At 43.3% G+C, this 66,073-nt stretch overlaps 1 protein-coding gene across 8 annotated transcripts; it reads left to right on the top strand.

Annotated features, from left to right (window-relative positions):
• The first annotated feature begins 10,039 nt into the window (after positions 1–10,039).
• LOC121166774 (ubiquitin carboxyl-terminal hydrolase CYLD) lies at positions 10,040–64,248 on the top strand. 8 transcript variants are annotated; one of them, XM_040996057.1, is made up of 19 exons: positions 10,040–10,125; positions 10,670–10,729; positions 17,521–18,175; positions 19,958–20,260; positions 23,051–23,156; positions 35,245–35,253; positions 36,194–36,292; positions 37,962–38,078; positions 44,833–45,209; positions 46,451–46,616; positions 47,397–47,538; positions 49,819–49,941; positions 52,220–52,311; positions 53,475–53,541; positions 58,264–58,396; positions 59,317–59,425; positions 60,512–60,630; positions 60,906–61,122; positions 63,885–64,248. In XM_040996057.1, the coding sequence occupies exons 3-19, from the start codon at positions 17,672–17,674 to the stop codon at positions 64,067–64,069; spliced, it is 2,868 nt and encodes a 955-aa protein (XP_040851991.1). In that variant the 5' UTR covers positions 10,040–10,125; positions 10,670–10,729; positions 17,521–17,671; the 3' UTR covers positions 64,070–64,248. The 8 variants fall into 8 exon arrangements, with proteins under 8 accessions (XP_040851991.1, XP_040851987.1, XP_040851993.1 ...); XM_040996053.1 differs by having other exon boundaries at positions 10,670–10,748; XM_040996058.1 differs by lacking the exon at positions 10,040–10,125 and adding an exon at positions 10,174–10,408.
• The last annotated feature ends 1,825 nt before the right edge of the window (positions 64,249–66,073 follow it).

Below are 66,073 nucleotides of genomic sequence, written 5' to 3'. Positions count from 1 at the left end.
GTATAGTTGCAGTGTCCACCTCTTTATCACCGAAAGCTGTATTCCTTTATCAATTTGGAAAAAAACATTGAAATCAAAGATCTGTCTTTCTTGTTCTTACCCATCAGGAAGGTTCCCCTGGCTAACACATCATGAGCAGGTTTTACCCTATGTGTCTCAGACACTGGGATTCATACCGATAAAACTGGGACACTTCTTGTAAAAATCTGTATTACAGGGTGTTCGTTAAAGAAAAAAAAGCAAAAACTGGTAACTCAGTCCCATTCTCAATAACCAGAGGTTATCCTGAGCGGAGGAAAGGTTGGCCTTCTCAGATATCCCTGCCCACTCGGCAGCTGCAGACCCTCCATGCCCCACTGTCAGGCTTGGTTTATTTTTATTTTCTCTTTTTTTTTTGAGATTTGTTTTATTTACGTGAATGGCAGAGTGCCACAGAGACAGAATCATTTTTCATCTATTGGTTCACTCCCCTGAATGGATGCAACAGCCAGGTCTGGGCTATTCCAAGCCAAGAGGCAGGCACCCCATCTAACTCTTCCATGTGGATGGTAGGGACCCGAACATTTGGGCGTTCATCTGCTTCCCCAGATGTGTGAACAGAGAGCTGGATCAGAAGTGGAGCAGCCAGGTCTCAAATCAGTGCTGTGATGTGGGTGGGATGCCAGCAACACAAGTGGTGGTTTAACCCTAAGTGTCGCAATGAGAGCCCTATGCGTACTGTCATCATCCAGGCCATTTGAGTGCCTGTATATTCCAGGGCTATTGCCTCATCCCTACAAGCCTGCAAACCCCACTTTAAATGTGCACATCTTGCCTTTGCCTCAATAAGCATATTAGGGCAACAGCAGGTGTGGTTTTCAGATGTCATTAAAAATAAAAGTTTCTAAAAACTGCGATGGAGAATTTTTTTTTCCCCTCTCTGTATCATTGAGTAATGCCTGCAGCCTGGGAGGTCATCAGGTCCCAGGCAGTGTGTGGGCTGTCTTTCTCTCTGTGAAACTATTGCATGGTGCTAAGGAATGTCACAGTCTGTTTCCAAGGAGCAAGCCACCAGCATCAGGTAGATATTTTAAGGGTTCTGATGTTACCTTGATGCCTGTTGACAGAGCTTGAGAGGGCACTGGGACTTGCTCATTGCATTCTTGATAGATGCTGCTGTTGCCTTAAAAAGAGTGGCCAGCTTTGGGCCCTGTGTGGTGGCCACTCATTTTGCAGAGTCACAGAGCCTGGGTCATCATGCAGAGTAATCCATGAGTGCTCTGGGTCCCAATGCAGACTGTTGTCCTGGAGTGCCACAGCTGGTCCCTCCCAGTGTGGGCTGTAAGAGTAGCTGCTTGGTTGGAAAGCACTGCTCTGGTTTTGTCCTCACTCAGACCTCTACCCTTGGTCCCCTGTAGGCTACATGGGAACACTTTCTCTGCAGAGGAAATAGAGGCGCTCGCCCGCAGGGACCCCAGACTCTTGCTTTGATGTCATCTGGCTGATAGTCTGCAGATTCACAGGAGCTTTCCTATCTTCTGGCCAAGGCTGGAGCCCCAGCATTCTGCAGAGTAGACCTCTGACAAGTCTAGTTTTGCCTTCGAGTTCTTTCCAAGACCTCATTCATGGGCACTCAGGAGGAGCAGGCTGATCCTGTAAGGGTTCTGATATGGACCAGTGGGACCTGTTGGTATGGACACATGCACCCATACAGAAGACCCTTCCCATTCCTTTTGTGAAGAGGAAGAGTCTAAAAGGAGTGACTTCCTGCCATGTTTTTCCTTGTGGACATCCACCCAGCCACTGCCACCTCTGGTCCCTCCACTCATCCCAGTTGTACGAGAAGATTCACATCCTCGACTTTGATATTTCACGAGCAGCATCTTGAGCACCCAAAATGGGAAGAGCTGCAGCAACCCCTTGCTTTCTTTCCTTGGTGCTGAAGACATTGTTGGAAGGGGACCCCCAAGCAGTGTTTGTTCCTCCATTCTTGATCTGCACAAAAACCACAGCCACACGCCAGCTGGTATCACAGGTGGACTTTTCTTTCCAGTGAAGTCAATTGCTCTTCAGAGAGGCCTTCAGAAGCAGCTCCTCATCCAGATGCACCTGCTGGAAGTTCATCTGGGCTGGCATTTCAAACAGCCCTGCCATGGTTCTGGTTGATCCTGGTGAGCTGAATGCTGACAACAGGCTTCTGAGCGTTGCCTTGTATCGGTGCCAGATTGCTTTGGGACACAAAGTTGCAAGTGTGAAGGTTTCCAGGGCGAATTCAGGCCCCTTCTTAGAAGCAAGTGTCTTTCTGGATTTTTCAAAAGGATGCCTGTGAAGCTTTAGTGAACTGCCAGGGCCTGCACCAGTGTTATTGTGTGAAAGATTACTATGTGTGAAAACTGGTTAATATTTATAAACCACTTTGTTATGTCTTCTCTCATGTTTATACTTTTATAGAAAACATGACCGTGAACTTCATGCTATAAATGATCACAGGGAATGACTGCATCCTCTAAGCTCTCTTCATTGTGACCGTTTTTTAAATATTCCTAAAACTTGTTATGGTTTAAAGCGCCATTTTCAACTTAAAAGGGAGGGAAATGATGTTTTCAACTGGATGATTTATGGCTTCAGGCAAAAGCAATTCTTAGAAAGAGGCCTGGCAATCACAACACATTTGACTTTGGCTTAGAAGGGTCTTACCCAGCGTGACGTTTTAAGGCAGTGTGGGAGCCTCGCATGCCCAGGGCTGTGGCAGATGCAGGAGAGCCCCAAAGCCTCCCTCTCTTCTCCTCCAGTGGCTCCAGGAATCTTTAACTTTAGGAGAAGGATGCAGGAGATCTGCTCCTGCATGCAGCTTTCCACTGTGAATAACCTCTTGTGCAGGCCTAGTGGAATCATTTTTAGCTGCAGTTCCTGAGCAAGGGCTTGGGGGCTGCACACCAAAGCCATGTCCTTCCTCGCAAGGTGTCTGGCTCCCTTGGAGCTGTGGCTTATCCCTGGCACCTCTGTTGTTGCTGCCATGCCCCTGCCCTGACCCCTGTTTCTGTTGGAGGTGGGGCTGCTTTCTCCAAGGAATAAAGCACAGCAGTTCATCGGCATCACACCCTATTGGCTGGCAAATTCTTCATCCAGAGTGATTGAGCAGTGATTGGCTAGCCGGGTGTGTTGGGACGATCCATGGGTAGAAAGCAGACAGGGTCCTTGTTCTTATGGCACTCAGCAGAAATGAGAGAGAGAGAGAGACAGAGAGAGATAGAGAGAGAGAGAGAGAGAGAGAGGCAGACAGAGAGGCAGACAGCAGACAACAAGCTAGCCACACTATAAGTACATTCATCCTTAGATTAAATAAGGTCTGTTGCAGTAAGACCGAGGGAGGACATGAGCTAAGGCATGTGATGGAATCATCTTCAGCTTAGAAGTGGTTCAGACAGCTTCAATGAGGTGGTGTCAGGTAAGCACTGTCTCCAAAGGTCAGAAGGGGGTACTTTGTGGGCACAGGGAAAAAGCTGTGCAGAGACCTTAGTCATGAGAAAGAGCTTAGTAAATGTGGCATGAAGAATAATGGCCACCAAGGATATGCAGGTCCTAATCCTTGAGACTTGTGAAGCTGGCCTTGCCTGGCAAAAAACCAATATCTGCTTTTTGTAGATGTGACTAAGGGCTTTGTAGGCGTGACTAAGGGCTTTCAGTTTGGAGATGATCCTGGCTTAGCTGGCTTGTCTCTGAATGCAGTCACAAGTGTCCCTGGCATGGGGAGGTTTGGTACAAGACAAGAAGGCAAGGTGACCACTAAAGGAAGACACTGCCATCCTGGAGAAGGTGGAGAAAGGGGATAGGAGCCAAAGGATGCAGCTGTAAAAGCAGGGTAAGGAAACCCATTCTCTCCTGGAACCTCTGTGGAGAGCACAGCCCTCCCTGTGCCTTGGGACCAGCTGTATGGGGGCTTCTGGCTTCCAGGGCTATAAGAGAGTAATCTGTGTCCTTGGGTTTTTGATAGGATGTGACAGCGGCCACAGGAAACACATGTGTGCGAGACAAGCAAAGGGGAGGGTGTCCCTCCTTGGGTTAGCAGAGCAACATAGGATCTATTCACAAAGGACCTGGATGGCCAATGGCCAAGAGTTTGGTTTTGGTCATGCAGCAACTGGACTGGAATAATGCACAGGGGTATGGATGGGGCTGTTGAGGGGAATGGCAGTTGGCGGTGGAGGAAGACAGCTTGCATAGCTGGGAATGTCTGGTTCATAAGCCATAGAAGATGCCTGAACTCATCGAATCTGGCCCTGCCAGGGCAACCACAGGCAGGACCCCAAATTCAATAAATTTATAACAGACTATTTTTTTAGTTGGCGATTTTGCATGTTCCATGAATGATGCATGGGCCTTGGCAGGGAAAAAAAAAGTTTTCCACTCCTGTTAGATTTCTAGGCGCTCCATTTGGAATGGATTGGTTGATCTCAGGGGGTTTATTCCTGTCAGCAGGCCCCGAGGCCACTGAGGGTGAGGTGATGATGTTATTCATCTGCAGAACCACTGAAGACAAACTGGTGAGGGATGTCCATTTATTCAGCACAAATTCCAAGTTTTTAAAGGTTAAGGAAGGGGAGGGCAGGAAGGAGTCTTTGAACAGCACCCCCTCCCTGGCCCAACAATGACACTGTAATTGGCTTCCATTCCCTCGGCACACTAGGCTAGAAGCTGTGCCTCAGGTCATGTGCAGGTAGGCTGTAAGCTTTACCCACCAGGTAGCAGGCAGAGAAGGGGAAATTGCCCACAGGGTGACACACAGAAAGCAAGAATCCAGGCTGCCTTGATTTTTGACTCAGCTACCTGGGGACAGTGGGTAAGAAGCAAGCTTGGAAGGGGAGGGACTTCCATTTAGTACTGTCAAGCATGAGGTGCAATGCCGTAAGTCAGGAAGCAAGTGGAGGTATTAAGGTACAGTGTGAGGCAGGAGCCCATGGGAGATGCCACACCACAGAGAACAGTAGGGTCCTTCCTGGTGTCAGAATGGGGGTGGGATCCTCGCATATGGACGACAACACCCAGGGAGAGGTGATGGAGAAAGGAGAGGGCAGAAGAACCCTGGGTAAGGATGGTGGTGGTGAGATTTTGTGATATAATTATTGTCCCGAGTTCAGAGTAGAAGTTCTGTAACTTTGAAATGTCTGGTAGATATTGGGAAAAGCACACTGGGACACTGCAGGGAACCAGTGAACCAGGAGGCTGCAGGTTGGTGGGGAAGTCTCTTGGAAGGACAATGGCGTATCTGGGAGCAAGCAAGCTCCCCGTTTGTGTCAAGGATGCATCATCCTCATGTGCAGAAAAACAAGCCAGGGAAACAGGAGCATTTTCAAAGGAGCCTCAGACTTTAATTATCCTCCTCATCTTTCTGGAAGAAAAAACATGTCAATCTGAGTGTTTCTGTCCTCCCCTCCCGCCGCATTCTGCCTCACAGCACCAAAACAAATGCTGAGATGATTACACCGCAGCATGTGAGAGGGAGAAAGTCACGTTCTACGGGGGCTGTGTTGTGCCGAGAGCTTGCTCTCAGCGTTGCACTGAGGCAGCCTGAAGTCCCCCTGCAGGGGATCAGTTCAGCCTGGTGAGTAAAGCACACAACACTGGGGAAGCATCCTGGCAGTCCGTCCGCATGGCAGAATACACAGTCTTGGGCCCTGTGCAGTGATGACAGGTGAATATCAAAGTCCTAGTGGATGGGCCTGAGCACCTTCCTGTGGGAGAATTACTGTGAAAGACTATGTGCACACTGTGGCTGCTGCTGCCCCTAGACTACCTTTCTCCCCTCTAAAGTTAATCCAAATTATCATTGCTTCCAGAACAAGCCACAAACCCAATCCTCTAGGCATCAATCACCACCGCAACCCACCCACCCATCACTTATCTGGAAACTCCTCTCAGGAGCAAAGCATGCCTTTGGTATTTGGAAGAGCTTCTTTGCTTGACTTCTTCAGTCCCCTATTCCTTTGCTTCCTTCCTCTTATCTGCTCTGTCCCCACCCGCAGGAGACAAGGGGCTCTTTAGGGACCTGCTCTTCTCTGGATTGGTCTCCTTGTCTGTGCCTTCTGCTCAGGAGTGAGCCGCTCAACTACAGGTCAAAGCAGCCACTGAGCTGACCTTTACTTTCTAGGATGGTAGGTTCAGAGTGAATGTCAGAGTGTCCTGTTGGCTTCGGTCACTCGTGCCTCACCTTTGCTTCTTATCCTTCCACTCCCCAGTTCTCTGTGTGTTGCAGCCACACTGGCTTCTTTTGCTGTCCCTTGACAATGCCAGGCACACCGCTGCTTGCAGGTCTCTGCACTTGCCTAGCCATCCCCTCCTAGGCAGTGGTAGGGCTGGTTTCCTCATGTCCTTCCAGTCTTTGCACACCTGTGCCCTCACTGAGCTGGAGCACAGGGTGGGGTATGTTCACTACACAGTCTGCAGAGTCTAGAGTAGTGCCAAAAAATACTTGGTGAGTGAATGAAGAAGGCACCCTGGTTCAAGGGAGCAGGAGCCGGAAGTTGGAACTGATTCTAAAAATGAGTTGCCTTTCCACTCCTGCTGCTCATGTTTCCTTGCGAGGGAGCAAGACTTTCTTGGATACGAGACCATTCCTCGTCCATCTGCTGCCCCGGATGTGTTCCACGTGTACCACAAAGGTGCTGATGGAGAGCACCAAATACTCTTCCCTTCTGGGTTTGTGTTTTTTTTTTGTTTTGTTTTGTTTTGTTTTTTTTATAAAATCACTCACAGAAATCGTTCATCATCAATAACAGCCACAGGCTTGACTGGAAGGACATCATGGGCTTATCGTTCAGCTGGATTAAAGATGTTTAAAGTAATCCCCTTGTTATCAACAAAGGAGCTTTTTGAGAACCCCAGAGAGAATGTGGAGTTGCACCTGCAGTCCCCTACACCTCCATGGAGGGAGGCGCATCATTCCCCCGAAAGCTCAGTCTGTGCTACTATGGAGAAGGCACTGGCATCTATCTTTGCCTCTGGGGATACCTGAGTTCAGTTAGGCCCTAGGCTTAGAGCTGCGTATGATCATTGCAGTTCACATGCTTGGTGGGAAAATGAGTGGAACTGGGGAAAACTGATGTGCAGCTAGAAGTTGCAGCTTACTGAGATGAAGAGCAGAAGGGTTGCCATGGGAGTGGATACCCTTACAAGGGGGCCTCACTGAGGAGACAATAGGATACGAAACCAACCCTGAACTTAGTGAGGTTGGAAGTACCTTCTAGTAGCCGTTGGGAAGCACATGGCAGGAGCTGGTCAAGGACCATGACCATGGCTATCAACCGGGGCACCTAGAGTCCTGACTATGTGGTCATAGTCCTGGCTTTTGGGTCATAGACTCTACTAAGTTACCTAGAGTTTACCAGCTCCTGGGAAGAGAGAGGTTCTACTCAATGGCTGCTTGTTGAGTTCCTGTTGGATGCAGTAAGAGAATTGCGAGAGATGACTCAGAATCTCAGATAGGCACCCTGCTAGACACCCTCCCAACCTTCATCCCCTGGGATGAAGACCAATGCCCACACTTATCTCTTAGAGGCCTTTTAGTATCACTTTGCCTGGGCTTCACTCTTTTAGTTCCTTTAGCATGTCCTACACTTTCCTATTTCCTTTGTCTGGAGATCTCCCGTACCTGGAATTGCCACCCATCTTTTGTCCCTCCTCTTAAAGGTGCATTTTTCAAACAGGACTTCCCAGGGTACCCAAGGAACCTTGGTGTGTTGCCCAGAGCCAGTGTCCTGAAGTTTACCATAATCTACCTAGGTGGTTGTTGAATCTGCTGCTTAAAATGTCCCTACCTAGCTGGAGGCAGGTGGCACCATCTCTTTTACATGATTCTGTTTCCCGACACCTGTTCAGTAGCTCACCCACTGTTGCCTGAACCCTGGGTCCCCAGCTGGGTCGGACAGACTGTGAGGTGCTGGGCAGACAGAGGTGTTCCGTGAGAGCAGGGGACTATCCATGGAAACACCAGAAGAGGCTGGATTTTGGCTAGGTCCTTCCTGAATAAGAAATTTGGATTCTACAGATGGGCATTTTCATTGGAGAAACCACTTAAAAAGAGGTAGAAAGAGCCATAGCTTGGGATAGGGAAAAATCAGGGTTCCAACCCATCTCCTGGCTGGCTAGAGGAAGTTACTTTCCTTCTCTGGAATTCAATCTCCCGTTTGGTTTATGAAGGAATGCAAATACATGGCACGGGTTTCCCCATCTCAGCCCCTGGCATTCATCTCTCCTGCTTGTGAGGCTGAACACAGCTTCGGAATGGTCGCCAACACCACGTTCCAGGCCACCATTACCAACAGGTAGGAGATGGTGATTGAGAGAAGCCCGTTTGGCAGGCTCAGACTGGGTGAAGAGCATTCTGGGTGGCCTGAAAGAACACGTGGTGGGAGGGCTGAGAGAGAGAGAGAGAGAGAGAAACAAAGAAAGTTCCTTGGAGCAGAGGTCAGCAGCACAAGGCACTGTCATCAGAAAAGAGGGGCCCAGTGGGTAATGCCAATGTGAGAACTGATCCTGGGGCTGGAGCAAGGGAATGGTGAGAAGTGTGGCCAACCAGGGTAAGTGAGAGTGTTTGTCTTGGATGAAAGGATTTAGAACACCCCTGTCTTACTCCACTTCCTCTTTCCTAGCCTCCCCTCTGTCCTGCCCCCGGAGTAGGTGGGTAAGTAAAAACAGTCTTGAGGCTAGGATCTTCTCGGCCAGCCTATAGCCTTTTTAGCCCTGTTGGCTTTATCGGGGAATTGAAATCTACGGGAGACCCCAGTCGGCCAGACCCACTGGCTTTCATCTCGTGGCTTTGACTGCCTTTTACCAACAGACCCAGAAGGGGTAGGAGTGGAGGGAAGGCTTAGGTCTCTGGAAGGGGTCCATTTCACTCTGGGTGATTATGGTGAGGGAGAGAGGTGACCTGTTTACAGCTACTATTAGTCATCGCTCTTGTGATGTCTCATGTACACTTATCAGTTTCAATTCCTTAGATTTTCAGAAAGGCATCACTTTCCAGTGGGGGAAATTTGTGTCATGATTACACACACACACACACACACACACATACACTCCTCCTTTCTCAGTATTAATCACCTTCTCCTATAATTAGTACCTAAAATGTCAAAAGAGAAGGAAGTAATTAACAGGAGTATCCAGTGCAGCCAGTCCCGCTGCCAGGCCCTGGGACTGTTCTGAGCACTTTTGGGAATCAGAAGCCTTCGTTCTAATTGAAAGATCCTTAACTACACCCAAGAGCTGGCCGGTGGCCAGGGGCGCGGGGCTGAGGGAGGCAGCGTGTGGAGATGCCTCCTTCCCCACCTGCAGTAGACCTGATTCCTGACCCTGTGTAGGTGGGCAAGGCCGCTCAGTGAGCAGCAGGGCTCGCAGGTCGCTTTTAACTCCTAAGTTTACACAACATTCCTGTCAGGTGACACAAGTATCTCCATTTTACAGAAGAGAAAAGTTGAGAGTTTTCCCACAACTGGTGACTAATCAAGAGAGCAGAAGAGTTGAACTTCGGTCTGGTTCTAAAGCTTTGCTCTTTTCTGGAACTCTGAAATCCAGTTCCCAGCTCTGCTCTGGGTTCTTCTTCCCACCTTTACCTCCTTTTGACAGCTGAAGGCAAGAGCAAAGACTCCAGCACGCGCTTGGGAGGTGGAGCCGGGGGAGCATAGCGCCCCGCCCAGCTCCAATATCAGCCAATGGCAACGCGGCATCCGCAGTCTTTCGGCCAGTCAGGCAGAGCTCCCCGCCCCCATCCCCCTTCTCCTTCGCCCTCCCTCTTTGCTTTCCCTTTGGCTCCACCGAGCTTGACAGAGCGGAAAGTCCCTTCAGCTGGCGCCGGGCGGGCAGCCATTGGAGGAAGGTCTGTCACAAGGAGGCCCAATCAGGGCGCGCGTAGGAAGGCCTCTCGGGCTGCGATTGGCAGGCACGGCGGTTGCCCTCTCCGCCCCCGCTCCCTCCCTCCGTCTTGGGCGGTTCGGAGGCGGGGCAGGTGGGGGCGGGCCCAGGTAGCAGGTTCGGCTGCGCGGGGGCTCGCGCGTCGGAGGTAAATACTGGGGCGGTGGGTGTGGGGCGCCGGAGCCGGCCCGGGACGCGGGCCTGGCTGGCTGAGCGGCGGGCTACGTCCGGCCGCCCGAGGTGAGCGAGTGAGCGGGCCAGCCGAGTGGCCGGCGGCCCAGTCCCCTCAGGCGCTCGTCCCCGGCCTCAGGGCGCTTGGAGCCGCGTCGGTGACCGTCGGGCCTCGGCGCCGGCCCGTTAGCTGCCCTAACCCAGGAGGTGCTGAGCCCTCTGACGTCAGCCCGGGCTCCCACACCCAGGGGCTCCCCTTTTGGCCGTGCATTCCCAGAAGGGATCGATCCTAAGTGGTGGCAGCGTGGTCGCTGTCGCTTGGGACCCCCTCCGGAGATCAGAGGACTTGGGGGTGAGGACAGTACGGGACGCAGACTGCTTCTTTGCCCGCTGCCCCCTTGGAGACGGGGAAACTGGGGCAGGCCCCCCATCCCGCCTGCCTGCTGTGGGCCCCGGGTCGCTGTAGCTCCCTTTGGGATGGAGGCGGCGAGGGAGAGGGGAGGGAGAGGGGAGCGCTTGGATAGGGCTGATTTGGAGGTACTTGGAGCTGCCGTCCAGGAAGCACAGTCGGGGTTCTGACCTCCGTAATGGCGTGTTCTGCTTTTTCTTTCAGTTTCCCCTTTCCAGGTTCAGGATGGTTTTGTCCAACAACCCGGAGTTCTGTAGTTGAAAGGTGCGCCCTATTGCGACAGGTATTCTGCCCCCCCCCCCCCTTCCATCCTGTTAACCCTGTGGTGGAGGAAATCGTGGTGATGAAGGAAGATGGTGTTTGTGAGTTGGGTGCTCCTCTGGGTCAGCTGCTGGGCTATTCATGTGCTTGGCATCTTTACTGTGCCACCCCCTGGCATTTGCGTGTTTTAGGCTGGTTGTCATCGGGCGGCTGTGGAGCTTGTTGACCTGCAGATGCTTCGCCCCCACTCTCCCTGCCACTTTGCCCCGTTTCCTCTGGAAAGTTGTCGCCCTAGCTAAAGAGCATTCCTCTTGGGCTTGGAGTCAGGGCCAATTCAGATGATGCATTTTGCATCCCACGGCTTCAGGAAAGAAAAAAAAAAAACCCCAAAAACAAAACAAAACAACAACAACAAAAAACTGGCCAGCAGGGACGGGGCGGGGGTTTGGGATGTGGTGGTTTTCTGCATGCTGCCCTCAGTCCCCAAGCCCATTGAATGGCCCAAAGAATTGAGCCTGCCATTCCCCCACTGAGTAGTGGGTGGTTTGGAATTGGGACAGCAATTGGGGGGGGGGAGGAGGGAATAAGTTGTTGCAAATTCCTGTTGGAGTTCTTGTTGTCTGAATGTTGATAACTGCCAGAACCTTCCTTAATGAGCTGCTACAGAATTTCATGGTGCCCTTGTTCGGCAGCCTGCCTTTGGATGATAGGGCCAGGGCGCTTTATATATAGATACCAGCCATGATTTCTGTGGTCTGGGTGCCTGCGAGTGCTGTGGTTGTGTTTGATTTAAGGAAGTGTTTAGCACAAGAAGAGAGAAGGCTGATTGTCTTCATCTGCCGTTTTGTTCCTGATTTTCACACAGCGATCTTACATTTCTGGGTTATATAAAATTCCTAAGTGTGAGGCTTTAGGAAGCTAGTTTCCAACGAGTCTTGAAGCAACTTGGTTTCTTAATTACGAAATTCTCCTCATTTGTTTTCTTCTTCCCTGTGTAATAAAGAAATGGTGTGAGAATTGACCTTGGCTTTGTTGAGCCAGCCGTAGTCTAGAGAATCAAGCTGTAGCCATAAATCACTGAATACCTCCATCTCCCTTCCTTTTTCCTTTTAAACCTGGAAGACGATTTTCTATACTTAAAAACAGGCTGAGGAAGGGGAGTTTGGGCTTTCACTCTAGAGGTAGGCAGAAATTTTCCATTTGTTTCTCAGGTGTCGAATGCCCCCTGGCAGGCTGTGGTCTGGGCTCTGGCAGGTGTGCAGGGAATTCTGGTAGGGAGTGTGTTGCTTGGCTCACCTCCAGTGAAATAGCAGCGTTTCTCCTTTTTCTGACAGGAACATGTAGGTGAGAGAGTCAGGTTATATATATATATTTGGTCATCTAATAAATCCTCCTTGTTTTAGGCACTGTGTCCTCATGCCCCAAGTTACTCAATGGGGAACCTTAAACTTAAGTTCCTTTTCCGGTCCTGGGATCTCTGTATTCCTCTTCTAGAGCTGATTAAGGCTGTAACAACCTGCTCCTTTAGTGAGAGATGCTCCTTCCTAAGAGAGTCGTCATTCCAGCTCTCCAGAGTCTGATCTTCCTAACCTCTTTGCCGTTTATATAATTATATGATTAGGGGCAGTATTTCCACGTTGCAAGTTTAATTTGAATTTGGATAGCATCCTGTGGTTTTTGGGACAGGTAGGATATCTCAGGAGATACAAAAAGTTCTTGAATTACACCTGTCTTTGTGAGGTTATTAGGAACGGTAAAACCTGATAACACTGCAGAATGAACGTGACACTGGATCTTCCGGCTAGGTTAACCATCGTGAGTTTTGGATAGCTAATGATGTGCCTTTGTGCTATGTATTCTTTGTTTGCTTATCAGTTTACTTACTTTAGAACATAACATTCTCTCCTTTAAATTTTTTTAAAGATTTATTTTATTTTTTTATTGGAAAGTCAGATATTCAGAGAGGAGGAGAGACAGAGAGGAAGATCTTCCATCTGTTGATTCACTCCCCAAGTGGCTGCAACAGCCAGAGCTGCGCTGATCTGAAGCTAGGAGCCAGGAGCTTCTTCTGGGTTTCCCACACGGGTACAGGGTCCCAAGGCTTTGGGCCGTCCTCTTCTGCTTTCCCAGGTCACAAGCAGGGAGCTGGATGGGAAGCGGGGCCTCTGACATTGGAACCTGTGCTCATATGGGATCCTGGTGTGCCTCTTCTTTAATATTTCTTTTTTGTGTATAAAGCTTAATTTTTGATCTATTTTCCATTGCACTCATGGGAAAGTGGTACAGTGTTTGTGCCTTGCAGGGTTCATCTTGATTTAATGACTTTAATCTCAATCCATTCAGTTCCCCTCTACCAGCATCCGAACCCTCAGGAAGCTCAGGTAACCAGATGTTTTGAAAGCCAGGTGGCCCTGTTTCGTGTTCAGGGTTGACCAAAGGCAGGCCTTTTGTTCTGCATGGTTTTAGGTTTAAGTATATTATTGTATTCCTACTCTGTGGTAATCTTCATTGGTACTTTAAGTGATTACAGGGATATCAGTGGTTAATCTGGCCTGAAATCAGATAGTATTTGGCCGGGTCTTTTGTGACACGTTCACTCACACAGTTGATTCGACCTGCAGAGCAGTGAGAGAGGCCAGTGAAAGTGACTCCCTGCCTTTGACCCTCTCCCCCTGCCCCGACACCTGCCCTCCCCTGACTTTGGATTTGGCCGTGCTGTCTTGTCCTTGCGTTTCTGCTCTAATGATCTTTCCTGAGAGGCAGAAGCCGAGTGCACATGGGGTGACGTGTTGAAGGCAGCTGACGTGAACAAACCTTAAGTCTTCTCTCAGTTGTAGTGTCTAAGCCTGGTCCCGGTGCATAAAATTCCTAAACCCACAAACCAACTCTCCTGGTTGATAAAGAACTCATTTACAATGTGAGTTCAATCTTTCCTGGGTCTTCAGTCAGGTTTTCGTGCTTGGAGTTTAAGACTTGAAGTTTTTTACTTTATTTTCATTTGAAGGGCAGATTCAGACAGAGAGAGAGAGGTATCTTCCATCCATTGGTTCACTCCCCAAAGGGCCGCCATGCTGGAGCTGGGCAGATCTGAAGCTAGGAGATAGGAGCTTCTAGTTTTCCTACATGGGTGTAGGGGCCTAAGGGCTTGTACCATCGTCTGCTGCTTTCTCAGGCCTTAAGCAGGGAGCTGGATTAAAAGTGCAGCATCTGGGACACAAACTGGCACCCATGTGGGATGCTGGTATTTGCAGTTAGAAGATTAACCTATTGTGCCATGGTGCCAGGCCCAGAGCTCTCAACTCTTGTGACTATTCTGCTTATAAGAAGAATGCTGGGACTAGTTCTAGTGAAAGTGTGTGTTAGCTTTTTTTTTTTTTTTTTTTTTTTTGCTGTAATGGTGCTATTTTAAGAATATTAATGGTCATTAAATCTATCATCTAGTATGTCCCTAGACTAGAACCATTAGTTCCCTGTTCGGCTTTTATCAGTTGCAATGAAGAGAATCCATTTTTAATAGGATAGTTTCAAACCTATTTTTACTGCGGTCTTTCTAAAAGAGGGAAGACCACATCCTTTTTATTTTGGGGTAATGTGTTTTAAATATTTTATAACTTTTGCTTCGGCCATTCAGGTTGTCTAACGTGATCTGTTGCTTAGATGTTGAGCCCAAGCTTGTTCTCATGGAGTTAATGCAAGTAAAAAAAAAAAAAAAAAGCCACAGCTCCTTGTTTGGCTTCCTTTAGAATATGCTTCATAAAAACTGCTTTTGCTCCCAACTTTTTAAAAACCAATTAGTTATGTCAATTTTTACCAGAGACTATCTTCCTTGAATAACTTACAAAAAGCAGTTTTATAATTAAATTCATTTACTATGTCATGTCCTACTGCATTGCATATAGTAGTCTGGTTTTGTCGACAGAATATTCTATTAACACTCAATTCTTATTTTAAATTGTGACATGGAGAACCAACACAGTGGGAAGTGTTGCCCTCTAAATAATTATTAAGACTCAAGGCAGTTTCTGATTTTAATATTGAAAATATATTTTTTTTAGGAGTTGAAAAGTATTTCTTTTCAAAATGCTGATGGAATTGCTTTGACTGGTAATTTGTAATTGTCAGCCAAAAAGTGTAAATTATTATTTCAAATGGAACCAAAGCACCGGTTCTCTTTTTTTAGAAGTTACTTTTTGTCTATCAGAACCTTCTCAGAATGATCAAAATTATGTTTGTGCAGTAAAGCTTCTGTACCTTCCCTCCTCACGATCCTCTCAGAATTTAGGTTATTTCTCTTCTCTGTTATTGCTGCTTTGTTTGTTTTTCAAAGCACACACATGTACTTCATCATGTGGCTTCTCAGAACTAGGTAGAGGCGGTAAGTTGGTAAGCAACAAAGCCCTAAAAAGGAGTCAAAAGCATACTACAGGAAACCACAGAAAATGGCTGATTGCAAGAGAAAACTCGACTGTGGCTGTGGAGGAAGCAGACCCAGAGCTCAGGCAGCGTCATGTACAGCCCATGCACAGAGTGACAGCACATGCACATGGCACCGTGTGTATTCATAATGAAAACTCAGTGACCAAGAACAAAGAAGGCTGCTTTAAAAGCATCCGGGTGAAAAATGCCAAACACATCCTATTGGTGCTTTAAAAGAGCAGATCCAAGTCCTGAGGTTGTGGAGTGGGCAGCGCCTACGACAACAAGGGTTACATGCTGCCAAAATTGAGGTTTCCACAGGTGCCTTATGTAAGAGCAAATCGGAGAGAAATTGATGCCGTGCCTGCTGAAGTAGACAGTGCCCTCAAGTGGCATTAAGGCAAACCCATTACAGCAAGACGCAAGGCATCACTGCCTGCTGGCTTTGCCTCTGTTCTCGTTGCATGTTGCCCATGTTGGTCAGAAGGGGTGCCAGGCTCAGCCTGTCTTGAGCAGGTCCCATACTGACTTATCAGGGAATGGCCTTTTACTGTGGGAGGAGAAGCTTAGTAGGCAGTAGTTTTTCCCAGAATAATGATTCCCCTGTGTATAGACTTGCCAGTTGGTTTCATCATTAAATTAAATTCTGAAACTTAAAATTTGGTTTGCTTGGTCTTAGGAGTGTTTTATATTACAGGACTAGGCTAGGTAAATAGGCTCGTGCTGTCAGTTGCTGCCATTGCTCAAAATAATGGAAGTGGGTGCCTCTGGCTGAGAGGAGGTGGGAATGAGCCCTGCACCTGGACACCAGAAAGCCACGTACTCCCTTCAGAGGATGCATGGCACCTCACGTTTTCTAAAAAATAATTAAAATAGTGACGTCTCAGTTTGAACAAGTTGTGTAGCTTTAAACCATCAGTTCAAGTAAGGTTGAGAATGTAGCTGCTGAATTGTGAAAGATTATTATTGTTGTAAAGTCAAATGCAAATTTGAAGCTGAAAGGAAATAAAAGTTATGGCATTAAGACATTCCATAGTTACAATCAGTATCTGCAACTCAATATATTTGTGTTGCAATTGTATGCCCTTTGTTACACAGTTCAAGACCAGATGTCTGAAAATTTTCTTCATAAAAATTTGAAAATATTTTTAAATTATTGTATTTATTTGAAAGTGAAAGAGAGAAAGAATTACCCAGCTGCTGGTTCACTCAGCAGCCAGAGATGGACTAGGCTGAAGCCAGGAGCCTGGCCCTCAGTCCTGATCTTCCATGTACGTATTAGGGACCCAGCTGTTTGCTGCTAGGGTGAGCACTTGCTCAAAGCTGCCACCGGATTGATGCTGGAACTCAAAGTTTGGCCCTGTTAAGAGATGCACATGTGCCTAGCAGTCTTATTTATTTTTAAACATTTATTTTTATTGGAAAGGCAGATCTGCAGAGAGAAAGAGAGATAGAAAGAACTTGCACCTGCTGTTTGACTCCCCAAAAGGCCACTGTGGCCAGAGCTGAACCAATCCGAAGCCAGGATCATCTTCTAGGTCTCCCGTGTGGCTGCAGGGTTCCAAGGCTTCGGGCTATCATCTACTGCTTTCCCAGGGCACAAGCAGGAAGCTGGAAGGGAAGTGGAACAACCAAGATACAATTGGTGGCCATGTGGGATGCCAGAGCTTGCAGGCCATCGTGCTGCCCACTCGACCCCCGTGGAGTCTTTATGGCCATACCCCATGCCTGCAGCCCAAACTGTCTTTTGATATAATCAGGCCGAGTAGCTCGTATTTGTGATTGTGAGACATCAGATGTTGGTATGATGAATGTGATTAACATTTACCTCAGACAAAATATACAAGATTAAGAAAATGAAATTGAGTCAGAGATGAAATGTTCCCTTATCAGAAGATGGCATACACATAAATGAGTTGTGGTTACAGCTTCTGAATGTGATTTTATGATGTTTTTATTGATACAGATATTAAGCACTATCTTAGATAACTTTTTACGTATCCTGTTCTGAAATGATAGCCTTTTTGAATTGTAAGATTAATGTGTGCTGTGCTTAAGAATAGCAGCCTATCTATTAAATTAGACAAAAATCCATTACCATTGCTCCTTTTTCAAGCTAAAAAAATGTCAGAGTATGTGTATTTTTAAAGGTCATCTTCGAAGTTTTTGCTGGAATCCGATTATACATTTCAGTGCCTTATAAACATGATTGTCTTCGGGAATGTTTTACTACTGCATTTCCTGTACCTACAGTAGATATGTACAATGTATATCTATATATTTTTGGAAATATTTCGTGTAAGCGCATGTTTACTGGTCAAATAAGATTTTAGGTCGCACAGAATACAGCGTGAATTTTCCTTCTGCTTCCTCCCCAGGCGCCTGGATTTCTGCCCTCTTACAGCATGGACACCAAGTTGCTCCGCACGTGCCTGGGGACTGCCAGTGAATTCAACTATTGTGGCTTCACCATAAACTTACGAGTAGTCCCATTTTTTTCTGAGTTACTGTTTTAAAGTGAATATCACAATGAGTTCAGGCTTATGGGGCCAAGAAAAAGTCCCTTCATCCTACTGGGAAGAGCGAATTTTTTATTTGCTTCTTCAGGAATGCAGCGTCACAGACAAGCAAACGCAGAAGCTCCTCAAAGTCCCGAAGGGGAGTATAGGACAGTACGTCCAAGACCGCTCCTTGGGCCACGCGAGGATCCCTTCTGCCAAAAGCAAGAAAAATCAGATCGGATTAAAAATCCTAGAGCCACCCCATGCTGTTCTCTTTGTGGATGAGAAGGACGTTGTGGAAATCAATGAAAAGTTCACAGAGTTACTCTTGGCGATTACCAACTGTGAGGAGAGGTTCAGCCTGTTTAAGAACAGGAGCAGACTCAGTAAAGGCCTCCAGATCGACGTGGGCTGCCCTGTGAAGGTGCAGCTGCGGTCCGGGGAAGAGAAGTTTCCTGGAGTCGTGCGGTTCAGGGGACCCCTGTTAGCAGAGAGGACAGTGTCGGGGATCTTTTTCGGCGTAGAATTGCTGGTAAGATGGAGAAACCGTCTCAGCAACCCGGTGTGTCTGTGGCTCTCCGTGTGTCTGTATGCACTTACACATATCTGTCTCTTGCCTCTTCAGGAATGCAGCATCACAAGTGTGAGATAATATTTGATGTTCATCATCTTTAGGATCTGTTTTAAAAATCATAGATTTATTTTGGCTTTATTTCAAAAGCAGGAAAACTGAGAGTGAGGGATTGATAATCTACCAGCTGCTGGTTCACTCCCCAGATGGCTGCAGCAGATGGGGCTGTGCCAGTCCTGGAGGCTGGACCTCCGTCTGAGCCTCCCATAGGAGCAGCAGAGGCTGAAGCACTTGGGCTGTCATCTGCTGCCTCCCAGGATGTACGTGACAGGAAGCTGGCTTGGAAAGCACAGTGGCCAGGACTTGAACCAGGCACTCTGATATGGGCCCTCCAAGTGGCAACTTAACCCCACTGTGCCAAATGCCTTAATTATGAACTGACTTGATATAAAGGTGATGCCTGAAGTTTTTAGAAAAACTGCCTACTATGTTGGGAATATACACATACAAATAAGTCATAGTTATTACAGATTTTCATAGAAATTTTGACATTGTGGGGCTGGCACCATGACTCAATTGGCTAATCCTCTGCCTGCAAGCACTGGCATCCCATATAGGTGTCAATTCTTGTCCTAGTTGCTCCACTTCCTATCCAGCCCCTTGCTTTGGCCTGGGAAAGCCATAGAGGATGGCCCAAGGTCTTGAGGCTCTACACCCATGTGGGAGACCCAGAGGAAACTCCTGGCTTTGGATTGGCTCAGCTCTGCCCATTGCAGCCATTTGGGGAGTGAACCAGCAGATGGTAGATCTTTGTCCCTCTCTTTGTAAATCTGTCTTTCCAATAAAAATAAAAATAAATCTTTAAGAAAAGATTTTAACATTGCTTGTATTAAAATAAAATGTTATCAGCTCTAATCAGTTAAAAATTATTAGCTCGTGGTATTATTATCCACAGATTTCTCAGTTCTTTTTAATGTATGTGAATAAGTAAAGACAGTTTAGATAGGAGAGTTAAAAAAAGTAAGTTACAGTGATTTAAACTTGCTTATAGCTATCCCTGGTAATATATATTAAAACTATCTTAGAAGTTATTTCTGCTCGAAAGAGACTCAAGAACTCAGTAATTTATTTCCAGGGTTAATATTAATCTTCAAGAACTTAAAAGTCAATTATATTTTGACAGTCTTGCAAATAGAATTTCATGCCTTGTTTGCTTTCTGATTTAATTATTAAAGAAGTGATTGTAGGACAGTAGGGGTTTTGAATCCCAGTTATGTCATTTGCTAGGTGGGTTGCCAGGTTGCTTAAGCAACATACTTAACTTCACTAAATCTGCCTCCTCAGTTGTAGAATGACAACCGTCCTCACATGTGATATATTTCCTGTACATTGATAGGAGATTTCACACAGTGGCTGGCATAGAGTAAGTGTTTAAGAAATGGACAACATTACTGTTATTTTAAAATAAAATTTACTATTGGGATGAAAGCAGTCTTTGAAATACATGTTGAGTAGAGTCCAGCTCATAACAGAATTATGATTTTAAAACATCAGATCAGTACCTGGTAGAGCTTCTTCCTTAAAAAAAAAATCCTAAAGCCCATAGCAATGGTTAATAATGGTTAATTTCATTTAACAGTTATTTAGAATTCTTTTTCAGATCAAGTTCCCTGAAATCCCTCAAATGGATCATCTTTCTGTGTCTGTGTATCTTTTCCCTCTCTCTCTCACTTTGGAAACTAGGAAGAAGGTCGTGGCCAAGGTTTCACCGATGGGTTATATCAAGGCAAACAGTTATTTCAATGTGATGAAGACTGCGGAGTGTTTGTTGCCTTGGACAAGCTAGAAATCCTCGAAGATGACGACAACGGACTGGAAAGTGATTACGCAGGTCCAGTGGACACAATGCAGGTTGAACTCCCCCCTTTGGAAATCAACTCCAGAGTTTCTCTGAAAGTTGGAGAAACTATAGAATCCGGAACGGTTATATTCTGTGATGTCTTGCCAGGAAAAGAAAGCTTAGGATATTTTGTTGGTGTGGACATGGTAAGAAACTTTTGGATTACATTATCTTTGTGAATATATGTGTTAACATATGACCAATTTAGGAACAAACTGAACACTTTGAATATTTAAAGTGGACTAATATGGAGGACTTTAGAGAACGTATTTTAATTTATCCCTTTGGTAGAAGAACATTGAAATGAGGCAGGCGGCTGGATGTAGAATTGTATTTTTTTTTTCTTCTGGTTTGAAGAACCCAAAATAATGTTCCGAGGCTTTAAATTTGCCGAAGTGTGGCTGAACAGTAGACAGCAGTGATGGCAACAACACCTAAAGTGCTAAGTGTTGTGTGATGTCTTTCTTGGATGTGTTTTTTATTTGTAACCCTTGTTTCTCTTTTTGTAATGTTTCACAAAATTTTGTTGACTGGTCTGATTTTAATGATTATGTAAAATCATTTACAGAAAATACACGAGAGGAGGAAAAACTACATGTTTTTAAGCAATAGTTTGAGTTTTAGGGTATCATTCATTAAGATTGTTTTTATTGTGGTAACGTATATGTCGTATAAACTTTACTGTCTGGACCATTATTTTGAAGTCTAGAAGTGCTAAGTACATTCTCATAGTTGTGTTGTAAGTGCCATCTACTCTAGAACTTTTTCATCATCCATATTGAAATTTTACCTAGGAAGCCTAACCGCTCACTCTTCTTACCCCTGGTAAACCACTCTTTTGTGAATACTTTTCTTTTTTTTTTTTTAATGTGTACTTATTTTCATCTGTTTGAAAGGCTGTGAGTGAGAGAAAGATCTTCTACTGCAGATTCACTCACCAAATGCCAGATTGAATCCAGGAGCCAGAAGCTCCATCTGGGTCTTGCACACTTGAACTTCCTCCCCTACCACATATGCCATTTGGCTCAGGTCCCAAACTTAGCAAAGCTGTTTATGCCTTTCCTTCCTTAGATAGGATCTAGGGATCATGTTGCTGCCCTAGGATGGGCTGCATGGAGGTTTGTCCTGCCAGACTCACCCTCTCTCTGTCGCTCCAGTAGCTGCTTTCCACTCCTGAAGAGGGAAGATCTGGCCAATGTAGTTTTTCTCATCCACTCCTGTCTCCAGGAACATTTCATGGCTGAACATCTTGGGAGTCAGGGCAGTTGTGTAATGCCACACAGTGCACTGTGCTAGTTGGTACTACATTGAACCATAATGAAATATGCAAGTCTGTTTTGGAGAAGAAATTCTTTTTTTTTTTTTTTGCTTTTCAATTTATTCAATTTATTTGCATCCATAGTGATTTTTTTTATTATTAATTACATTGCATTATGTGACACAGTTTCATAGGCTCTGGGATTACCCCAACCCCTCCCCATATGTTTCCCCAATGGTAGATTCTCCACCTTTTTGCAGTATTACAGTTCAAATCCAGTCTTGCTTCTTTCATTGCAAGCATATACCAAGCATGGAGTCCAGCATCTTATTATCCAGATAAATTCAGTGGTTTCTTGGGGAGACCATCTCTGGTCTGAAGGCAGAGCTGGCAGAATATCATCCCGATCAATTAAAAGCCACAACATAACATCAACAGTAATTTACAACATTATGGAATTAATTGACATGGTATTGAGTAACCAATATGTTAAAAAATGCAAGTTCTTAACCACATCCTGTAACTACTTCATTGACATTTCAATTTTAGTTTATATACAACTGGCTTCTATACACCTTAAAATGGCTATAGGGTACTATTCAGCTGTCTTGTGTCTATTTTCATTTTAGTATTTAGCAGTTCACAGTGTTGAAGCATAATTTTGCTGAACTTGGCAGATTTTAGGGTAGTCTAAACTGGCTTATAACTCTAACAAGGCATATGTCAACAGTTGAAGTGCAGAACAGTTTTAGGAGGGGTGTGCAGAGAAATCTTCAATACCCTAGTGAGGAGTAACTAATCTTTGTGTCCTACCTAGTAAGGCATGTGTGAGTCCACGCTGACTGTTTCCTGTCTGATTCTAAGCTTTCCTTGTTGTTCTCTGTCTATCCTAATTTGTGTGGAGAAGAAATTCTTGCATGCTCTTAAAATGACAAAAGAACAATTGAAAGATAGACTTTCTGTATGTGGAAAGTCATATGAAAGTTCAGATTGTCAGAGTAATCAGAGCAAGCAAAGGCTAATTAAGGACAGGTTTCTGAGTGAAATATTAATATATCTTCCTATGCAAGACAGTGCCTTCAACTTCAGATGGGTGTTACTCCTGAGAATCAAAAAAAGTATTCTTTGTCTTATGGGTTTATAATAAATTTGATTTTTCCTGCAAAGCAAAATAAATGAATAAGCAAACAAAATTTGAATGTTTATTTCTAATTTATTCTTGAAGGCAAGCTAGTTAAAATTTACCTGTGTAAAATATTCTAGAGGACCAGACCCGGTTTGATGGCTCAGTGGCTAAATCGTTGTGTTGCAAGTGCCGGGATCCTGTATGGGTGCCAGTCTGTGCCCAAGCTGCTCTGCTTCCCTTCCAGCTCCTTCTTGGTGGTCTGGAAAAGCAGATGATGGCCCAAAGGCCTTGGAACACTGCACCTATGTGGGAGACCTGGAAAAAGCTCCTGGCTCCTGGCTTCAGATCAGCTCAGCTCTGGCTCTTGCAGCTGCTTGGGGAGTGAAGCAGCAGATGGAAGAACTTTCTGTTTCTCCTCTTTGTAAATCTGTCTTTCCAATAAAAATAAATGAATCTTTAAAATAATATTCTAAAGGACTGTTCTAGAGAAAACAGAGACTTTCTGTTTTTCTTGAGGAAGTTTTTAAGGCTTCTGTTGTCTTTGCTTTCCAGGATAACCCTATTGGCAACTGGGATGGGAGGTTTGACGGAGTCCAGCTGTGCAGCTTTGCCAGCGTGGAGAGCACCCTTCTCCTGCACATTAATGACATCATCCCAGGTGGGTCTTGTGTAGTGTCAAATGTGTATTATGTTAGGATGTAAGTATCTACGCTTCATGGAACATTTTTTTTGAAATTTTGCTTCAGTATTATGGAATTACTAAATGGAATGCGTTTCCACTTTCCTTTCCAGAAATATATGAACGTGAGGAAGTGTTTATACACTATCATTCTTTTTGTTTCTTTGACCATTATCCATGTTGAAGGGAGGAAGGAAATCCTGTTTGATAAGGAGAAAGGTCAGAGAATGTAATAAACTGTTACCTGTTTAAGTCAGAGTTTGGTTTAAGTGAGAAGCCTTAAAGCAGAAATGGTGAACGCGTCATGAAGATTGTTGCTGCAGGATGAAGGAGATCTGTTGTGTAATTTTCTGATGGTGTAATTGACCAGGCTTTGTGGTGCAGTCAGAAACTGATCAATCATCTTTACAACTTAAAACTTAACCAACCTTTTCTTTTACATTAAACAAGTAGCACGGAATGACTGACAAGTTTCCCTTGCTGGCCTGGTCTGCAGAGCCATCCCCCAGCTGTTAGCAGAAGGCTGGTGCAGCTCGTGCAAGCAGCCATGCAGCTTCTGACAGAGCTTTAGGCAACCCGAGTCAAACATCAGAAGGTCTGCAGGTAGACAGGAATGCACCACATTCTGATTTAAATGAGAGCTTGTGCCTTTTTACATTCTTGACAAATTTAGAAGGCAGGTCTTAAATGAATCCTATTTTACTGATATAAACCTGGGATGCAAATAGGACTAAGATCGAAGTAAGCGGTCGAGTTAGAATTCCCATCCAGCCCGGTCAGATTACAGAGCAGTGTTTCTTTCAGGCTCCCGTTGTGTAGACAGAGGATAGAAAACCACACTTTTCAGTCTTACATGTATTCTTGGGAGAATTGTTTCCATGGAGATATATTTTGTCTCTAAATCTATAAAAGCCGGATTTTACTATAGCAAGAATCAGAACAGAACAGACAAGCAGGATTGCTTTGCTCTCTGCTCCTGGTGGTTTTCCATTACTGCTAATCTTGACACAGAACTTTCCAGTTTCCCGTGGCCCCTTCTGGTTCGTGGTTTCTTTTCTCTTCTGGTGAAATGAAGGGGCTAATTAGTAGATGATCCCTAAATTTCCCTGTACCCTGCACTGAGTGTGTTTCCTGTATTCTTGTTGTTGTGGGAAGTGATACCTGCTTGCTTTTTGAAGATGGAAAATGCTTTCTACTTTAGCTTTTAGTTTTATAGCCAGAGTGCACGAATTTAGTTGGTGATTTGGGATTCAAATGGTAGCTTCATTTCAGTTTTGCTTTGTAAAAATATAATGTGCTTTGCTCTTTTTATTTCTTTAAAATCAGCTTTTAATTTCTTACAAATTAGATTCTTAGTTATTTCTTTGGTTCCCTTTGAAAAGAAATAGTTTACATCCAGGAAACTTGCTGTTTCATTGAACGATATTTAGTTTACTTTTTCATGCCTGTTTCTGGAGATAACACACTTTATTGATGTGTAAGTGGAAATGCTTACAGGTATTTTTAATAAATGATTGTTATTTAAAAAACAGTTTTATAAAAAGTTGTTCTTTGATTCAGATATTATTCAGCCCTGCCTTAGGCTTCTTTTAGATGTTGGGGAAATAATAATAAGCGAAACAGATTAGCATTTTTCCCATGGAACAGCCTTCATCCTACCAGGAGAGGACAGACAAGTAAACTTAGATAAGATGGTGAGAATGTAGAAATAAATGGGTAAACAAGGTAAGAGACAGGGAGCGGTGGCGTGGTGGGTTGGGTTTTCTGTTTTGTATGGGATAATCCCACACAAAGGCCACGCGAGATTCCAGGCAGGTGCCATGGCTTCAGCCAGCGTGGCCAGTTTACCCAGTAACAGGAGTTGGTTGTGGCCGCGGCAGACTGACTCAGAAGAAGGAGGGACAGGTGAGGAGTGGCTGCTGAAACAGAGCCAAGCAGGCTAGTGCATAAATTCTTGGCTTTTACTCTGATGGAGTTGGGGAGCCATCAGAGGGTTCTGAGTAAAGGAAAATTGAACCTGAATTTACCTTTTAAAAATGGTTGCTTGTGAAGAGGTGATATGGGAGTGTTGTGGTGCGTTGAGTCAAGCTGCTGCTTGGGACACAGGCATCTGCTCCACACCTCCTGCCCAGCTTCCTGCTAACACACCCGAGAGGCAGTGGATGATGGCTCCAGTGTTCCGGTTCCTGCTGTCCACACGGGACACCCAGGTGGAGTTCCTGCGTCCTGGCTTCACCTTGGCCTGTCCTTGGTTGTTGCAGACATTTGGGAGAGTGAAATAGCGGTTGAACTCTGTGTCTCTCTCATTTTATTTTTCAAATTAAGAGGGAAAAGAGATTATATGAAATTCAGAAAAAGGGAGTCTATTTTTTTCTCCTTGGTTTGAAAAGCAGAGTGGCAGGTGGTTTTCATTTGTAGTTAGTTTCCGAGTATAAGTAGGGCCGAATGGCTTCCCATATGTTTATGGAACTTTTATGTTTCTCTTGCTTAGCACCTGTTTGTGTCTTTTGCCTGTTTTTCTGCTAGTTGTTTGATTCATAAGTTCTCTATTTAGAAATTTTTAATAAAATACTATAAAATATTTTATTATGAAGTTTCAAACACACTGAGAAGTGAAAAAAATGTATCCCAAGCATCCCTACCCCTGCCCTCTGGTGTCCATGATCGTCTTCTGTCCTTCCGTCTCTGTGTCCATGCACTCGTTATCTTTTGAATGTATTTTAAAGTAGGTTACAGATATCAGGACACTTCTAGACACATTAGGCTATGTGGATATATGTATTTAGGGTTTGAGACCTAGTCCTACATGTAATGATGCACATTGTATTATTTGAACTTTGATGAATAGATTCTCAAATTTGAAACTCTACCAAGTTATTCAAATAATTTTAGTAAGAAATACATTCTGCTATCTCCAAGTTTTTTGAAAGGTACATTAAAGCATCTTGTTTCGTGTTTCCATGCTTGCCTCCTTCACTGCGATTGCCCACTCACCCCACCCCTGCTTCTCAGTGGTAACCACTTGCGTTAGTTCTTTAGATATCTTTGTACAAATGCATAAGTGCGTAGAAACATGTATTCTTGTTCCCCCTTTTGAAATAAAAGCATATCATGTACACCATCCTGACTTTTGTTTTATTCTCTTCATTTTTTTATGTTTGTGTTCTTTATAAGTCTAGTTCTTTTTTTTTTCAGGATGGTATAATTTTCTATTGCATTGAGGAAAATTTTCATAATCTATTTAACCAGTTTTCTGTTGGCGGATATTTGGATTATGTCTGAACCTCTACTTTTTCCAAACAATGCCTCTGTAGCCTTGTGGGTAAATTTGTCCACATTGCTAGAGTATCTGCAGGATGAAGTGGGGTTGTTGGGTGCGTGAGTGCAGGCATGTAGGTTGGTCTGAACATGGCTCATCGCTTTCTCTGCTGGATTTATACAGTTTATACGGCTGTCAGCAGAATACAAGCTTCACCAGGAGAGTATATGGTGAATTTTTTTGTTCTGTTGAATAGGTGAGAAATGTGTTTCATTAGTTCCATTTCTCTGATGAGTGATGCTGAATATCTTTTCACGTGATTAAGAACCACTTTTCTTTCTCTTTCTGTGAACTATTCTTCCATTCTTTTGTATGTGTTGTCAGTTTTTTATCACCAGTTTCCTTATGTGTTAAGGAGGCAAGCTTTTTAGTACAAGGTGAAGGCGTGCCTCATTCCTCAAACCCCGATTGTCATTTGCCTTTTCTTGTGTGTGTGGTTGCTGTTTGTTTTTCATGGTAGCAAAATAGGCATTGCAAGAGTTCTCATTTGCACTGAGTGTAGGGTTCCGTGGCGGTGAGCACCTTGTCGTGTTGGGCCACCGTCACTGTTATCTGTTCGTTGACATTGTACATCCAGCTGAGTCTACCACCATGCAACAGCTCCCCTTGTCTCCCATCCCTCCCCCCACCAGCCTCTTTGCTTTACTCTGTCCCTGTCTATCTGCCTCTCTCCGCCCGTATTTCAGCCCTGCATTGTTCTTAATGATCTTTATCGTCTTATGTTTTAATATTAGTAACACTTGTCCTCTCTCAATAATTGGAGTTTTCCTACCCTGAGCTATCCTCTGTAAGCATGACAGTTTTGCTTTTCCGATTTGATTCTGTAATCCATCTAGATTTTATTTTTTTGTAGGCTCTAAGACCTTAGTGCAAATACCCAAGTTGATCTGCCATGGTTGTAGCATAGATCAAGTTTCTGCATATGCACGAGAGTACTTCAAAAAACGTTGTGGAAAACGGAAATAAAAGATAGCAATTTTGGAGCAAAGAATTCTCTTTGTGGGCTCTGTTCTTTCCTTACATGAAGGCCTCCTAGCCTGCAGTTTCATAGCTGAAGAAGTCCTTACAGCTGGGAAAACACATTTCCTTGGTTTTTAATGAGTGCCTTGACTGTTACCGACCCTTGGCCTCTCATTGCTAACTATCAGCTTCTCAAATATTGCGCTAGAGTTCCATTAGGATTTTAATTGGAATTGCAATTAATCTGTGAAGCAGTTGGAGAATTGACATTAAAGTTTCTAATGCATGAGCTTTGTAGTGTGTTCTTTTATTAATCTCCTTTTAGTAAAATGTTATATTTTCTCCCCGAAGGGTTTGCATCCAGTAGGATGCAATATGAAGTAAAACATATTTTGTAACAGTGTTTACAGATGTCTAGAAATACAGTTGCTTTTTAAAAAGTTTTATTGAGGTCTCATTTCACATTCTTCACAATTCATTAAAGTGTGTAACTTAATATAGCTTAGTGTGCTCATTGGTATGTAAAATAGAATTGTAGATATGTAAAAAATAAAAAATCTTTATCGCCTTGAAAGGAAACCCTGTACCTTTCCTCAGACACTCCTCTCTTTACTCTCCTTAGTCCTGGGCAACAGTCTTTCTCCTTTTGGATGTTTGCTTTTTCTGGATAGTGCATATACATTGAATCATATCATATATTTGTGTCTTGGGACTGGACTGTTTCACATAGCATAATGTGATAAGGTTCATTTATGTTACAGCATGTATTTCGGTGCCTAAATAATGCTCTACTGTGTGGATTTACCAGATTTTGTTGAGTTGTTTCATCTTTTGGCTGGAATGAACATTTAAGGGCAGATTTTCTGTAGGCATATGTTTTTCTTGGAAAACAGACTTGGAGATGCACAAATGGCTAGCAGTGTATAAGTGTTCTGATTTCCCCAGATCTTGGCCAATACCATTTTAGCCCATCCAGGGTAAAGTGGTATCTTAGTTGGCTTATATGGACCAATTTTTGTTTTAAAGTCATAAGAATTGCTTAGAATTTATCTACTTGTTACTTTTTAGTAGCCAGTCATCATTATATGCAAGTAATAACAATTTTGCTTTTTTTTAACCTTGCATCTTTTTGTTTGAAAAAAAAAAGGCTTCTTATTCTCTAACCTAAAGCCATTAAATAGAATATTGGATACAAGTAGTCGTGAGTGGCATTTTGTTTTGTTTCTGATCTTAAAGGGTGTACTGTCAGTGTTCCACTGTTAAATTCAGTGTTTGTCACAGGATTTTACTGGTGTAGTGGCCATTCATCAGGTTAGACAACTTACCTGCTAGGAAGTTTTCTAGAACAGATGTTGAATTTTATCATTTTTCCTTTGTTAAAATAATCTTACCCTTTTCTCTGTTGAAATAATCTGCTTTTCTTTTTAATCTATTAATTTTGTAATATGAAGTCAAATTGATGCAAATTCCACCTTCATCATGATTCATACTTTGCTTGGTCCAGTTTGCTAGTATTTGCATGTTGTTTTTAAAAACTGTGCTCACGGAAAATATCAACCTGTAATTTTCCTCTTTTACTTTCCTTGTTGGGTTTGGAATCCTATATCTCATAAAGTGCATAGGGTAATTTTGTTTTGTTTTGTTTTGTTTTGTTTGGAGTTTACCTAAGATTAGAATCACCTGTTCCTTGACTATTTAGTAAAGCTACTGTTCCTGGGAATATTTAACTGCTGATTTATATGTTCCTAACCTTTCTATTTCTTTTTTGGGAGTCTTTTGTAAATTTTAGTTTTTCTAAATATATCCATTTTATATCAGTGTCAGGGGTTTTTTTTGTTGTTATTACATTATTCATAAAATACTCTTGTTTTTGATCCTTCTCAGAAGTACCTGCAGTTAAGTTTCTATTTTCATGCAGTATATTGTAGTGCCCTGGGTTTTTTGTTTCTGTTTTTGTTTGTTTAAGAGAAAATGTCAACTTCATCAGTAATTTTTTTTTCTAAAGATTTATATATTTCCATTCGAAAGTCAGATATACAGAGAGCAGCAGAGACTGAGAGGAAGATCATGTGTCCGCCGACCCACTATCCAAGCGACCAGAATGTCCTGTCCCGAGCTGATCTGAAGCCAGGAGCTTGGAGCCCACTCTGGAACTCCCATGTGGGTGTAGGGCCCCAAGGTGTTGGGCCATCCCTGACTGCCTTCCCAGGCCAGAAGCAGGGAGCTGGATGGGAAGCAGGGTCGCCAAGATTAGAATCAGTGCTCACCTGGGATCCTGGCACATGCAAGGTGAGGACCCTAGCTGCTAGACCACTGTGCTGGGTCCCACCAATAATATTTTAAAGATTTGTTTCTCTGGAAGACAGAACAGACAGCAAAGAGGAGAGGAATATTGTTAGGGAGGTATATTGTTAGGGAGCTGAATTGGAAGTGGAGCAGCTTGCACGAGGCCAGTGGCGCAATGGATAACACGTCTGACCACGGAAGTGGAGCAGCCAGGACATGAACTAGCGCTGAGGTGGGATGCCGATATCACAACTGGCAGCTCACCTGGCAGTGCCACTCACCTTTTCTGTCTTGTTTGTCAGTCTTACCGAAGTTCTCACTTGTACTATTTCAGCAAACCAACTTGTAGCTTTCCTAATAGTTTCTAGATATATTTATTTACTATTTCAGCAATTTTTGAGTTTTTTGCTTCTTGATTTGTGTTCCTTTGACTTTTTGGGTATTATGATTTCTCTGATTCCTAAAATTTGGATGCTTAGCTTACTAGTTTTCAGTCTTTTTTTTTCTGAATGTAAAGTATCCAAAGTTGTGGATTATTTCAACATACCTGCCTATTTTGCATTCTGCGCAATTAGATTTGTAGTTACTTTGTTATTAATTTTAAAGTATTTTAAAATTTCTTTCAGGATCTTAAAAGATTTAACCCGAATTATACTTTTCATTTTTCTCTTCTTTACTCAGTTGCATTATAGTCAGAGAAAATAATGTTAATCCTTTGAAACTGTTTGAGGAGCTGTTGTTGTGGTGTTGTGAGTGAAGCTGTAATACTGGCATCCCATATGAGCGCTGGTTCAAGTCCTGGCTGTCCCACTTGGATCCGGCTCTCTGCTCAGAGGCCCTAGTGCTTGGGCCACTGCCACCCACATGGAAGACATCCATAGAGTTTAGGCTTCTGGCTTTTAGCCTGACCATGTCCTGGGTGTTGGCAGCCTTTTCAGAAAGTGAGTCAGCAGATAGAAGAGCTATCTCTCCATGTAATTTTGCCTTTCAAATAAATGAATTGATGTTAAAGGAGGAACGTTTATTCGAGAGACAGCGGACTCCCATGTGCTGACTCAGCCTCCCAGTGTCAGCTGTGGCCATGGCTGGGCTGCAGCTGGAAAAAGCAAATGGAGGGATTTCCTTGGGGAGGTGTGATGAAATTTATGATTAGCTTTTATTTTTACAGTCCATTGTTGTTTGAGATATGGTCTGCTTTTTAACCATGTAGCTTGCTCTGTTTTTGTCCTTTGTGTTACTGAAGGTTTGACAGCCTGAGATGATTTTGCCCACAGTGGCTATTTGGCTCTCTCTTGATACAGTTTTGATCATTACCTGGGCACCTAGTGGGTGGAGACCAGAGATTGCCCTAAACATCTACCATGCACAAGGTAGCCCCCATGCCACCGGGTATTCAGGAGGTCGGTAGGGCTGGGGCTGGGAGTGGCACAGATCTTACTGTGTGTGCTTGCTGGATGGCTAAGGGAAAATCCCTTGCAAATGTTTCCTGCGTTATTTACCCAGTCTGGCTATTATGTTCCTCCAGAATCACATGGATAAGCCCAGCGCCTTTTGCCTTACCCGGTGAAGCATGCTGATGGGTTTCCTTTCCTTTGGTGTTTTCTGAATTTCCACAGGGTGTTTTGCAGTTTAAATCTGGGATATTTTACTTTAAATGCAACTTATTTTTTGACCTGTCTTAATTGGGTTTGTTTGGCATGTTTCACAATTGCATCTCATTTATTATATTGGATAATTTGAGAGACTAGTGAAATCATTAGGTTAGTATTGTAATTTAAGAAAGAGGTACCTGAACTATGAGGTTGACTTATGTATAATTGATTGCATTTTCCCCAGTGTTATGGAATAAAGATCTGAGGTGATTTCTTCCTCGCCACCCCGCCCCCGCCATCTGCCCGTAGAGTGGGATTTCCTCCTGTCCACTGTGCCATATCTCAATTTGGTTTGAAATGTAAATTGCCTTGGGTTTCCACAGCAGTACATAAAAAGGAAACCAAAGGATGAAAGCTTCCATTTCTATTTTTCCTGTGATGAAACTATCACCTGACAAGGAATTCTTTGCAGTTTGTGTTTGTCTTTAAAACACTTAGAATTACAGTTTACTTAAATGATATGATAGAATTAAAATTACACAAACTAGTTGCCTGAGACTCTCGGGAGTCTCTTGTCAAGCATCCTTTGATCTTGTGCATCAGGAGTTCCCAGGCCTCCACGGCTGACGGCTGACTGTCTACAGTGGAGAGAAAGGAAGCGAATTCCGCCTGATATTCATCAACCCTGAATAGAAGATAATTAAGAATGATACCAGCTCTTAAGCATAACACACAAATTACACTTATTTGCTAACAAAATAAAGCTTGCAAATAGACCTTAAGAACTAAAGTTGTTTAAATGAAAATTAATTTAGCTTATTTGAATGCGCCTGCATTGAATTTCATGTCATCATTAACACCCTTTTCTTGAGGAGAAAAAAAGTCACAGTGTTTCTAAGAGAAGCACTAGTTTTTCTTTCTTACCCAATTACCTTCATTTGTAGGGTAAAATTAATATATTTCTAGCATTTAAAAAAAAAGGCTGTTTTTGGAACAGTGGAACAGCTGGCGAGAATAGGGATGGCTTCTTCAGTTGGCTGCTTGCTGTTGCTGGCTAAGAGTGGATACCTGGAACTGAGAGGAGCAGAGAGGTTTTTGTTTATAAACATTTTTCTTCTTCCCATGTGTTCCCAAATGATTAAAAGCACTAAGCTGTCTAATTTGACTTTATGTTCAAGTTTTTGAAGTTGTGTGATGAAGCATTATCAATTAATGCGACCCCTGAATAATACAGTTCTGCATTTCTAGTTCATGCTGTCAGCTTGTGGGGTTTGGAAGTGCGGTGCTATTTGCTTTCATGTGGTCATTTAGGTGGCCAGAGTTCTATTTTCTAAAAATAGTTGTCTTTATTGTTTGAAAGAGAGAATGAGAGAGAGAGAGGGGATGAGAATGGAAGGAGCTGAGGTCTACAGTGGCTGGCTCTCCTGAAGCCTGCAGTGCAGTAGCCAGGGCTGGGCTGGGGGAAGCCAGAAGCCTGGAACTCAGCGGGGACTCCCAAAGAGACCCAGGCACACAGCCATCATTGCTACACCCAGCGTGCAAATGAGCAGGAAGCTGGACTTGGGAGCAGGGCCAGGAGTCAAACCCAGGCTCTGACATGGGATGCGGAGTTCCAACTGGCATCTTAACTTCCGTGCTAAACTGCATTGAATTTTGAGGATTCGTTCTACATTCTGAAAGCAAGCTCTTTATCATGATTTGTAGAGATTTGTGATTATTACAGACTTGCAAGCAAAGAGAAATCCTGTTTATTCTTTAGCCAGTTGTCACAATGGTATCACCTTATCAAACTTTGGGGCAGCATCACAGCCAGATTGACACTGACATGGTCAAGATGCAGACATTCCTCTCAGTACAAGGATACCTTATATTGTCCTTTTATTGCCACATATTTTCTCTCATCTCTTTCTTAACCTCTTACAGCCATTAATCAGTCCTTCAGTTCTGTAATGTTGTCAGTTCAAGAGTATTAGGTCTACTGGAGCCTGCACTGTGGCACAGTGAGTTTAACTGCCACTTTTGACCTCAGCATCCCTCATATCCTTCCTTTCCATGTTTAAACCCAAGTTTGAGTGGTGGCTGCTCCACTTCTGATCAGTTCCCTAACCATGTGCCTGGGGAAGCAGTAGAGAGAGGATGACCTGTGTGACCCATGTGGGAGTTCCAGATGGTGTTCCTGACTCCTGGCTTTGGTCTAGTCCAGGTTATGACTGCCATTTGGGAAGTGAATAAGCAGATGGAATATCTTTCTTTGTCTCTCTTCTTTCCATCATTTTGCCTTTCAAATAAATAAACCTTTAAAGAAGTATCATATACATAAAATTGTGCAGTATATAATCTTTTAAGTTTGGCTTATCTTCAGCAACAATTCTTGTTATTATATATGTCAATGGTTTGCTCTTTCTTATTGCTGATAATTACTTCCTATTAGATGTACCATTATTTAACTGTTTACCCATGTGATTTGTGGCATTGATCAACACTCCAGGCTGTTTTTTTTTTAAAGATTTATTTTTATTATTTTTTATTGGAAAGACGGATATACAGAGAGGAGAGACAGAGAGGAAGATCTTCCGTCCGATGATTCACTCCCCAAGTGAGCCGCAACGGCCGATACTATGCCGATCCGAAGCCAGGAGCCTCTTCCGGGTCTCCCACGCGGGTGCAGGGTCCCAAAGCTTTGGGCTGTCCTTGACTGCTTTCCCAGGCCACAGGCAGGGAGCTGGAAGGGAAGCGGGGCTGCCGGGATTAGACCCGGTGCCCATATGGGATCCCGGGCGTGCAAGGCGAGGACCTTTAACCACTTGCGCCACCGTGCCGGGCCCGGTCTCTTGGATTTTTAAAAATTTGTTTTATTATTTCTTTGAAAGATTTATCCACTTGGAGGCCAGTATTATGACATATGACATATTATGACATATGGATGCCAGTTTCAGTTCCAGCTGCTCTGCTTTTTCATCCAGGTCCCTGCTAAAGTGCTTGGGGAAACAGCTGAAGATGCCCCAAATGCTTGGGCCCCTGTACCCCTCTAAGAGTCAAGGATGGAGTTCCAGGCTCCTGGTGTTAAGCTGCACCAGTCCTGGATGTTGTGGCCATTTGGGAGGTAAACCAGTAGATGAAAGCTCAACCTCTAGTTCTCAACCCTAGCACTGTGCCTTTCAAATAAATAATTGATTCTTTAAAAAGGCAAAGTGACAGAGAAAGAAAAAGATCTTACATCCTCTGGTTCACTGTTCAAGGGCCTGCAAGGGCCAAGGCACAGCCAGGCTGAAACCACGAGCCTGGAACTCCTACAAGTTTCCCCTGTGAGTGACGAGGAGCCCAAAGACTCAGGCCATTTTCCATTACTTTCCCTGTCATTTTAGGGAGTTGAAATTATTTTCCATTCATCAATTTATATACTATATTTTGGGTACTTTTCCCAGTGACTAAGATTTTCTTTCCATAGTTGCTCTCAGTGGTAATAACAAAATGAACTTGAAAGTGTCAGTATATAGTTACTGTTTTACTTTATCACTTAGCCAAAATCTGCTCAATAAGCATCCTTTTTGAGTTAAAGTATTATCCCAGTATTCCATCATTTCCAGAGTGTTTAAGATTTAGTTTAATAGTATGAGGATACTTGGAAAAGCTCATGGAAAAAAAATTTTTTTTTTGCCCCCAAATAAATGTCTTTTAGTTTTATTTTCTCATGAGCTTTTGAAGTGTCCTGGTGCGTTCCTTGATTTTCCTACCCCTGGAAAGAAGTTACCAAGCCTCTTTATCCATGCTTAATCCAGTATGATTGCCTTTCCCTTCCCCCCACTAAATTCCTTTTCTCTTGTGTTTGAATAGTATAAATTTTCTTTCTTTTTTTTCTTTCTGTCCTCAAAATTCCGCTGTGCGTGACAATCATTTTGCTGATATGCAGCTTTATCAGGTAGGACTCCTACGTGTCATGTTGGACTCCCAAGTTGTGTTGTGGAACTTTCCAGGGGACAAGCTGTCCACCCTGACTCTCGTACGTTGGCTTGATCTGTCTGAAATCTTGTGAATGCTGTTGGGCTTTTAAAGGCATATATACCTCAACCTCAAGGGCATGCTTGCCAAATTTGTTATGCTTCTATTTGAAAATGAAATATTTAAGTGTTTTCTTCAAAAATATTGTTGCTTTATGTCTCCGGCTTTCTCTAATATTGATCTGTCTATAGTTCTGTATGTTGTCTTGTTTATATGAATAAGTGCTTATAAATACATCAGTGCTATTCCGAACATTCATGTATGTTTTTTGTGTGTATATCCTTTACCGCAAAACATATTCTCGACTATGCATTTTTTCCAAAATATAATCCCATGAAAATATGTTAATCTGAGATGCTGGGTCGAATAGCACAAAAAATGGTATAAGTTCCCTCGACCTTTCTTGAGAGATTCAGCAGACACATTAGCATATTAGAGCTGTTGCTTTTATGCAGTATAGAAATTGTTTATCTGTGTTTATCTCAGCATCTTACAGAAATAAGTGAGTACAGAACACTTTGTAATGCCCAAGGGTGTTCTGGGAAAGGTTTCCAACAACTGTGAAGAGGTCTTTTCTTGCAGTATTTTAAGCCCTAAAATGGCCTACAAGTGAGTAAATTTTGGACACTTGAGGCGTCTGGCTAACCTGTACTCGGCTTGTGTTCACTGGTGAAAGTGCCTCTTGAAGCAGGGCGTTGGTTTCCTCACCTTCTGGTGGCCTCTAAGAAGAAGTTTGAAAACTGTAGCAATCTGGTTTTTTATTGGAAAGTTATGTTTTGTTTTTTTTTATCATTGTTTAATTATTGTTTCTCTTTCACAAAATTTGCTCTTATATTTAAAAAACATATTTATTGTTTCAGATAGCATGACACAGGAAAGGAGACCTCCCAAACTTGCCTTTATGTCCAGAGGTGTTGGGGACAAGGGTTCATCCAGTCATAGTAAACCAAAGGCTACAGGTATGAATCTGTAGGGTACGACCCTTCGTAATTTATGTGATACCTGATTTGCCATGCTATTAAAATATGAGTTATTGCTCTATGACATATATGTAGACTTATTTTAGACATTTTTAAGAGTTTATGAATTTTATAAAGAAAAGTCTTATATAGATGTTATTGTTTAAGAGTTTCCAACATTTCTTACCTGATGAAAAGTTTCTTGTGGACTTGTGACTTTTGCTGGTCCATAATCAGCTTAATTTTGAAGCTGATTTGTGTATATAGCTTGCAATTACAACTGTGTAAAATACTCCTGTGTAGACAGAAAAATACAGAATAAAGTATACATGAGATTAATTGTGTGGATTTTGCTTATCACACATGGCACAGATTAAATTTCCAACTGTTTAGTGGAACTTTTTGTCTCTCTTCCGGAAGCTATTCCCAGTCTGTGTGCAGTCCACAGCTTTGTCGTTATTGTTACTTCAGATTTATACGAAGATAGTCATACATACCAAATAGCTTACTTAAAAAGTTTAAAGTTGATTTTTGTTTGTCCATCAGTTATGGGTTAGGAGAAGAATATGTTTTCCTTATTTATCTAGTGAATAAAACTATTAAAACTTGTTTAAAAGGAAATTGTAAGAAATATGTGATGTCAGGCCCTTGGAGATGAGACTTGGAATTAATTGTAGGATATTTAAGGTGATAGTGTGTTCCATGTTAACATATAGTTGTCTATAGGGTAGCTCAAGCTTGTTGCCCTCTCTTAAATATGACTAGCCTTGGTGTGCTAATTATGTTGTAGCAGATCTTAGATACAGGTATTGAGTTCAGTGTTTTAAATGAGAAAACAACAACAACAACAATAATAAACCCTCAGTTACAGTGTGGGTTCTGGATACTCAGCTGCTCTCTGCTGTGCAGTTTTTCTTAGGTTATACTGAAGCAGGCCACGGTCTCTGAGTACCCACAACACAGTAACTCTCTTATTGGGTAAATCGGATATGTAAGAAGTCGGACTGCTTTAGCTGTTTAGTGATTAACCAGTTCAGAATGTTTATCCTTACGTCTTTTTAAACTGAATTTATACCTTGATTTGTATATAGCATTTGAAAAGTTTTAATTCTAAAAAGAACCATTTTGAAATGCAGTCATATGGCACTAAACAATGGGGATATATTCAGAGAATGCATTGTTAGGCAGTATATTTGTGATGTGAAAGTCATTGAATGAACTTACACAAATACAATGGAAATGCCGTAGCAGTTACAGTCAGATGTAAAGTAGAATGTTGCTATATGGCATACAACTTTAATAGTTGAAATTTGTGAACTAGCAGCTTCATCACATGAAACTGGGGAAAGATGATTTTTGACACTTAGAAATGAGCTTCAGCACAGGTAATGAGTTCTAAAAAGGGGTTTATTTAAAGATAAAATGTGCCTGCCTTAGTGCTGTTTCCCTCCTGTATTGACTCTGGATGAGAAGAACCTGTTACATTGCCAGAATGGTTACCAAGATTTTAAAAACTGAAGATAATGAGAAAATATACTGTGTTTGTATCCATCTATTGGTTATATGAACTGTTGTTAATATCACATGCTTTATTTCTCATATTAAAAAAAAAAACACCTTTCACAACATATTGACTTTAATTTTAAGAGGAACTTTTCTTGTTCCATAGGATCTACCTCAGAGCCTGGAAATAGAAACAGATCTGAATTATTTTATAACCTAAATGGGTCTTCTGTTGACTCACAACCACAGTCCAAATCAAAAAATGCATGGTACATTGATGAAGGTAATCTATTACTTTAGTGTTTTTTTTTTCTTTAAATAATGATCCTCTTTTTCACTCATCAGAGAAAATGACTTTTTCACCAGTTTTTGTAGTTTTTAGAAATAGAATGAGCAGAAAATTCTTTTACTATTTCTGGCTGTAATATTGCATACAATTTAAACTGCAGAATCACGGAGCATTTAAAAATGTGTTTGCAGTTTGATCTCTCCCCTTAACTGATCCATGCAGAGGAGAGGCTGTTTAGAATCGGAGACTCTGCTGTCTGTGTCCTTCTCAACTTCTTTATAGAGTACTCCCTTTTAAAAACTCTGTCTTCCTTTGTTTCCGGGATCATTTTCTTCAGGCTGATTCTTTTCTTTGTTGATCTGTTAAACGACTGTTTATTGAGTACACCCTGTGTGCCAGGCATTCTTCCAGGCACAGAGATTACAGTGGCACAGAGAAGTAGACATAGCCCTTGCCCCTTTTGAGTTTAAATCAGGTGGTTAAGATAGACATGATTTAAGCAATGACTGAGCCTGCTAATGGTGATGAGCCTAATGATTAGCCTGCTAATCACTGAGCATCACAATGGTGAGGATGCAGAAGAGCACAGCTTTTGATGTACTTCGGTGGGGTTACTTCAGGGTGCTAGAATGATTCACTGAGATAGTGACCTGTGCCTAGGTTTGTTACAGGAGTGGAAGGGAGCAGAAGACACTTTTAGACAGAGAGAATGGTGATTGTAAAGGCCTGATGGGGGAACGTGTGATGTTCCAAGGTCAATGAAGAACCAGAGGACCTGGAACACAGAGAGGGGAATAGCATTTTCTCCAATGAGAATGGAGAGACAACAGAACCAGGCCACATGAAGCCTGGAGTGCTCCGTGGAAGGAAATAGGGAGCTGCTGAAGGGTTTTCAGTAAAGAATGCTATAACTAAGCTTGTCTTTTCAAAAGATCATCCTGGCTGCAGGACAGACAGTGAATTCAAGTGGGAACTGTGTGAATGCGAGGACGTTATTGGATCCTGTGGCAGGTCCCAGTAATAGATTATAGTAGCTGGGACTATACATGGGGAAGAAAGGGAGAGGAGTGGATGGAAAGAAGAGAATCGAAAGGACAGACCAAAAAAGTGAGAATCAAGAAAGAGATATCAGTGAAAACTCCTGTTTTTCTGGCTAGCATAGTTAACTAGTGAGAGAGGAAGTTGATGAATTGTTTTTAATATGTTGAATTCATGTGGCCCATTGAAGATGTTGAGTTGCTGAGTTGTCACGTAGGCAGCTGGATGTACAGATCTGGAGCTTAGAAGAAAAATAAAAACTGGAGAAATAAACTTTTATATTACCTGAGGACAGAGTGGGGATGGAAGGCATAAGTTAAGACTGAATCTTAAGAAACTTAATGACTGGGTTTAGAAGAGAAGTCATCAAAAGACATATAAAAACTGCCGAGAGGGACATGGGTGAACCAAGAGCCCCAGATGCAAAAGCCGTGGGGCAAGTGGACAGTGAAGTGAGGTGCAGACCACACAGTGCCCTTGTGGGGTTAGCGCCCAGGTCATTGACAACCTTGGTCAGTTTTTTTTAAAAGATTTATTTTTATAATTTTTTTATTGGAAAGGCGGATATACAGAGAGGAGAGACAGAGAGGAAGATCTTCTGTCCGATGATTTACTCCCCAAGTGAGCGCAACGGCTGATGCTATGCCGATCCGAAGCCAGGAGACTCCTCCTGGTCTCCCACGCGGGTTCAGGGTCCCAAAGCTCTGGGCCGTCCTCCACTGCTCTCCCGGGCCACAGGCAGGGAGTTGGAAGGGAAGCGGGGCTGCCAGTATAGAACTGGTGCCCATATGGGATCCCGAGCGTGCAAGGTGAGGACTTAACCACTTGCGCCACCGTGCCGGGCCCCCTTGGTCAGTTTTGTCAGAGGCTGGACTGGACTGTGCCAGGGAATCGGGAGTGAGGAAGGGCAGATGTGAGTCCAGCTGCTTGACACAGAATTGTGGAACCCATCCTGGACTTTGTCCCTTTCATAAATCCTAAGTAATTGTCACAGAGTCCTGTGGGTTTTCCCCTTCAGTGTCGTCAGAGTCGTCCCCATCTATTCATTTCTGCCTTAGTCTTTCCTGTGACCACGACCTTAGTTCAGATCCTTCGTTTGTTCCTGTCTGGATTAACATAGTGGCCAAACCTCTGTTCTTGCCTCCGTCTGTTTTCTTTCAATTTGTTCTGCACAGCAACCATCGGCAGCAGCATCTGTATTTTCACCACCATAATTGCAATGACATTTCTTGCCCACTTCATACATTGATTTGATCCTCATAATAACTTACTGTTTCGTTATAATGGTTGAATAACTTAGCCAAGATCACACAGCCATAGGAGTCGAATCAGTGTTCCAGCCCAGGTCTGTTGGACGCCAGCATGCATGCTTGTATTCACTGCACTACGGCCCTCTTCATTTTCCTCGCAGAGTGCTTTTTCTGACAGAGAATGTGTTCTGTCCTGATTCTCCTTTGCTTAATATGTGTTAGGATTTCCCTGGTGCCTGAAGACAGACATTGAAGTTCCTTTGCCATGTTGGACTCTTGCACTGTGACCCCTTATCCATCTCTTTCCCCTGCCCTCAGCTGGAGCCCTTCTTGGGATGTGGTGTGTACTGCTCTGACTGCCCAGAAGTCCCCCTGCTCTTGCAGCTCCATGGCCTGCTTCTACTTACCTCTCAAGTCTCAGCCTCTTTAGTTTATCCAGAAACCCTTTCTTTCCTCTCCCACTTCCCCTCGTTTAGATCAGGAGTCATCAAACTGATTTGTTTACTTGCCAGATTATGTCCTGATGTCTTTCACAGTCTTGATCTATAGTAGATTTAGTAATTGTGGGCAAGCTGAATGGAAATCAGAATGTTCTGTACAATTCTATGATGACTTTGTGGTGATCATATGGATTTAGTTATAGGATCGGACACATTCACCGTGGTAACAGTGGAAATCTGCTGTTAAGTTCAGGTTGGATGCTCATATTGGAAGTGATTTGAGTGAGGAGTCTTTCCTTTTGTCTTCTCTTTGCCTTTAATCTACACTGAGTGGGGCAGTGAAGACAGGTGGTCAGGCCTTTAATCCTCAAGAATTCTTCCTATTTTTTAAAAAAGGATGTAGATCTTATTTCTGACTCCAGCTTCTTGCTTGAAGGCAGGCAGTGAACTCTGGAGACAGTGGTGACAGCCCAAGCGGTTGAATTCCTGCCACTTGTATGGCGAGCTTGGCTTGAATTCCTGGCTCCTGTCATTGGCCTGGCCCAGGTCCAGCTATTAGGTGCATATGGGTAGTGAACAACTAGATGGGAGCTCCTCTCTTGCAACTTCTCAAGTAAATAAAACTTTTTGAAAAAGAAACCTAACATAAAAGAGTTCTTGCCAGCCATAAGGCAGCAGGGTGGTTAGATCGCGCTGCTGTCTCCTGTTAGGCTGCCTTGGTAAGAGGTGGCCTGGGTGTGCCTGGCAAGGTCCTTCGGTGAAGTACAGCCCCCCTCTCTTTCTGGGTCATTACTGGCAGATTTGGGGATGCTTTTGCTGTGTAGTGACTTCTTTCTAAGTTTTAAACTATAAAATCTATATGTTATTTTTCAGTTTATACTGTAATTTATTTTTTTTATTCATAATACAGATTCTGTATTGCAGGAGAATATTCCTACCCTATTGATTCTAGTAGAATTTGGTATAATGTTGCATAAAACCTTCATGAAATAATAGTGGTCCTTTAAGACCTATATGAAAATTGTTTAGGTCTTCATTATTAAGTTAGAAAATAGAAATAATTTAGTTGTAGGAGAGCATTGTAGTTATTTTTACTTATACATTGAAAGAAATTTTCTCTATAATATTTTATTCACTTTTCTCACTTTTTTTCTGTTACAAATATTTCTTTGAATAAGTGGCTATACTGATTGCTCCAGATTCAATTGTGGTAAAGACAAAAACTAACAAAATTGCTGTTCTTGTGCAGCTTATATTTCATAGATTGTATGGTAGGTAATCAGTACACATGGACAAGATAATAGTTGATTGTGATATGTGCAGGGGAGGAAATGAAGCAGATGGTACAAGCAGGTGGGGTTGGAAAGGACTCTTTGAGGAGAGGGTATTTGGGCTGAGGCCTGATGAGAAGTCTGAGCCGGCCAGGGTTAGGTTGGTGAGAACATTCCAGACAGAGGAGATGGTACAGGCAAGGGCCTTGAGGCAGGGAGACATATTTGAGAAACAGGAGACAGGCCTGAGTGGTCAGAGCTCTGCAAACAAGGCCAAGAATTGTCTGAAATGAGTTTGGTTAGCTAGGCAGGGAACTAGATCATTCAGGAGCTCAGAAATCTAGGTAAGAAGTTTAGTACTTACTCTAAGAACAACAGGTAATTTTATGCGTGAGAATGATACGGGAGCGCTTCATATCCTTAAATTTTGAAAGGATTTTGCTAGCTGTTGTGTGATGAATAGATTGGGAAGGTGCTGGCTGTGGAGTGGGAGATAAAAGTACCTTGGGTTAAGGAGATAATGGTCGATGTTAAGAAAAATGGACACGTTTTAGATAGAAACAGCAGTACTTGTTTGGGGGATTAGAGTTTGAGAAAGGAAAGAATACTTTATTTAAGATATCAGACTAAATGTTACTACTGAACTTGAAGTAGACATAGAGAACAGTAGGTATATATGTGATGGGTATCTTTGAAGGCACTGCTCACTTTAAGCATTTACCATCTCCTTTGAGTTCTTTCATCACTGCCTTTGCTACAATCATCTTAAATTTCTTTTGTTTTGTTTTATTTATTTGTGTTTTAATTAATTTTTTGTTTTATTTTTATAATCATCTTAAATGTAATATTTTATAATTCTCTTGCTTCTCATCATGTTTACCACTAAGCTTTGTGTTCCTCAACAGTACACTGTTATCTCCTCATGTTTTTGAGCTTGATATCACATTTCATGCATTATGTAATTCAGTGTCTCACTCACCATGAAGTTCCTAAGTTTCATCCAGGTTATAGTAGTACGATTGTAATTTTTGCTTTCATCACTGTTTCTGTAGTATCTCATGATATGAATATACCACAATTTAATTATCTATTTGGCCATTCATGGATGTTTGAATTGTTTTTATTTTCTTGGTGTTACTATCAGCTGTGTAACTTACATTTTTACACATGTCTAGGGCATATAAATAGGAGTAGCGTTACTAGGTAATAGGCCATATGCGTCTTTCCTTTACTAAATGTTGCCGCGTTGTTTTCCAAGGAAGTTATACCCCCACAGCTTGGGTGTGCTGGAGGAGCCCGCTCTCTGGTTCATAGATGGCCACCTTTTCTGCATATCTTCCCTCATGGAAGGGGGAAGGGCACTCTCAGGTCCCCTGTATAAGGGTCCTAATGTCACTCCTGAGGGTCTTGCCCTGGTGGCCTGTTTGCCTCCACATGACCTCATGCTGGAGATCAGCTTCCAGGGCATGACCGAGAGGGCAGGTGTCACTCTCTCCCACATCGTGAGGGGTGTCAGTTGCGTCTCAGCCTTACCAGCAGTCGATACTCTAAGACCTTTGTTCTGAAATGAGATCTGTTGGTTTGGCTTTCATTGATCTATGTATCAGTAAGGACAAGAATCATCTCATTGATTTGCTGGTGGTTTGGTTGTCTTCTGTGAACTGCCTTTTGGAGGTTTTTTAAATCTACTTTTCTCTCTATTTTCTTTTTGTGTGTTTTTTTTAGCTGTTTACAAATATCTTTAAAGTTCTAGTTCTTTGTCACCTGTATGTATTACAGATGTTTTCTTCTCGTTTGTGGCTCTTTCACTCTAGCTGGCTGGCTTTTAATGAGCAAGGGGTTGTTAATATCGCGTGGTCATATTATTTTAGTAAATTTTCATGATTTTATGCATCTGTTTAAGAAATTTCTCTCTGGAAGTTATCTAGCTTTCCAAGTTTATGATGCTGCCTGCCACATTTGTTTTTAAGCTTGCTGGAGTGAATTTTTGTGCAGAGTATGAGCAGGATCCAGTCTGACCTTTGCTGGAATGTCAGGGTAGCCAGGGATCTCAACTCTGTTAACAAGTTCAGCCTTTCCCTTCCAATGTGCCTGTGGCATTGTGCTAGGCGTTTTAGGGGAGTGGCTATGCACTATGGCTGTCTCTCCTGTGTGTGTGTATAATGTTTTTGTGTTTTCTTCTGGCTTTGGTTTTTTTTAGGTATTTGTTTTCTCTTTCATTCACGTCTGTCTTTTATTTATTCTTACTTGCTTTTGGGGTGTTCTAGTCTTTCCATAAGTTCTATGCTACATCCTTTAATAATTAGCTTTTGTTTTCTAAAATAAATTAGCAAGTCTGTAAATTTGCTCTGTAAGTGTTGCTTCACCTGGGTCTGTGAATATTCTTTCTTTTTCTATTTTTCCTCTTTCTTTATTTTGACAACATAGTACTTTTTTTGTGGGTCCATCAACTGTTTAGAAATATTTGTTTATCTTTTGCCATTAGTTTGTACTGTTTCTCACTTATCTTATAGGCAGTGAACATGTCCGACATGATTCAGTACTTTTTTTTTTGGTTCGGACAGCTGCATGGCATTGACTGAGGTGGAAAAGGGTGGCCACTGGGAGGAGAAGTGAGAGCGCCATCTTGGAGATAGGCCTGCCTGTGGGATCCCGGTACAGAGGCTCAGTGGGCAGCAGGCCTGGCTCTGTGTGTTCCTTTTCAGAAACAGAAGGCATAATAATCTTCTCCAATGAACTTCTCTTGCAGTTGCAGAAGACCCTGCGAAGTCGCTCACAGAGCTCTCTCCAGACTACGGCCATTCCTCACCGCCCCTGCAACCTCCGTCCATGAACTCCTTGCCCAGCGAGAACAGATTTCACTCTTTACCGTTCAGTCTGAACAAGATGAACACCAATGAAAGCATCGGTCACAATTCACTTTCTCTGTCAGTTCAGTCCGTGATGGGAGAGCTAAACAATGCCCCAGTCCAGGAGAGCCCACCCCTGCCTATGTCTTCCAGCAACTCACATGGTCTGGAAGTGGGTTCACTGGCGGAGGTGAAAGAGAACCCACCCTTCTATGGGGTAATCCGCTGGATTGGTCAGCCTCCAGGACTCAATGAAGTACTAGCTGGACTGGAACTGGTAATTTAAAAAAAAATTATTTCTTTTTTTAAATAATCTTACTTAGTTGATTAGGGTACAGAGGGTCAAGGGCTACAGGAAAGTGGGCAATACCATTGTTTCCACACTAATATCATTTTTTTGCCTGTATCTGGGGTCAGGGGAGAAACAAAGGGTCAAGTCCCACCCAGCCTCCCACCCATCCCAGGTCCCCGATGTGAGGCACGCTCTGAGGGTCCTGCTCAAGCAGTTTTGATAGTTCAACAGGTCTGAATTGCTGCCAGTCTCGCCATTCCAATTGCGATGAAACCTATTCAGAATCCACTGGCTGACATAGTCTCTTCATGGTTGGGGTTCTGAGATCAGCAGTTCAGTTGGAGGGATCTCCAAAGAAACTTCATCTGAGATGATCCCAAACCTGATTCTTGTGTGTGCTTGCCAGTACAGGGTCTGGCACAGTCCATCACCCCAATCAGCTTATGCACATGCTGGTCATTGCAATTGCTGGGTCAGTTCTGTTTCCAGCCCTGTCTTCCACTTGAACCAATGGGTGTTATAGTCCAGCTTGATCCTGCCCACTTCATACTCGGTCCTCACACAAACCAGTGGGAGCTGCAGCCTGGTTGCTTTTGTTATGATTAAGTTTTTTTAAAAGAGAAATTTTCCATTCTCTGGTTCGCTCCCCGGAGGCCTGCACTGGCCAGGGCTGGGCTGAGGCTAGGCTGAAGCCAGGAGCCAAAAACTCCATTGGGGTCTGCCTTTTGGGTGTAAGGGAACCCAGGCACTTGGGCATCATCTGCTGCCTTCCCAGGCACATTAACAGGAGGCTGGGTCAGAAACAGGGCAGCCAGAACTTGAGCTGGTACTCCAATATGGAATTGTATCCCAAATGGTATCCCATATGATATCGAATATGGGATTGTGGTGTACCTGTGGACACCTGCTGTGTCACAACATCACGAATATTGCTTTTGGGGTAAGAGAGTTGTTAAAACACTTGATCTTCATCCTCTTCTCTTACTTTAATACTCGTGGAAATGATACAGAAAAGTCAGTTAACCAGCGGAAGGTTTAAGCATGTAATCTGAAAGGACATGTGTTGAGGACTCCGTGCTGGAGCAAGGAATTGGTTAGTTAGAGTGTTAGTGTGAAGAGGGGACTCCGAGAAAGGATCGACTGGGAGCAAGTGTTGACAACTTTAGTTCTTTGTATTCTGTCTTGCAAGATGCAGCATGGCACAAGTGGACGTGTTTGTTTTCCAGGAGGACGAATGTGCAGGCTGCACCGATGGGACCTTCAGGGGCACCCGGTATTTCACCTGTGCCTTGAAGAAGGCACTGTTTGTCAAACTCAAGAGCTGCAGGCCTGACTCCAGGTTTGCTTCCCTGCAGCCCGTCTCCAATCAGATCGAGCGCTGTAACTCTTTAGGTATTTGGATGCTCTTGCTTTACCTGACATCCAGAATGACTCCCGTTCTCATCTCATAGCCCTCCGCATTAGGTGCTAGTGACAGTGTTTACATGATTATTTGGTTTAGACAAAACTGGATTATTCTAAGAGGGGACATGTTAAAAAATGCGTTAGTTTGTGAAAGTGTTTGGAACTTGAAAACAGTGGGGATTACTTTTTACTGTTGATTACAGACTTCTAATTTTCTGGATTTAGTAAAGCAGAAACTAAAGTGTCACCTGTCAGGCACTGACTTCCCCTCAATATGTGAAGAATGTCAGTAAGCACGGGCCATGAAGACATGGTCAGATGGGTGGGGGGTGAGGTTGCCATCACTTGTCTCAGGTGGCGGGTCCTGATGCTGTGCCTTCCCAGTTCTGGGCTGTAGGGGCAAAGCATCCTGACGGTTTAGCAGGTGTCCACAGGAAAGCCATCTATGTGAAAGTAATAAAATCATATTTTGAAATTTTTCTTATTTTTCAGACTTTAAGTCATCTTCAGTTACATGATAAAAGGTATTGGGGAAGCAAATATTTTACTGAGCATATATCTTACACATTACTCAATATCATTTTTATTAATTGTGGAAGAAGTGAGTTCAAAAGTAGCATTTTTTTATATGCCACACTGGATAAGTTTACCAAAAATGAAGAATTGAATTTTGTATCAAAATACCGAAATATATTTTTCAATGAATAAATATGTGTGGGATACCTATTTAATAGTTTCAAATAATTGCAATTTTTTTTTCTTTTTCAGCATTTGGAGGCTACTTAAGTGAAGTAGTAGAAGAAAACACTCCTCCAAAAATGGAGAAAGAAGGTTTAGAGATAATGATTGGCAAGAAGAAAGGGATCCAGGGTCATTACAACTCTTGTTACTTAGACTCAACCTTGTTCTGGTAAGTATAAAATTAATGCAGGAGGCTCACACCCTGCCTTGGGGGAACAGCGATTGTGTGTGCGTGTGTGTGTGTGTGTGTGTGTGTGTGTAGATGTGACAGAAATTGCAAACCGCCCCTGGATGACCAGGGTTCAGGACAGAAAGGGAGATTGGCTTTGGCTTTGGCTTTGGCTTTGCTCTTTTTTTTTATGTAGAATTTATTTTCTATTTATTTGAAAGGCAGAGTTAGAGAGAGTAGAGAAGGAGGAAAGAGAGAGAGAGGTCTTGCATCCACTGACTCATTCCCCTTATGGTCCAAGTAGCCAGAGCAGCCAGGAGGCTGGAGCCTCTCCCGGGTCTCTCACGAGGGGCCCAAGCACTTGGACCATCCTCCGCTGCTTTCCCAGAAACCTTAGCAGGGAGCTGGATAGGAAGTGGAGCAGTAAGAACTTTAACCACTGCCCGTGTGGGATGCTGCTGTCTCAGAGACTTAACTTGCTACACCACAAGGCTGGCTACAAGATTTGCTTTTTCATAATACCGTGCTTCTTTGGAAGCATTTGAATGTTTATCTCATGTACCTACATCTGAACATGAATATGTAAAGAAAGTGATGGCTGTTGAGTAAGTTGAATGATATCATTACAAGTGAAAGCCATAGGGGAAATCATATGACTGAAGAGAATAAGTACCGTCTGTGAACAAACCAAGTAACATGACAAGCAGTGAGCTGTCTCTGCAGAAGCACTGTGTTGTGGGAGGCAGAGGCAAGCATAACAATTGCTTTATCTGAATAAATTGGTTTCTTTGGAAATACTGTCACTTTCATATATGCAATTCTTCTTCCAAAAGTGGATTAACTTAAAATCTTTAGGCTTTGAATATTGAATCAAGAACCCTTGGGCTATAAGGCTTGTCCATTGCCAGTTAAATGATGTGTGGCCTGCCAGCTCTTTCCAGCCCTGTTGTGATCCTGGGAAGGTGCTGGGAAGGTGGTACAGGCTCACAGGTTCACAGGTGGAGAGAACAGAACTCATGGGCCTTTTTATTGGAAGGATACTTAAAAAAAAAAAAGATTTATTTTCATTGGAAAGGCAGATCAGATTTATGGAGAGGAGAGACAGAGAGAAATAACTTCCATTAGCTGATTCATGCCCCAAAAGGCTGCAGTGGCCGTAGCTGAGCCAATCCAAAGTCAGGACCCAGGAGCTTCTTCCAGGTCCAATGCGGGTGCAGAGTCTCGAGACCTTGGGCCGTCCTCTACTGCTTTCCCAGGCCACCAGCAGGGAACTGGATGGGAAGTGGAGCAGCTGGGTCATGAACCGGCGCCTATATAGGATGCTGGTGCTTGAAAGTTGAAGGTTCAGCCGTTCAGCCATCATGCCAGCATGGCAGGATATTTTCAGTTTCTCAGATTTATTGATTAAAAACAAGACTTGCAGCTCTGAAATGCTGTTGTTTAGATTTTGGGGGGGGGGGCAAACAGTCTGTTTTTAGCCAAATGTTCTTTTTCTTTGATATTTGTAAGTTCATTCCTTAGTCACTTGGGTTTTTAACATTTAAGGAAAGCTAGATCTTTGCAAACGGACTTGAGGAGTGAGAGAAGTATGAGTTTGGATGCATTTGTCATGAGAAGAAATTTCCAGCTCCCTTTGTGGCTTGGCTCAGATTTGGGAACCTTCTTTTAACTTCTGCAAACAAATTTTCTGTGTTAAAATATTGTAGGCAACTCTGTCCTTGCACACTGTACTTAAAAAGAAAAGATTTATTTATTTTTATTGGAATATCAGATATACAGAGAGGAGGAAACACAGAGAGGAAACTCTTCCATTGACTGATTCACTCTCCAGGTGGCCACAATGGGTGGAGCTGAGTCAATCTGAAGCCAGGAGCCAGGAGCCCTCTCTGGGTCTCCCTTGCAGGTGCAAGGGCCCAAGGCTTTGGGCCATCCTCGACTGCTTTCCCAGGTCACAAGCAGGGAGCTGGATTGGAAGTGGAGCTGCTGGGATTAGAACTGGTGCCTGTATGGGATCATGGTGTGTTCAAGGCGAGGACTTTAGCCGCTAGCGTAGCTACCTGGCAGGCCCTGACACCGTACCTTGTTGGTATTAATGTTCCCTTTAATGTTCCGTGGTGTAGAAGCATAGGACTCTCCACTAGGGTCTTGGTTTGCGCACCTCTGTTCTTTTTGCTTTATCTTCCCTGGTCTTTGTTTCTTTGCCTCTTCTGGCTCTTTTTAGAAGCTCTTTCTTGAAAATATGTTTAGTGCCTGAGGAAAAATATTTCTTTTATTTTGCAGCTTATTTGCTTTTAGTTCTGTTCTGGACACTGTGTTACTGAGACCCAAAGAGAAAAATGATGTTGAATATTACAGTGAGACTCAAGAGCTTCTGAGGACAGAAATTGTTAATCCTCTGCGAATGTAAGTGAAGATAATCGTGGTAGAAGCATTTTACTCTTCAGTGATCAGCTGTCTGCTGGTTTTTTCCGTTTGGTGCAGTGATAACTTAATCCTTTTGCTTTCATGTGATGAACAACAAGCAGAATTTAGTTTTTTGGTGAAATACTAATTTTTAAGAACTTTTGACCCTTACTATGCTTATTTAACACACTTAAATTTGATCCAAGTGTGGAAGTGAGTGCATTCTGAGAAGTTATCGAAGCGTTTCTGGTTGCAGCTTGAGTTGTGGTTTCTCTGAGAGGCCTGGGACCAGGTGTGCTGCAGCTTCTGGGGTTGTTCTGACTTTGGAATATTTGCATAAGCTTCACTGGCTGAGCATCCCTGGTGTGAACATTTGAAATCCCCAATATCCCTTTAAATTTTGAAGCAGTTCAGATTTTGACCTTTTTTAGGAGTGCTTGATCCATGCTCCAGTTTAGCTGTTGAAGTACATTTGGCAACAGTGACTGCTAGTCTCTGGGACCCGTCTTCAGAAACAGCAACACGACTGCTAACAGCAAGCATGCTTTTTAATTGAATTGGTGTAGTCTGGCTTTTTAGACTTTTTTTTTCTGTAAAAAATGGAACAAATAGAATTTTCTTGTTACTTTTATCCTGGGTACAGATGAGTTGTAATGCAGTAAGATATTTATTGGTTAAAGGAATATAGTAAGGCCTCCCCACCTTGCCTTTAAAAATGATTCTGAGATGACCCTTTGACCTAGCATTGTTTTAAAAATTAATTTATTCGTTTGAAGGACAGAGTGATAGAAAGGGAGGGAAAGAAAGAAACCTCCCATCTGCTGGTTCCCACTCCTGAGATGGCTGTCCTGGCCCAAATGCCAACCTAAAGCCTGAGCCAGGAACTCTGACCCATGTAGGAGCCAGGAACTCTGTCTCCATGTAGGAGGCAGGGTCCCAAGCTCTTGAGCCATCCTCTGCTCTCCCAGGTGCCTTAGCAGGGAGCTGGACCATAGGTAGGATACCCAGGACTGGAGAACTGGAAATGGTGTGGGATGCAAGCATCGCAAGTGATGACTTAATGCCCTGTCCCACTGTGTCAGTCCCTGGTACAATCTTTGCCACTGCTGCACCAGAATGCCAGTCTATGTTAAGCATTCCCACTGACCTGTTCTTTACTGGGCTAGAGAAGAGGACAGCATATGCAGACAAATTTACTGGCTTATATCTTTTGTTTTCTTTAAATTCTAGAATGGATCCTGTGATTATGTCACCCTCTAAGATGACCATGAGTCAATTTTCACATCAGATTCAGATTATTTTGTCTGATGCAACTTTTTAGGCATACATCTTTTTTTTTCTTTTCAAGTAATTGATACTAGGATAAGACAGGACAAGTACAAAACTCTGGGAAAAGCTGTCCCTCTTTTCCTGCCTCCAGTTTGATAGGCATTCTGTGAATACCGTTGTTCTCACCGCCTGCAGTCAGGATGGCCTGTGGATCACGAGTGCTGTGTTGGCAGCAGTCACACCTGTGTTACAACTGGCGTGGTTTATTCACTCCCGGGGCCTCTGCTTTCTCCACTGCAAGCCTCTCGTGGGTGGAGTCCCCTTCTTTCTCCTTATGCACTTCGTTTTCCCGGTGGCTAGCCTGTTAGATGAGCATGCCAGCAGGTGCCCAGCACACGCTCGCTGCACAGGGCTAGCAGCTGAAGGGCTGGTTACCCTGAGAAATGGCTGCTCCCACTGGCTGCTTCTCACCTACTTTCCGGAAGATCATCATGGCCATCACATTTTCTCCTGAGGTCCTTTTCAGTTGACAGTTTTGTGTGGGATTGACACTAAACTGAATGTGACCTAAATTCTGACAGTGAAAGGTACACAATATTTAATTATGCTGGTTGGGCTGCAGGTTTGACATTTTTAATTGACTAATTCTCTTTGCCATTTCTTTTGGTTGGCTAGTTTATCCATTGGTATAAATAATGACTTTCTCACAACTTTATTCCATTTTATAAAATAAAATATTTCATTCCTTAACCAAATGTTACTTAAAAAGTTAACACTAACTTTTGAAAATATTTTTGCCTTATGTTATTAAGGTATCTGGGATAAATTCTGTTTCTATATTTTTAATTTTTCAAACCTCAGGAAGTATATAATTGGATTCTTCAAATGATTCTTAACTTATTGATTTATGACATGTTGGAATTATATAAAAATTGAGTGGTAGTTAAAAAGTTATATAATTTAGTATGTGTGTTGATATCAGCTAACTAATCGTCTTTTGTGAACATAGATACGGATATGTGTGTGCCACAAAAATTATGAAATTGAGGAAAATACTTGAAAAAGTTGAGGCTGCATCAGGATTTACCTCGGAAGAAAAAGGTGACTGTCTTTTTAGTTGTGTATGCATTAGAAATACTTAAAGGTGTATTTATATGCAAATTATTAGCTGACATGTGTGTCTCTTAAATTGGAAATTGATTTCTAAGTAATGTACAACTTTGGCCCCTTTGAAAGTCAGCTCCTACTTCTAAACGTAAATGAGCTCTTTGAAGAGTGTAGGTTCTCACACCTAGAGGAGTAAAGACGCAGCTCTCCTCCCAGAGCAGAGGTATTCAGACTTGGTCTTTCAGCAGTGAAAGAATTTGTTTTCCCACTTACCTTTTCTTGTTATAGATGAAAGTTAAAAATAATGGCTGGTTAGGATGAAGTTTATGCCAAGAGAGAAGTGTTTTAGTCTTCTTGGCTAATGCATTTACTCCAGGATTCAGTGGTGAGTTTGTCAGCAACACTTGATAAGCAGCTGCAGCAGAGGGTTAGTTAGATAGAGGACTACAGCACAAAGCCGATTTCAGGTTTTATTTCACATATTCTAAGCACCCCCCCCAAGATAAGGAAATAGTTTCACTCAATGTAAATTGTTGTATTCTTTGATATGTGAAAAAATGAGAATAAAATGGAGACAAAAGTCCTTTTTTTTTTAAATTTTGTTTTTGTCAAACTGAAAGAGGTTTATATCATAGCCTTTAATTATACTTTGTAGTTTTCCTTTGTCAGGAAAACTTGAAATCTCTCTCTCTCTTTTTTTTTTTTAAAAGATGTACTTATTTTTATTGGAAAGGCAGATCTATAGAGAGGAGAGACAGAGAGAAAGATTCTTCAATCAGACATTTGCTGGTTCACTCCCCAAATGGCCTCAATGGCTGGAGCTAAGCTGATCTGAAGCCAGGAGCCAGGAGCTTCTTCTGAGTCTCCCATTCGGGTGCAGAGTCCCAAGGCTTTGGGCCATTCTCTACTGCTTCTCCAAGCCATAAGCAGGGAATCTGGGCCAGAAGAGGAGCACCCAGGTATAGAACTGGCACCAGATGGGATGCCATTGCTTAAAAATGGAGGATTACCCTGGTGAGCCATGGCACTGGCCCCAAAAGACATGCTTTTAATTGAAAGAGTATTGTATGTATAAAGTATTTAAATAAGACATAAATTTCGCTATTGAATGACTTAACTTTTTTTGTCTGTGACCTTTTTTTTAAATTTTCTTCTAGATCCTGAAGAGTTCTTGAATATCCTATTTCATCATATTTTAAGGGTAGAACCATTGTTAAAAATAAGGTAATTTTTGAATTGTTATATAAGCAGTAAAAAAGAAAAAGTCTTATTTCCACTGCCATCAGTCAGTAGAAATGGCTCCTTTAGTGGTTAGCTAGTGTTGTATTTCTTCAGAGCTCTTTGTATACTGGACAACTACAAATGCAAATTGATATTAATCATTACATAGTGCCATCCTTAACTGGAACAAGTTCAATGTGAATTTGTATTTTTGATTTAACCCTAGTTGTAAATATTGCAAATTACTTTGAAATGAAATTGAGGATATATATATATTTTAGATTAATGGACCTTTTCAGATGCTCTCATTCTATTCTAATCACTGTGAGAGTGTTGTTTTTTGCCTACCTTTCAGAGAATTAATTGAGGCTTAAATTAGCTCTTTTGTTCTCAGTTCTGTAACTCATTTTTTTCCCTCGACAAGTTGAATGAAAGCCTGGAGTTTAACACAGTCAAGTTCTTAGTGAGATGCTCTAAATGTGGCTGAATTTTCCATACACTTTGAATGTTCACAGTTGAGATGGTAAACCTTTTTACATTTCAGCCTGGGTTTCTCTGTTGAAAACCTTGGTAGTATGCTTTTACTTCCCAGAAAGCTCGTTATAGACAAATACACATGCCTGCTGTTGTCTTACTCGATGTTGCTTGTTGTCATTTTTGGCTGGATGAATGAGAAGATGGATGTGGGACCAGTGCCACAAGCATAGTTGTATATTGTTTGGGAAGTTTAAGAAAATTAAATAGTATATAACACATAAACATCCATGAGTAGGAATGTATGCACATATGTAAATCTTATATATATGTATGCTCACATACATACAAACACACACACATACACATACACACAGATATACACACACATGCACACATACACACATGCACACATACACACATACACACACATACACACGTACACATACACACATACACACACATATAAAAGCTTCAATTTTCTGGTTCACTCCCCACAAAATGGCCACAGTGGTTGGGTCAGGCTGACTCCAAGGCTGGAACCTGACTACTCAGTCCAAGAGTTTAGAATGGGTTGCAGAAACCCAAGGACTTGAGCCATCCCAGGGTCTGCATGAGCAGGTCGTTGGAGTCAGGAGCCACCGTACTGACCCTTGGCACTCTTGGTTTGGGACAGGAGAACACTACCCAGCATCCTAACCTCCCCAAGGAGGGTCTATTTATTACCTGTTAAAAAATAGTATCCATCTATGTGCATACAAAAGTCCTAGAAATTAGCTAGAAAATAAGAGTTTGTACTTTAGCCATGTAAAAAAAGGACCATGGATAAACAAATAACACTTCTATATATTGTTAAGCAGAATTGTTAAGGAATAATTTCATACTGTGTGAACATATAATAAAATACCAAGGATAGCGACTTTCTGAGGTAAACTTTTAAAAACTTTTACATAGAGCTAAAGGATGATTTGATTAATTATTGAAAATAATTCAATATTAAGAAGATTGCATGCTTCAAAGATGTTATTTTTATAACATAATTGGCACATAGGCATTTAGATCTGAAATAATTTTAAAATTCTCTATAAAAACAAGCTGTATGAAAATATTAAAGGATTTCTGCAAATAATTCTAAGATATACAGACAGAGAAATAGGCATTAAAATAGGATGTGCCAAAATTAGAAGTATGGATAAACAGAACCAAATAGAAAGCTCAGAAATAGAACTAACTGTATGTAGAATTTCAAGCAACTTGCAAGTCAGCCTTCAGAACAAATCACAAAGAAAAGATGTGCCAATACATGATGGAAGAAATGTAGCAGGCACTTTGGAAGAAAAAGAAATTTTCACATTTCCTCTTAAAGAGGTAAATCCCAGGTGCTTTAAGAAGCTGTTTTCATCATTGTTTGTTTCCTGGGAAGCCCAGCATACTTAATGGTTGCAATCCCCTCCAGTAAGTGACCCAGGTCAAACTCTGAGGGCACTGAGGGCTGACTTACCTCTAGGACGACCTCCGAGTCTAAAGGCCTTCCTTGTGAAGTTTGAAGGACCCTGGCAAGTTCCTAATCTGACCCCTTCTGACCCCAAAGCAACCTCTTCATATAGAGGATTACTGTTGAAAGTCATAGAATAGGGATAGGCTTTAGTTGTCCTGACTCTCCTCGGAATTCAGCTTCCTGCAAATACGCAGCCTAGGAAGCAACAGTGATGGCTCAAGTTCTTGGACACCCACCCACACACCTGCTGGAGCACCGGAGACCCAGATGGAGTTCTGGGATCCTGGCTTTGGCCTGGCCCAACCCTGACTGTTACAAACATTTGGGGAGTAAACCAGTAAACCAGCAGATGAATAATCTACCTACTTTTCTGCCTTTTAAGTGACAACAACAAAAAAATTTTAAAAATTATAAGATGGTATTTTAAGTTAACCCATTTATTTTTTTCCAAGTGTCAATCTTCCCCCTCCAGTACTAACCTTTCTTTCTGACTGGGGAAAAGTCAGCTGCTACAGCCAATAGGAAGATAATTGCCTTAAAAACCTGAAGTAATGAACAGAACTAAAAAAAAAAAAAAAAAAACCTAAGCTAGTTATTATTAAATGATAAAAGAGACAAAAGCAAGACTGAATACCTGAAGTCAACAAGCAAAAATAGGATTTCCAGAAATAGAAAATATACCCTTGGTGGCGGAGGCACCTTACTGGGTATGCTCAGCTGGAGAGAGGACTGTTTGTTTGGAAGATGGAGCCCCCTAAAGCACCTTGGATAAAAAAAATTGGGAAACAGGAAAGAAGCTAAGATGCAGGGAAGGTGGATGGTTTCAGAGGAGACACCAAAGAGACAGGGAAGGAGCAGTTTCAAGAGGTAATAGCTGATGAACTTTCAGAAGTTTGAACAGATTCACATTCTAAGAATAATGCTGTGCAGAATTCCTGAGCAGAAAGAACTAGGACAGACTTGCCACTGGGAGACGTCGTACATGGTGTACTTCAATGAGACAGAGCTGAATTTAGAATGAAGGGGTGGGATGCCAGAAACAAGGAAAGAATCAAGAAATTGGGAAATTTCTCATTTCAAAAGCAATACGGATGGTGGTAATCCTAGTGAGTATTGATGTGTGCAATGTTAAAGGTTAGGTGCAGCTAAAATGAGAGCCACTACCTAACAATGGGGTGATGGAGATCGGGTGTTCCAAGGAAGATGGGCTAACACCAGCAACAAGAAACGGGGAGACTCTCCAGGTGGTGCCGTGCGTGCCCCTCACTGTAGGACATGGCATGGATATCCCCAGCACATGGCTGGGTCGTGTCTGCGTCACGTTCCACATTTCTTCATGACCCAGCGTCTGTGAAGAATTGTAGTGCATACTGATCACATTCACAGTGAAAAATGGACTAAAATTTTACAAATCCATGAGTGTGTCTGTCAGCTCAGTAAGCACAGTTGCATCCCTTCTGCTTCAGAGGAACGTTAGCACCTCAGGTGCACACTGCCCTTGCACAGTAGCCTTCCAGAACGGCACTGGTGCGGTCTGCCTGGTGGCCGTGCACCTGCCCCGTGCCTGTGCCCCACCCTCGATTCTGCTCCTGCTCTCTCCTGGTTTTACTGCTCATTCACTGCTCACTCCTACTCCTTGCTGCTTTCTTCATTTCCTGTCTTACTTGGTTCCTGTTCATTTTCTGTTATTAAACCTTTTCTGCTTTTTGGCTGCCAAAGAAAACCTCTGGCCTTTGTGTTATCATCTGTTTTATTTGTGTTGCTTCTTCAACATCTCCTGCTTTGTTCTCCGAATGTGTTTCTTGCGGAGAATAAGTTGCCCTGAGAGGCTGAGGGTGTCTGCAACCCGTGCTGTGCATTGCTGTGACTTTATCATCAAAGCGGTTCAATATTGCTCCCCTCAGATCTTGAACTATACATACATTCTGAGTCTATTTCAGAATGTACCCTGCTAAAAGTATAAACACAGCTTAATAATCCTTTTGGTAGAGTTAGTCTGAAAGATGAATGCCACTCAGTGGTCAAAAGAAGGCCAATTTCAATAAAGGGTGGCAGTGTGGCCTGTTGTAACAGGGAGGGGCTTGCTGGATATTTGTTGAATAAATGAGCAGCCATTGTAAGAGAGTGCATGCTGTGGCAGAGAAGAGCGCATGGCTGTGGGACCCCTGGGCCAATCCACAGCTTTACTCCTGCCTTTCTGGCAAGCCCTGGCCCTTCCCGAGGTCTCAGGGCCTTTGGTTTAGAACTGCAAAGGTCTAGCAGGTCTTCTAAGAAGGTTGAGGCTTGGAAAAATTTGTTTTCCTGTCTCTCAAGCATTAAGTGCAAGTTACTGCCTTCTAGATCTGGGCAGAGAAGTTGAACTAAGTGCTTTTTAGCTTCTGGTTTTTACTGTTCATACAGTGCTTCTTGATTAGGGATTTAACAAAAAGATTTCAATAACTTCATGGAAATGTGCACATCTTTTCATTTCATTTTCCTGTGAATTTTTTTGGAATTCCTGAATATTCCATTATTTTTCTCCTGATCACTAAGAGAACTTTCCAATACAGAAACTAAAGCAGAAGTTTATTCAGAGGCGCTTGTGCATAAGTACATTTAACATACAATTACTTCTTTGGTGAAAGTGAGGGAAAGCCACACCGTTGATTTCATAGCTTTGCTGTTCTCAGACATTGCTGGAATAAAGTTCACATTGTGAGAATCATTCAACGAGTTGTATGTGGGCTTGACTTTTCTTTTCTCCCTGGTTTTAGATCAGCAGGTCAAAAAGTACAAGATTGTTACTTCTACCAGATTTTTATGGAGAAAAATGAGAAGGTTGGCGTCCCCACCATCCAGCAGTTGTTGGAATGGTCCTTCATCAACAGTAACCTGAAGTTCGCGGAGGTGAGTGGTACTTGTTCCCTGTGCTGTATCCGGACGTTCTCAGGCTCCTGACGAGCAGTTGCATCCCACAGCTGTCGCTTTTAGCCAGCTGAGAGCAGTGTGAGACACACACTGGTAAGAAAACACATGTTCGTAAGTACGTGTGTCTGTGAGCATGTCCTTAGGGAAGATGCCTTAGAACCAATATTGAACTGCTTGGATTCGGGATGCCAGAAAAAAAACACCAAGCCATTAAACTGTTAAAACTATTGGTTTAAACTAATTAGTTTAAAGCAAATAGGAAGATTTAATGTTTTTTTTTAAATAATTACCCAAGTATATTATCCAAATATATAAAAAGAGAATGTTTTATTTTTCCTTTTCATTAAGAAACCAGTGATCCAGAAAGTAATATCTATTGGTTTGTTAATGGACACTTAATTATTTTTCTTTTGCCATCTACTGATTCTGATTTAGTAGCTTCATGACTTAATAGCATAGACTTGTGGCTTATTTTTATTATTTAATTTATTTTATTCATTTCTGAAAGAATCTCTTGTTGCTCATTTGTTGAACCGTAACAAACTAGAGTCCTGGTACGATGATAGTTTCATTTTTATATCTGCAAAAGCAGGTTTTTTTTTTTCAAAACTCTAATTAAATATTTGCATAAACCCAGAGTGGAAAATGGTCATTCCGTTGTTAGGTTCTGAGAACTGTGAACTTCCTGGTTTGCTGTGCCTGAGCGAGCCTGGGCTGCTGGAGACCTGGGACTTGTTGGTGTCCTGCCCCTGCACTCCACGTGCGCTGCGGGTCCTGGGTGACAGGCTGCCGCCATGTTCTCAGAACTCCCCACTTGGCTTGACAGCTATGGCCAGTTCAGTTTCACGGGGAAGACTTTCCAAGCATTTTGGTTCTAAAATTCTGTCTCCTCTTTCTAGGCCCCGTCATGTCTGATTATTCAGATGCCTCGGTTTGGAAAAGACTTTAAATTATTCAAAAAAATCTTTCCTTCTCTGGAATTAAATATAACTGATTTACTTGAAGACAGTAAGTATACAATTGTTTTACAGGCTTTGATTATTTGTGTATGGAAATAGGCTGTCAGGTCAGTCTCATTACTTGTGAACAAGAGTCCTACGGGATAAACATCTTTTGGAAGTTTAGTTTTCATTGCTGCAATCATTGCACATCTGAGGGAGGCAGTATACGGCGTGTCTACAGGGCCAACTCTGTGTCTGCAGCACTGAAAGTATTAAGTCAGGAATTGTCACTCTGGGAATTTATTCTTAGAAAATGATCAAGAGAAAAGCATTTCATAAGCACATATTCTCATTGTCATATGACTAAGAAGTTAGGAATGACACGACAGGGGACTAGTTAAAGGGCTTGTATGTCTGAATAATGAAACTACTGCCAATACAGTTTATGTTTCTGAAAATCCATGTGCGTGAAAATGATCATGATGTCACTAAGTGAGCAAATAAGCGCCTTGAGGACATTATGGAGAGGGCTGTGACATCCCTGACTGAAATTCACTGTCATATGCATAGCTTTCTTTTCTTTTTTTTTTTTTTTTGTCCTGCTGACTGTAGATACTTTTTGGTTTTTGTTCTCTTTCCTATTTTATATGCTGGGTTTTTCATCAATGGCTATTTTGTGAGCACAGGACAAGTGCTCTATAATATGTAGCAGAAGTGTCATTGGACCACAGAAACTGTCTTTAAAGATGTTCTAGATCAAAACAAAACAACACAACAACAACAACAACAAAACCCTAGCTTAAAGTTTAAGAGGATAGGGGGATAGAATGCTACCCCTTTGAAGGCTTACTCTCCATGGTGGGCTGGGCATTGAGCCTAGCATAAGACGCCTGCGTAGTGTGCTTGAGTGCCCAGCTTCAGTACTGACCTGGGCTTCCTGCTGCTGTGGACCTGGAGAGGCAGCAGCGATGAGGAAGATGTCAGCCCAGCCTTGGCCGTCACGGACATCTGGGGCATGAACCAACAGAGGGCAGCTCTCCCCGACTTGCTGCCTTTGAGATAATTACAATAAAACGTTAACTTTTTGACATTTTAAATGAAGGAATACTTTGTGGAAGGCCCCTTACATGCCCACCCACTCCTACTGTTGCAGCTCCCAGGCAGTGTCGAATCTGTGGAGGGCTCGCCATGTATGAGTGTAGAGAATGCTACGATGACCCGGACATCTCGGCTGGAAAAATCAAGCAGTTTTGTAAAACCTGTAATACCCAGGTAAGTTTACTTTCATGGAAGGAGTAGCCTCTTGCTGAATGCTAAGTTGTTTGCCATCTGTGGCAGATTTCATATTTTTGAAGTCTTCTGATGTCATCCAAACTTTAAAAGGATTCATAACAGAAGGCTGTCTTCACACCCCTTCTGACAGCTGAATTCATTGAGTCGGTGAAGTTCTTAGCTGCGCGTTATCAGGGATGGAGGCAAGGAGAGGGGGCACGGCCATTCATATGCAGCCCAGCTCATTCCTTCTCTTCTCACTCTGCCCCTTGTAGGTCCACCTTCACCCCAAGAGGCTGAATCATAAATACAACCCAGTGTCGCTCCCCAAAGACCTGCCTGACTGGGACTGGAGACATGGCTGCATCCCCTGCCAGAAGATGGAGCTGTTCGCTGTGCTCTGCATAGAGACGAGCCACTACGTGGCCTTTGTGAAATACGGGAAGGACGACTCTGCCTGGCTGTTCTTTGACAGCATGGCCGACCGGGACGGTATGTCCGAAGCCTGCCTGCTGCACGCGGCAGCCTTTTCCTCTTGAAAATGCGAAATACCTGACTTGAGGACTGAGAGAGTCTGCTCTCAGGCCCTGTCAGGTGTGTGAACCGCTGTGGCATCTACCTGCCAGGTTGTCTGGGATTCCTGACATCATTCACCTGCATCCTGGTAGGATGGGCGTTACCCCCACGCTGCTGTTACTAAGGCAGAGTGAAGCCTGTGATGCTAGCATCGCCATATGCGCTGGTTCGTGTCTCAGCTGTACCACTTCCAGTCCAGCTCCTTGCTAATGGCCAGGGGAAAACTGGAAGAAGGCTCAAGTGCCTGGGCCTCTGCCACCCACCCAGGGAACTCAGCTGAAGCTACTGGCTCCTGAGTTCAGCTTGGCCCAAGCTGGCTGTTGTGGACAGCAGGGGCGTAAACCAGCAAATGAAAGACCCCCTCTCTCTCTGCTTCCCTCTCTGTAACTTTTTAAGAATAAATAACTAAATCATAAAAAAGACAAGACAATAAAGGCTGAGAACAGTGAGCCAAGCATGGAGCATGAAGGCCAGGCAGCACCTTATGGGAGGAAGAAAGCCGGGGCAGTGAGAGGGTAAGGCGTTGCTTGGGATACCCTCATCCTGGGTCCCAGTGGCTGGGGTCAAGGCCAGCGCTGCTCCAGATTCCAGCTTCCTGCCAGTGCGGATCTTGGGGACAGCAGGTGACAGCTCAAGTCGCTGGGGCTTTGCCTTCTGTGTATGAGGCCTGCATTAGATCCTGGCTCTAAGATGTGGGCTGGCCCAGACCTGGCTATTACAGTCTCTCTCTCTCTTCCCCTTCTCTCTCTCTGTCTCTCTCTCTCTCTCTCTCTCTCTCAGTCCCATCATTCCTCTTTTGGTGAAAGGTATCTAAGGGTACATAGCTGATGTTCCCTACTCCATCTTTCGGATGCCGGTAAAGACCTATGTTGTCTTCCAAATGACAGAAGCTAAGTGTATCAGCAAACATCCCCTTTGGAAAATTGAGCCTGTTTTGCATTCAGTGTGTTTCTTCCTGAAATGTGGAATATGTTGCACTCGGTAGGCCGTGTTCCAGGGTAGTCAGTCATTACTTCAGGAATACTTGATAAGCCCCGGGGGCTGGTGTGTTTTATAAATGATGTGAGTATGTAACGGCTATAACTCTGTCTGTCTGGAGTTTACAGGTTGAGACCAGCCCCAGGAAATGTTTTAACTTCCCAGCTGTGTTGTTCTTCTTACACCTGTTTTTCCTTTACCACTTTCTATATTCCAAGTTTCTAGAGCCTCTAAACCCCTGAGAAAAGTGCTAGCCTCTTGACCAGGGGCCCAGACTCTCAGCCAAGTATGCTCAGCTCTCAGTCACGTGGGCGGCAGAGCCCTGCCCCGCGTGTGAATGTGCTCCCATTGGCATCCGCACGTGTGAGCACAGGCGTCTCAGACTTGGGAAGAGGCCATTGGAAGATCCGCATCACTAAGAACTCTAATGAAGCCCTGAAACCACACACTTAGAGCGGCATCGTAGTCTTGGAGATATGCAACATGCTGGGCTATTTCCAGTTGAAAGGCAGATTTACAGAGAGGAGAGAAAAAGATCTCCCATCTGCTGGTTCACTTGCCAGGTGGTTGCAATGCCAGAGGTGATCCAAAGCCAGGAGCCAGGAGCTTGTTCCAGGTCTCCCATGCAGGCGCAGGGGCATGAAGCCATCCTCCACTGCTCTCCTAGGTCATAAACAAGGAGCCTGATGGGAAGTGGAGCAGCTTGGACATGAACCGGTGCCCATCTGGGATGTGTTTGCAGGTGGAGGATTAATCTGATGAGCCATGTGCACATGTTTTTAAAAGGAGGGAAAACATAGGGACTGGTGTTGTACTTGCTGCCTGAGATACCAACATCCCATTTGGGTGCCAGTATTGGGTCCCAGCTGTTCCACTTCCAGCAGCAGATGGCCTAACTGCTTGGGCCTGGCACCCATGTGGGAGGTCTGGATGAAGCTCCTGACGTTGACCTTGTCCAGCCCTGACTACTGCAGCCAGCTGGAGAGGGAAATAACAGATGGAAGATCTCTCTCCATCTCCCCCCCCCCCCGCAACTCTGACCTTAAAATAAAAATAAATAGCTATTTTTTAAATGAGAGGAAATATAATAGGACTCCTTTTAAAAACATTTTATTCTTTGTTTGAGAGATAAACACATACAAAGTTCACTGCTGGTTTAATCCTTAAATGCCCACAACAGTCAGGGCTAGGCCAGTCCAAAGCTTGGCACCAGGAACTCGGACTAAGCCTCCCATGCCAGGGACTGAGTCACCTGAGCCATCACCCTTGCCACCCAGTGTCCACGTTAGCAGGAAGCCGGAGTCGGGAGCTGAGAACCGAACCCCGGTACTCTGATATGGGAGGTAGATCTCTTAACCGCTAGGCTAACCACTGACTTTGGCAGCGTCCATTGTACTGGACCTGCTCTAAATTGCACAGCGTCATGGTGACGTGTGCTGTGGTACTTGTATGGTCTGGGAAGGGATGTGGAGATTGCTGAGTGCATGTTTGCCTGTAACGTTAGTCCTGGATGAATACGGAGGGCTTTATTCAGGTTGTGTTTCCTTTTTACCAATTGTGTTCACTGTTGGTCCCAGAATCCTTTAAGAAGCCGAGAAATGTCAACTTACAATGAGGGAGCCGTTGCTGGGTGGCAGGCCTGTGGGGCAGGCCAGTGGGTGAGTGTCTTCCACTAAGACAGCTCTTGGTCTCTGTCACAGGGGGTCAGAATGGCTTCAACATCCCTCAGGTCACGCCGTGCCCGGAAGTCGGAGAGTATTTGAAGATGTCCCCAGAAGACCTGCACTCCCTGGACTCACGGAGGATCCAGGGCTGCGCACGAAGACTCCTCTGTGACGCCTACATGTGCATGTACCAGAGTCCCACCATGAGCCTGTACAAGTGATTGCCGGGGGACCCCAGGGCACACGTCTCCTGGAGCTGACCTTGTGCTGACCGTCCATTGCCGGCAATGGATGTCTTCGTGGTGGTGACCCCTCCGGACGGGATTCCTGTGTTCCACAAACACACTGCTTTTGTGTTACTGAAGTATTTAATAAGAAGCATTTTGCACTCTAGAAAGTATGTTTGTGTTGGTTTTTTTAAAAAAAAAAGTCTAAATGAAGTTATTAATACCTAAAGCTTTACGTTAAGTGCATTGGTCACATATTTTTCGAAGCATACAATTTTGATTGTGACGGTTTCAAACCTCTTTAGTCCATTGAGAATGTAAATAAACACGTCTTCTTTATGGACCAACAATATGAAATCATTTTTCCTTTGTAGCTATCGGTTGCCCGGTGCGAGAGAGCATTTGGTTTCATTGAGAGTCTACTTTGAGGCATGTTCTTAGAGATGTGCTAAACTCGACTTGTGAATTCTCTCCTGTGCAGCGCTCAACTCCTGCATGTGCAATCCGCCCAGCTTCCGTGCGGCTCAACAGTGGCCCGGAAGTACTAGCTCCCCCTAGCGGTGTGGTGTTCTCTCTGTGTTCTGGTTCTGAGATGAGTTAGTGATTCTGTTGTGACAAATCCCTTTCTGGTGGAACCTTCCTGGAGGATTGGGTCATCCAGGAAGTGGTCATCTTGCTGACCATCAGCTCACAACATCTCTGTCTTCAAGGCTGTCTATTTTATACAGCAGGGCACAGCACCCTTTATGAAGAAATTAGCATGATAAGCAAATAATATATCCTTAAACACACAGTCACTTAAAAAAAAACCTAATTGGGCACGTAAAGTCTAATATTAGAATGTCACTGAAGAGATGTGTTGCTGATTTGAACCTCTACTCTTTTCAGTTTGACGCTTGGGAACCTGGGGTGGCTCAGCCGGCCAGGACCCTCGCTGAAGTTGGTCCGGTTTCCTTTGTGACAGTTATGACTCCGAGCTTCTGTCGTAGTGGTGGCAGCAGCTTCGTCCTTCAGACGAACTGAGCTGGGTAGAAATGTCTTCTTTGATAGCATGCACCCCTGCCCATTCTCCCTGCACCTCCTGTCCCCCCACCCACCCCTTGTGTGTGTATGTGTGTGCGTGGACAGAGCTGTAGCCGATCAGTGTCAGTGCCGTGGGGTGTCTCTTCGCTGAGTGTCGTTTTGTGCTGGTGTTGTCTTTCTGGACTGACTTCCCAAACCTGCAGACAGACAGACAGAAGGATGGTCATGTGTCCCTGGCATAGGGCCCCTCCCTAGGGCAGCAACGGGCTCTGTAGCAGAAGGAGTCATTGTGGTCACCTGTTTAAAGGCACTCTGATCCTTTGGTTTGATTAGTCCATCGAGTCCTCTTTATGAGCTGTATGGGTCCTATTAAGGTACCCAGACTCATCTTGTGATTTTTTTTTTCTACAGTTTAGAACTGAAAAAATGCACATGGTTCACACTGACACCCTTAGATTGGGGTGGAGAGGGGATGCTGGCCCTGGTCAGGTGAAGACCTGAGAAATGACCTGGCTGAAGTCGGTTCCAGCCACCGCTATCTAGAAGTCAGTCAGCATGTTATAACATGTAGAATAAGAAATGTGATGAGGGAGCTTGTGGATAGGATTTTTAAAGGAAGGGCCGGCAGATAAAGCCACTGTGTGTGATGCCAGCATCCCATATGGGTGCTGGGTCAAGTCCTGGCTGTTCCTTGCTAATGCAGCTGGGAAGGCCCAAATGCTTGGGCCCAACACCCATGTGCGAGACCTGGAAGAAGTTTCTGGCTCCTGGCTTTGGCCTGGCCCAGCCATGGTCATTGTAGCCATTTAGGGAGTGAACCTGCAGATGGAAGACTCTCTCTTTCTCTTTCTTAAGACAGTTCCTCCTCCCTTCCCCCTGGAAGTAGGAACCCTGCAAACTTGTCTGTGCAGGCTCTGGTGGAAGCCATGAGACAGGCTGGCCAGGGTGTGTGGGCTTTCAGAGCTGGGCTGGGAG

This window comes from Ochotona curzoniae, unplaced genomic scaffold (genome assembly GCF_017591425.1).
Source record: "Ochotona curzoniae isolate NIBS_2020 unplaced genomic scaffold, NIBS_Ocur_1.0 patch224, whole genome shotgun sequence".
Lineage (NCBI taxonomy): Eukaryota > Metazoa > Chordata > Mammalia > Lagomorpha > Ochotonidae > Ochotona > Ochotona curzoniae.
Note: the sequence above shows the minus strand (reverse complement) of the source record. Positions and strands in the feature narration are given on the sequence as shown.

Excerpts from the sequence above, each read along its gene's own strand:
- LOC121166774 (XM_040996057.1), top strand. The coding sequence starts at position 17,672 with ATGAGTTCAGGCTTATGGGGCCAAGAAAAAGTCCCTTCATCCTACTGG. Across the intron at positions 38,079-44,832 it reads TGCATGGTACATTGATGAAG|TTGCAGAAGACCCTGCGAAG; the intron begins GTAATCTATTAC and ends CTTCTCTTGCAG. Across the intron at positions 53,542-58,263 it reads GAACCATTGTTAAAAATAAG|ATCAGCAGGTCAAAAAGTAC; the intron begins GTAATTTTTGAA and ends CCCTGGTTTTAG.